Source organism: Lates calcarifer, linkage group LG13 (assembly GCF_001640805.2).
Source record: "Lates calcarifer isolate ASB-BC8 linkage group LG13, TLL_Latcal_v3, whole genome shotgun sequence".
NCBI lineage: Eukaryota > Metazoa > Chordata > Actinopteri > Centropomidae > Lates > Lates calcarifer.
In genome coordinates, this window is record NC_066845.1 from 8,554,182 (window position 1) to 8,605,046 (window position 50,865).

At 40.0% G+C, this 50,865-nt stretch overlaps 5 protein-coding genes across 7 annotated transcripts in view; 1 reads left to right on the top strand and 4 right to left on the bottom strand.

Moving 5' to 3' along the window:
• Positions 1 to 4,542: 4,542 nt before the first annotated feature.
• agtpbp1 (ATP/GTP binding carboxypeptidase 1) lies at positions 4,543 to 31,920 on the bottom strand. Its single transcript, XM_018668794.2, is given in 27 exon segments — positions 4,543 to 6,970; positions 10,748 to 10,899; positions 12,132 to 12,308; positions 13,312 to 13,359; positions 13,361 to 13,444; positions 14,170 to 14,299; positions 14,525 to 14,705; positions 15,674 to 15,824; positions 16,386 to 16,530; positions 17,174 to 17,261; positions 17,475 to 17,623; positions 17,835 to 17,924; positions 18,077 to 18,160; positions 18,672 to 19,498; positions 19,755 to 19,871; positions 20,723 to 20,823; positions 22,042 to 22,219; positions 22,337 to 22,545; positions 22,869 to 22,906; positions 22,991 to 23,084; positions 23,186 to 23,317; positions 23,830 to 23,976; positions 24,197 to 24,260; positions 24,766 to 24,833; positions 28,787 to 28,917; positions 30,373 to 30,431; positions 31,788 to 31,920. Coding segments are annotated over 26 exon segments (3,795 nt in total). The 5' UTR covers positions 30,405 to 30,431; positions 31,788 to 31,920; the 3' UTR covers positions 4,543 to 6,792.
• Positions 31,921 to 32,081: 161 nt separating this feature from the next.
• naa35 (N-alpha-acetyltransferase 35, NatC auxiliary subunit) lies at positions 32,082 to 40,466 on the top strand. 3 transcript variants are annotated; one of them, XM_018668795.2, is made up of 23 exons: positions 32,082 to 32,231; positions 33,805 to 33,933; positions 34,048 to 34,081; positions 34,410 to 34,524; positions 34,658 to 34,732; positions 34,865 to 35,032; positions 35,304 to 35,370; positions 35,496 to 35,539; positions 35,656 to 35,706; positions 36,227 to 36,310; positions 36,458 to 36,572; positions 36,935 to 37,113; positions 37,234 to 37,293; positions 37,384 to 37,490; positions 37,622 to 37,688; positions 37,990 to 38,088; positions 38,336 to 38,514; positions 38,605 to 38,741; positions 38,896 to 38,963; positions 39,048 to 39,188; positions 39,326 to 39,448; positions 39,751 to 39,831; positions 39,960 to 40,466. In XM_018668795.2, exons 2-23 carry the CDS (start codon positions 33,813 to 33,815, stop codon positions 40,017 to 40,019), a joined length of 2,175 nt encoding a protein of 724 aa, XP_018524311.1. In that variant the 5' UTR covers positions 32,082 to 32,231; positions 33,805 to 33,812; the 3' UTR covers positions 40,020 to 40,466. The 3 variants fall into 3 exon arrangements, with proteins under 3 accessions (XP_018524311.1, XP_018524312.1, XP_018524313.1); XM_018668796.2 differs by having other exon boundaries at positions 32,143 to 32,231; positions 33,808 to 33,933; XM_018668797.2 differs by lacking the exon at positions 32,082 to 32,231 and adding an exon at positions 32,303 to 32,523.
• Positions 40,467 to 41,296: 830 nt separating this feature from the next.
• Positions 41,297 to 42,923, bottom strand: LOC108878273 (trypsin-4). Its single transcript, XM_018668791.2, has 5 exons — positions 42,791 to 42,923; positions 42,506 to 42,668; positions 42,004 to 42,281; positions 41,777 to 41,916; positions 41,297 to 41,671 (listed from the first exon to the last, which is right to left on the bottom strand). The coding sequence occupies exons 1-5, from the start codon at positions 42,828 to 42,830 to the stop codon at positions 41,522 to 41,524; spliced, it is 771 nt and encodes a 256-aa protein (XP_018524307.1). The 5' UTR covers positions 42,831 to 42,923; the 3' UTR covers positions 41,297 to 41,521.
• A 3,684-nt stretch (positions 42,924 to 46,607) lies between these two features.
• On the bottom strand, positions 46,608 to 49,305 carry LOC108878274 (kallikrein-1-like). The gene is given in 6 exon segments (XM_018668793.2): positions 46,608 to 47,039; positions 47,146 to 47,285; positions 47,373 to 47,592; positions 47,594 to 47,651; positions 47,912 to 48,074; positions 48,317 to 49,305. Coding segments are annotated over 6 exon segments (768 nt in total). The 5' UTR covers positions 48,354 to 49,305; the 3' UTR covers positions 46,608 to 46,889.
• Positions 49,306 to 49,451: 146 nt separating this feature from the next.
• The window catches only part of golm1 (golgi membrane protein 1), an 8,920-nt gene continuing 7,506 nt past the window's right edge, over positions 49,452 to 50,865 (bottom strand). The window contains exon 11 of the mRNA XM_018668790.2: positions 49,452 to 50,865. This exon is cut by the window's right edge and continues 1,910 nt beyond it. The gene's annotated coding sequence lies outside the window, so the exon portion shown is untranslated.

Sequence of the window (50,865 nt, forward strand, 5' to 3'; positions counted from 1 at the left end):
GTCCCTACCGTGCTGATAAAACAAACAACAAATGCAGCATGAGCTCTGTGAATTGATCTTCACCACGAGAAAAGAAACACATTCTGATTTCCACGTCCTCTGCTTATACTCTCTGATAAGTGAATTACACAGATCTCGGAGCTGCTTACATGTTGTGTCAGTGGGTCTGAGCCACTATCTCTATGTCCAACCGCTGAGGACACAACACTGTTGGTTATTCAGTTCTTTTTAATTGGTTTCAAGTCTGCCTCATTTGCATATGCATGCTAAGAGGGCATCTTATTGGAGGAGAAGTGGGAATGGAAATGGGCTGAAAAGCACCCAGAGAGGGAGAGGGAGAGAGGGAGAGTGTTGTATAAAAGAAAAGCTAAAAGGAGGAATGAATGAACAAACAAGTGAATAACAGACGGGATGTGAGTAAGTGCTTCTAGAAAAATCAGTCTCTCTGGTTGCCACGGCAACGAGAGGTGCAAGTTGGCTCTGCTCCCTACGTAACCAATTATGTCTGTGTGTGTGTGTGTGTGTGTGTGTCTGTGTGTCTGTGTGGTGTGTATCTACTATCTAGGGCTATTGATATGCAAAAGAGAAATCAGGTCCATGTGAGCTTCTGCGAAAATGTTTGCAGGGCATTTGATTTTAACATGGTGTGTTTGCATCTGTTATCTGTGTCAAGCTGTCCTCTGTCGGTTTATCACCAGCCCCAATTTCAACACACACACACACTCACACACAAACGAACAAAACCCACCATGTTCGCACTGTGGTGTTTGTAGACTGTTTACAAAAAGCTGCACACAGGGGCTCGTAGCCTTACAAGAACACAGTCACAAACAGCTCCCCCTAGTGAGAGATACAACCTATAGCACACTGTTTCCATGAAGCAGGAGTTTTACATTTTGGTTTTCTTTTATGTCTTTGATCTGATCAGTGGCAACCTCTGCCTGTCAAGATGCAGTTAGGCCAAAATAATTAATCAAAGGATGCCAGGACTGTGCTCACTCTGCCAGCGTGTAAACTCCTAATGATGATACTTTTAAGCCTTTGTGTACAGTTGACACTGGCTTTTCATCTTCATGAGGTGGGGTCTCACCATAACCACAGTTATATGTGTACAACTATCTTTTTTTTTTTTTTTTTGGCTCTTCTGACCATATTATAGCCCAATAAGCACAAAAGTATCGAAGCGTTGAGAGCTCTGACTCCCTCTTTGACCTTTGATGGACAAAGTGTGTGTTCCTCTTTGTAACTTCGTTTTGATGTCACACAAATGAAAGTTACCATTAATTAGGGAGAAAATAGCCATATTGTGTAAAATTAGATGGGAACAATGATGGTGGGTGGGGTCAGGCTGAAACACTGGATATGTGTTTGAATGTGGTACTTTCAGTGTTAGTGCCACCATTTCTAACAATTCAGCCATCTTCAAAAGCACTTCTCCCTATCATAATGTGTAACATCTTATATTGCTTAACTCTTTATTGAGGACTTCTGATGCTGAATTACAATTAGATCAAACACACACACACACACACACACACACACACACAAATGCACACTCACAGTTATTCCAGTCTTGTGTACTGCTGTGACATGCAGCCTATACACACACGTCTTTGTCAGGCGGTTCTTTGTGGACTTGTACCTTTTCAGGACGGCCATTCTGTCCCTCAGTGGGACCACCAGTGAGTTAGAGAGGCGGCCAAGTCGGACTCTGGCACTAATTGGCTACGCTATTAGAGGTCCACAGAGCCACGCTTAGACTACAGAAATAAGCTCGTCAGTGTGCGGATGGAGGCTGGGCACGGTGCCTGCGTGAATGCGTGAGACAACGAGAGACAGAGGGAGAGAGATTTCTAATTAGGGGTCTCTGATGGACATGAGAAACCTACAGAAGCAGTTCAAAACCCTCCACCCTGCAACACACACACACACACACACACACACATACACACACACACTTCCCGTCCTCTGACCAGAGCAGTTAATTGATTGGTTGGTGCTGTTGCTTGTGGTGGTGTTTGGTGGTGCGTGTGTGTGTGTGTGTGTGTGTGTTTGGGGGGTGTCTTTTGTCTGATGCACTTCAGCTGCTCTGATTGACAGCAGGGACAGGAAGTGAGGGCGTGGGGCTTAGAGAGGAAAAGAGCTTTTCTCTCTATGCTGCCTTCCTCAGATTAACATTCTCCTCCACCTCTCCAAATTCCTCTCATCCTCCTCTCTGCCTTTCCTCCGCTTTCACTCTCTCTCGTCCCTCTGCCATGTTTTACTTTCCTCCCCCTCCGAGTCCTTCTGTCCATTTATATCCATTTACATTCAGCATCATACAATACTTATTTACGGACATTTGTGCTGGCTTTTTGTTACCCCTCCTTCTCGCCTTGTTCATTTCCTCACAAGCAAAAGATTAGGTTACTTGGGGCACTTAAGCAGCGGAGGTACATTGCTAAACAAATGCTTATACAACTGTGCCACTGACATGAGGTGATTGAGCATCTACTTATGCTCTATTAGCCCAGAAATAAATCAACTCAAACCAAACCAAACGCAGACAGCGCTTCGTAGATATAACCAGACAGCAGGGCTGATACCTGGGAATGTTACATGAGTTAATTGTCTGGTTCATGTCATAGTTTTGATACAAGAGGACAGTTTAACCACTACTAACGGCTTCTGTATAACATAATATATTCATTTTCGAGCCTCTAAGACTGAACTGAGAGCTGCTGCACTCCGGGAGGCTGATCGAGGACAACGCATTACATCATCAGATTTTCGAAGCCTCTTCTTTCTAGATATAACTGCTGCTTGTGCCTGGGAACAGAAAAATGATCTTTGTATTGCCCTCAAAAATGGAATACTCCACAGACAGAAATATACAAGATAGATAGATAGATAGATAGATAGATAGATAGATAATGTAACCTGCAAGCTGTGTCATGGCTACAGCCAGAGGTATGGGCTATAAAACTAGATGCAGCAGGGATATAATTTTTTTGTCGTCCACCACTGATCAGAGAACTGACAGCAAAGAAAAAAAGGGTGCAGTCATTCAAGGCTGCCAGGAGCTGATTGCAGATATAAGTGGATTCTAAAATCCAAAAGAGAGAGTTTTGCTCACATCTATAGCATTACAGCAACAGTAGGGTTTTAGAAATTGTTCACAACAAATATGTTGATATTTCAAGATAATATGACTAATCTGGATCTAGGAATTAAATAAAAAGATGTACAGCAAGATGTTGCTCTTGTCAGGGCTGCACACTCCACTGTAAGGCTCAAATGCATCTGTATGCCTATGTCTAAAATTAAGCTGGTGATAAAACTGTTACAACTGGGAAGAATCTGTTTTGATCCCGGAATAAAAGGTTAAAAAGCGAGGGATACAGTGGAAGACGTACAGCAGGAAAATCCTTTAAGAACTGACATGTTGCTGATCTGGTCAGATTTGTGGATGTGAAGGTTTCTTCCCCATGTTACAAAGAAATGCGAAGTCCACTACTAAGCACCAAACCCTCGTCCACTGACGGTGAATACGTGACTGTGAGACAGCATTGAAGGAGAGGCTCACATTTTTCATGTCTGTCCTCAAACAATACTCATATGCACAATGAAAGACAAAAATGTCTTATACAGTTCAGTAAAACCTAATACAAAGCTTCAGCTCTCTGGAAAATCAAGGGAATATCTTCCAACGTTACATTGTTTCTCTTTGTTTCCACAGACGGTGTTTTCTTGCTAAGCAGCAATGGAAGGATACTAACTAAAAGGATTTTTGCTCTAAAATGACAGAAACTAAGTTCATTTGTCTAACTTGGACAACTGAGGCCTCATATTAGCATATTAGCTTCACCTTCACTAAAATAGTTTTAGGAGTGGTCATTTCAGTGTTGACAGAATGAAAAAAATACAGTGACCAGTGGTGCTTCACATGTACATATGAGCATATGAGAACAATTTAAGATTGAGAATTGAGACAACCGATCAAGAGAATCATTAAGGATAAACAAAGTCCCAGATTTCTAACATTAAAACACTAACCATACATGAACTTAGCCATCATGTTGCTTTTATGTCAATTTTTCCTGTACACCTGAACTAAAGGTATTTGTAAACCTCAGTCATCCCAGTTTACTAACAAGCAAAGACCTCACTAGATTAGTGTAGAGAAACAGGTACACTGCCAGCAGTGCAACAGTGCAAAACTATTTTACAATGGAGCTCAAACATGAGAGATTAGTTTAAAAATCCAATTTAAGGCAGTCATCTAAATAATATCTTTGGGTAAAAATGAAGGTGAAGGTCAAAAGTTGCCTTTAGGAAAATAATTTTCCCCCTTTGTTTTTGGTTTGGTCTGCCAGTCACAGCAATTCTCCCCTTAACTCAGTTAGGATCCATTACAGTTGCTTTTACAACTCTTGGGAGAAAGGTCTTCTTGAGGACAAATGTTTTATGAATTTAATGTTCATTCAGTTGAGACGTAAAGAAACATGCTCCAGTCAAACTTTGGCAAAGTGCAGAAAAAAAATAATAAAACACAGCAGACAGTTTACCACATTCACATTTTATTTCCCATGTCCTTACTCTTAGCTTTAATTTTCTGCGTTACAATCAACTTAAAATGAGTTGCTATTTCCGCTTGTGTACCTCCAAAGAAATATAAAACTAAAGTAGCCCAGCACTGTGACGACATAAACAAACAAACAAGGATATGTTTCACATACATTACACATCATATATCCTTTACACACACACACACACACACACACACCCAGAGCTATGATCTCCCTGGGTTTGTTGTAGTAAAATCTGAAGAGGAGGCAGCGTCGAGAGAAAGACAGAAAAAGAGGAATGAAAGAGGTTTAGAGGGAAGAAGAGAGAGAGAAGATGATTGGAGAGAGTGAAGGAGAATGAGAGGGATAATCAAATTGAAAGAAGAAACACACTGTAAGAGCATTAGCTGAGCTGAATAATGGAATAACTTAAACTCTTACACACACACACAGTTACACATGCACTCAAAATGCCTCATATACATACAGGTTGCATCCCAGAAACAACGCTTAATAAATTATAAAATAAAAACAACAGAAACTAGCCATGCACTAGCTGTACAATTATAACAGAAACGCAACATCATCTCCATGATCAGGAAAAGAGGAAAAAAAAGAAAAAGGAAAAGAAAAGAAACTACTTTATACTCTCAATACAAAGCACCATCTGTTTTTATGCATGGGTCTCTCCTATGCAAATTTGCAAAATGTCCACACAGACTGGAGGAAAGGACACCAAGAAAAGAAAATTCCAGTATAATTCTTAAAACATCACAGCAACGTAACCATCAGCTTTAGGCTGGGCTCTGAGAACTTAAAAAACTAATGAGGAGACTGAAGTTGAGGTTTGCAAACTGTGACGTTGTTAGGTGATATTTTTCTGAGTAGTTTGTTTCTGCCTTTGTTTGGTATGTATAGTGTTTATCCAAAGTGCAAAAGGGTCTTCTGCTCTCTGCAGCTCATGCGTCTTGTTCATCACTGCTTTGTCTGACATTATAATACTGTCTATATTAAAAATCATGAAAACAGTGCATGTGGATATTTTACATTCCGTCTTTATATTTTACTGCTGTGCATGACCAAGAAACTCAAACCAAACCTGTGTTAGTTACTTTGTGGTGTGTGTTTATATCTGCATTTCATAGACTGTACAAGGTTTGTCTTAATAAAGACGTGAACATTCTACCTTTGAGTGATATAAATAGTTTCGGTTTTGGATAAAGCAAGGCAAACAGCACCTGGGTTGTCGGACCAAGCAGGCTGTGACCAAAGAGGGATGGGTTATGGAGGAAAGGGAGTGAGGTCATAACTCGAGTGAAGTCACATCTGAGTAGGCTTTTCTACATGGGTTACTTACTGATCAACGTGTTGACCAGCAGCTAAACTAACACAGAGAGCTGTTTGGTTATCCCTGCATGCCATTAAGACACCAGTACCTTGGCTTGTCAGGAAGTAAGCAAGGGTTGAAGGAAGGAAGGACAAAGGGAAAGCCCAAACCAACAAAAGGAGTAAAAAGTTAAAGTGCAGGATGAGGCTGAAGAAAAGAAGGGAAGTGGGTAAGAAGGCAGGTTGGTTGGATCTCTAAGCTGGTCGGTGTGGGAGATCCAGTTTCCCGCAATCATCAAGTGTGTTTTAATCAAACACAGTGTCACAGAGAGTTCCAAAACAGTACCTACAGAAGCCACTGGCTCTGTTACACTACCACAGCTTCACTGTAAGATCGGCTGTGAAAAATGAGCGAGTGGACAAGGGTTCAAGTTAAGGATCAGCGGTGCCTGCTGTCTGCTGCTCTGGCTAGCTATATGTGAATCTCAGAGGCTATATGGTGTCTGAGGTCAGGGGTTACAGTTCATGAAGGTTATAGTATGACGGGAAAGGTGAGAACATTCATTGAAATCCATCCTAATTCTTACTGAGGGCTTATATCACCCTGTCTGAAGGGGAAGGCAAACAGCACCTTTAGGAGCAACACGGTCGCCTCCAGCGGGCCAACAAAATCAATCCATCTGCGAAAACAGCACCTGAATGGTGCCAGTGTAGCCTACATACTATCATTAGGTGTGTACACAATAGGGCCAAGTGTAAATCTAAGCTATCTATTCACCGATCAAAGTGAGAAGTGAGGGTTCTGAATATTGAACCAGTGATTTTTTTTGTGTGTATTTGAGATCAGCTAACAATCCAAGCACTGGCTGGTTATAAGCTCAAACTGCCAGGTGTAGTAGAGGAGATGGATGCCTCAGCGTTAGTCCCTGTGATTCGTCTCAGAGTCCGACAGCTGATCGAGGTGATCGGGATTCTTGTGGACTTCGACGCCGAGCTCGTTCTCATGCTCGACGTCCTCATCGTTGCTCTCTGCGCTGTAGTCTATCGCCTCCAGAAAGGAGGGCTCGTCCTCTTCCATCACATAGGTAGTGGAGCAGCTGCTGGATGACAAAAATAAAGAAGCTTTAACGCAGGTACCACTTTAAGTTAATGATGTGCGCAATTCTGTGACAAAGAGAAGTCTGCATCTACATCATGTCAGCTTTTCCAGACTTCAGGATAATGCCTAAATTACTAAATGTGTTTCTACATGTGTTATTTTGAGATACAATATGGTAAATGATAGGCTATTTGTACAGAAATACACATCTTAACTTACATATACTGTATAGCACATAATGGTCATGTTATTACCTCTGACTCTGAGCTGAACTCAGAGTCACTGTAGGAGACTAAGAGCTCTCTCTGATTTCACACAGTAAAACAGCCGAGAAAACGCATTTGAAATGGGTTTCATGGTCCTTGAAAATGTACTGTTGAGAAGCCCATTTCTTGAGAGCACAAAAACACAAACCAAAAAGGCATGGGGCCTTCATACAAAATGTAAGAGCATTAATGTGCTGGTTTATTTGGATACACTTTATCTTTGCTTTATGGTCTTACGGTGCAGTCTGCCATTGTGCTCTATGCTGTCTGAACACACTGTACCTTATGGTACCTTAACATAATCTGATGACATCATTTGAATTTGGGGCTGACAATCATTTTCATTGCTGATTAGTGTATTGATTATTTAAGATTAATTCATGAATTGTTTTCTTTATAAAATGTAAGAAATCAAAAAGTCAAATGTCTTGTTTTGTCTAACTTTTTGAGAAGCTGGAAGCAGAGGATGTTTGGCATAAATGGCTTAAATGATTTATGAATTATGAGAATTGTTGCAGGTTAGTTTTCTGTTGATCGACAAGCTGAGTAAATGAAACAAAAAAATGTCTAAATATAAAATCTAAATTAAAACACAAGAATTTTTTATATAAAAATAAATTTGAAAATCATAACAAATCAGCTGCTGCTAATAAACGGTGGCTGTGTGCTCTGAATGGCGAAGCTGTTTTTTTTTTTTTTCCTGTGGGTCTTAATGGTTAAATGGTTGCTGGTTCTTTGAGGTTTTAGTGGCTTTAGTGGGTTTTTAATGGTGTTAATGGTCTGAAATGTGATCCCAGGGAGACAGTCGATCAGGGGGCTCAGACAATGATCTCCCACCAAGTTTACCAGTGTGTGAGTGCAGGAGGGAGAGAGGGAGAGGCAGAGAGAGAAATTGTGAGTCAGTATATGTACAGTAAATGTGTGTGTGTGTGTGTGTGTAATGATGTCCAAATAAATAATGAGAGTTGTGAGTCAACCATTACAGGCCATTATAGAAATACCAAACCCAAATGTCTCCTGTCTTTGGGTTACATTTTCTAAATCTACTAACTGGAGTCATCTCCACATAAAGTCAATCTTAATATACAGATCCATATATGTACATTAAATCCTCCACATCTCCACCCTTACATATAAGTATCTAGTCTTTTTTACACTCAACACAAAAACACACCCATGCCCGTATCCGCCCTTTTACGCACTCCAAGACTCCCAGTTATTTGCAGACCTGTCCCAGTGGCCAAGATATCATTGTTGTGATGACCTATTAAACGGTAAGTGGTGCCATACCAAGCCCCACGCATAAAACCGTAAAGCTGGGATGAGAGCAACCAATCCCAAAGGACACGCTCTCTCGCTCTCTCTCTCTCTCTCTCTCTCACACACACACACACACACACACACCCAAGCATCAGAACACTTTTGGAGTCCCTTAATGATCAGACACATAAATGATGAATGAATATATCAATATGAGAGTAGAGCAGGTTAGTAAGAGAGAGAGACTGGGAGGCACAAAGAGAAAGAGACCTGAGCATTAAGTGGTTTTGAGTATAAAGCCATTCTTCCAAATGAACTGCTTTAACAAATCTTCAGCAGAGAAATGCTGACGTTTTAACATAAAAAGAAATTACAATAACCTTGGTGGTCACAGCTTGGGTTTGGCCAAGTTTAATAATTTATTTGTGGTGTCGAACTCAAGTACAATCTAATCTGTGTGGACCTCATATTTCTGTACAGGGAATTTCAAATAGAGGTGATTAGATACTGTATGAAGCTGTGTGGTGATTTTTTTGGGATGATGAAGAGTAGTGGTGGCTCATTGTTGGATGCCAAACTACGGATGAAGACTCAAAAAACTTCAGTGCAACTGCCGTTTTTGTATGGGTCTGTATTCAAATTTCGATCATGATTTTCCTCATTTATCTTTTAACTCATAAGTTCTCTTTAAGATCATCTTAGTCTCTCATTAAAAGCTAAAAAACCTGATACATCTTGACTTATCACTTAATTGTTTAGCCTGTAAACTGTCTGAAAACAGTGGAAAAGGTCCATGGCAATTTCCCACAGCCCAACGGGACATCTTAACATTCCCTATCTTACACAAACAACAGTCTAAAACCCAAAGATGTTCAATTTAGAGTCAAATAAAACAGAGAAAGGAAGCAAATCCTCAAACCGGAGAGGCTGAAACCAGAGGATGTTTGGCATTTTTCCATGATAAATATCAAAACTGACAGAGTTGCTTTATTTTCTGAGGAGTGATTAATGGACCAATCTTTTCAGCACTACTTCAAATGAAAACAGTTGGCTGATTTAGCAATTTTGATTATCATTTTAAAACAAACAGTACTGGTGTCTGTGTGAGCACAAACAATGAGAATATAAAAAAAGACTGGTTTGGCTTATTGGTTTTTCAAAGAGTTTTCTTTACTATGTGAATGATACGAGAGAGAGAAAGCAGAAAAACAAGAGAGACAAGAGCTTTAAGTTGAGAACTCTAAGACAATGATCAGGATGAAAGCTCTAATGAATCACTGTTGATGCTCTTGTGCAAAACAAACATGATGTGACAAGAGATATAAACAATGTGAAGATATGCTTTAATACATTGTATTGGTGAGATCAGTGTTGTGTGATTAGTGTGAACTATGAACACATTCAGTGCTGCCATCCCCTGAATGCGCTGGCACCTACTGTAAGTGGACGAGGACATGCTGTGACACTGGTGTTAATATATTCTAACCACAAGCGACTGTACAGAAAGACATTGTATATACCAGTTTGAATGTTCCACGTGCATTAAATCCACTCTTTACCATCCTGCCTCATAGACCGCTCATTGCTCTGACCACCCCACTGTGTAGGTGAAAACAATTTTATCAAGAAAAAAGAAAAAAATATCTTGTGGCTGTTTTACACTATCTTAGAGAAATAATGACACTGCTGACAATTATTCAGACCCATTCCCCTCTCACTCCAGAGTTTTCATTATATTCATCACACATGATCATTGATAGAATTTCAATGATGCTCACAGCAGCCCTGCATAAATGCAGGCCTTCATTTGTTTCTTGAATAGTGCTTCAGAGGAGAGATGGAGTGACAGTCACACCGTTGAGTATCAGTGCTAAAGGGGGATGAGTCTGGCAGTAATGAGATAGATGAAAAAGAAAACAGTCCATAACCATTTTCCAGATTTTCTAGCCACAGAAAACACTTTTCAAAATCTCAGATATCTTGGGAGGGTTACTTGAGGATAACAGCATTGCGGTTACAATGCTGAGAAATAGAAAGTTCTGAAATTGGGGGAAAAAAATGCTTTATGACATCTGCAGCTGTAGCCTGCTCTCTTTTTTTTATCAGACTATATTCCTTGAATGTGAGTGGTTTGTTTGTGAGCTGTGTTTCTAACCTTTAAAGCAACACTGTTTCTCAATAGTCTCACAGCATCTGTGTGCACCTGCATGGATTGTGTGTAACTTTACAACACGATCCGAATTACTAACCTGACCACTTTAGACTGCGTCCCAATGATGTCGCTCTCCAAATCCAGCAAGTGTTGGTGATTGCGGAGTCCTGTCAGCCTCTTCAGCCTCAGCAGGGCCACACAGAACTGAGCTCCCATCTCCTCCAGCTCTCTGGTGCCAATCTGAAGACCCTGGAGAGAACATGAACATCAGAGAGATTAAAATACCAATATGTTCACCAGAACATACAGAAAAACATCACAATCACACAAACATACACGGACTGTAAAAGCAGACTTCCAATGCAGCTAAATTCAAAAAATAATTTCAAAGGTCTAACAGAGGTCTACTTTAAAATGGCTGCCGTGTGTGTGTGTTTTTTTTTTATAGCTTCTCTGGAGCCTGGGGATGGAGCCACTGTCCATCTTCAAACGCCCCAATTTTCAATGCTGGAAAGCTGAGGAAACTTTTCATGTAGAAACATGATAATATATTTCATTTGCAGGGGGAGCACATTCAAACGCATATTCACTCACACCTGCAACCCTAACAAAGTCTGTTCAATTACACAAGTAATTGAATACCCATGCAGGGACACACACACAAACACACACACAAACACACACACAAACACACACACAACACACACACACACACACACACACACACACACACACACACACACACACACACACAGAGCTAACCTCCAACTCAACCAAAAAACTTTCATGTTCCCTTTTTTTCCCAGAGCAGAGCTAGGAACATCTAAACATGCTTGGCCACAGAGATATGCAACCAGAGTTCAGTACACATTGGTTCCTGCACATCTGGACGAATACTCTCACAAAAAAACAGTGGGGGGGCTAATCAGAGCCAAAATGGCATCCAGACTGCCGTGGGATACGTTAGATGTTGACATTGGCAGAATTCAGCCGGAAGGAAATCAGCTGGGATGGAAAGACACACAAGAGAGAGAATAAAGGGAGGTAAAAGAGTCAATGGGAAAGAGGGTGAAAGGCAAACAAGAAGCAAAGAAAAAGAAATAAAGGACTGCAGCTCCACCTAGTGGATGCTTGGTGATTTAAGGGGCACCTCCCTCTCACTTACAGGGGGTGTAAACAAAATAAAAAAGAATTAAAAAAAAAATCAGACTTCAGCCCAGTGATCAGTTCTCTACATAAGGTCAAGATTTTGTCAGAAAGGGAAATGGCTCTGGCTACATTACAGCTTACTGATTAGCATATATAAGAAAATAATAAAAACTTCCATGATACAATTTAAATTTACAGTTAACCTTTAAAAAAATTAACAACAACAGGCTCTACTAAGGCAGTATTTAATTGCATGTTTTCCATATGTTTACACAGTTTACACTGAGCAGGTCTCTTATTCGTCCATATCCTCTTAACAAATAAACCCTTACCTTGTATTTGCCCTGGTCACAACCACAGAGTGTGCTCTCCATGGTGTAGCTGCGTTGTACTCCTATCTCTCTCCATACAACAACGCGGGCGGTCGACTCTTTCGAGCGCTCCACCACAAAACTGCAGCTCCCCATGCTGAAGGCCGGGGCGATCTGAGAGAGGATCTTTGGAAGTGCCTGAAAAATACATGAGAATGTTAGAGAACAATGTTTCTGTGTAGGTGTGTGCGTGTTAGCGCATCGAGGGGGGGATGATAAAGTACATTTTATAGTAGGGACAAATAACTGTGTCCAAAAATTACTGGCTTATGTACAGAGCAGTTGCTTGGGAAAGAAACAGTATTGACTGCTGCAATTCAAAATGTTTGCTGTGGGCTTGTAGCCCAAAGCTGCATATCCACTAGGAAACTCTCTATTGAGCTGGCCTCTTTATTAGCATTCTGCTCAGTGAAAAATATATATTTTATCACTCCCACTAGCAGAGGGGAACAACAAACTGATCTTGACCTGACCATCTTGACTGGTGAAAGAGAAGAAAAAGTCCATCCCCACTGCAGAGTAAAATTCAAGGTGAATTACTAAAATGAATAAGTAAAAAAACTGAGCACATTTGTAAGATAGGAGCTGGTGCTAAACACGTGTTAATGAGTAAAAAGCCAGTAGCTGGAGGATTATTACATACATAGATCTGGGATTTAAGCTTAACAGAATAAGGAAATTCATAGCAATGAGTCAGAGGGGCAGATTAACAGAAAGCAGGTAACTCAAAACAGGATTTATTAAGATTTGTTGGGATGTTTGTGAATAGGGAGCAATAGTGAAATGCAATTACCGTCAGTTTTTAAGGACAAAAGTTGTGCTAGAAACTTAGGTGAGACACATAAATTGGATTTCTGTTCATACACAATAAAGGAGAGACATGTCTGGGTGTGAAAATAAGCTGCTCTGATGGCATCTCTTTTCTGGGGCAATATGACTATAAGTTAATAAAGTTGATCTGGTTGTACTGAGATTGAATTCAATGTAATTAATATTCACTGAACTGAGAACAGTAATTTGATATAAAGGGGGAGACCGAACAAGCTAAGTTTATTCATTACGTTTGTGGGTGTTGAAGGCACAATATTCGTGTGTGTGTGTGTGTGTGTGTGTGTGTGTGTGTGTGTCTGTGCGCGCTCACCCTGTATCCAAGGTCCTCCTGTAGGTCGCTAGATGTAGCACTGATATTAGGACTGCCAGACTGTCTCCTTCACGCTACATCCGTACATAAACACATTCTTCTTCCTGGAATGACCGTGGTAGTCGCAGAAAACCTGCACATGTTCATATATGCACATAGACACACAAAGAGGTGCATACATACAAAGGAAGCAGACGGAGAAAAGATTGAGTTTAGGATGTATATTGCACATTTTTCGTTAAGATGCCGGGAACCGAAATTTGCCTTCTCTCCTTTTCCAAATTAGTTTATTCAAGTGGTAAATAATCAATAAAACAAAATGATAAATACATAAAAACACAGCAAGAGAACTGAGGGCTGCAGGGACAGCTACAATAACTCTTATTGATTTTTTTTCTATTATCATCAAAATAAAACTCTGCTGTTAATAAATGACACACTGTTAAAATGACTGGTGAACATTTTCTCTGACTAAATCTAAGGTCTGTTTGAAGAGAAAAAATAGCAGCCTCATCCTGCTTCTTTCCTTTAAGTCATCACCCTTTGCACCATAAACAAATCTCCCATGAGAAGAATATCCCATTATATCTAACTTGCTGACACACAGTGTAGCACAGAGGCCAGCAGAAGAGGTTGTTTATGGTAGCTGCATAAATGTCTTAAGACTAATGTGGTGATTTACTGATGTGAAATTTAGTGGACATGCAGCCAAAACAGAATGTGCAGCTGAACAGGAGAAATGGCACCACTATTAACAACAAGTCCAAAAATATTCTGTATACTTCCCAACTGAGAGATGATGCAGCAAAGTGCAAAATGCCCCAAAATAATTTAAGTCCAGTTAATTAGAGGTCATACCAGTGGTGCCCTTTGTATGTGTGCAAGGTACTGCAGCAGGCTCTTAGTGTGGTAGATGGTAGGGTGGAGCTCAGGATTGGGGTTCTGCCACTGGCGATTCAAATCCTCTCCACTCAGAGAACAACGATGACTATAGCAGAAAGGAGACGGCAGAAGAGGAGAAGGGATACAGAGTGGAGGAGAACAGAGCAACAGCTATAGGATCCTTCAAGACAAGATTTTGTGTGTTAATATGCATAAAGCTGTGACCGTTGCGCAGGCCCAGGTTCAGCAGATGTATGCGTCTTCAGTGTGTATACTTGAAAGCTGTGAATGTGCGTTAATCTCTCTCCATCTCTAGACTACTTTCACTCACTTTCCATTTACAACTCCATCAGGGTTGAGCATGGGGACTATCTTGAAGATGTAGGCCTCTCTCAGGCTGGCTGCCAGCGGGCTGGTGCCCATCAGGAACTCCAGCGTGCCCTTCATTACCCAGCTCGCATTGGTCTCTCCAGGGTGCACTCTGGCCGACAGGAAGATCAATGGACGATTCCCTGAAGAGAGAGAGTGCAGCACAAATATAAACAGAGCAAGATGGAATGAGAAAGAAAACAAATCTTTAATTTAAAGTTTTTCACAGCTGTGAAATAGCATCAATGAACTTAAGTGGACTGCAGACCTATTTGGGAAGTACTGGCATGCCACGATACCCCGAGACTGTAATATACAACCTAATGTTCATGCAGGCGTTAGTAAGAAAGGGACAGTTCTGTCAATTAATAGTGAATTTCTTAAGAAGACATTGTGGACAACTATCTGAGAGCCAACCAAGAAGAACTGCAAAACTTTGACAAAGGCCAGAAGAAGCTTCAACTGATTAATGACAGATTATTTGTGACAAAATGATCTAACATCTCAGCCTGAAGCAGAGCATGTAGCTCGAAACCTCACTGGTGGATGTCCCATTAAAGCTGCATCTAAGGAAGCCACAGTGTGCGGACATTCATTTTTCGTATCCTCTTTCTTCAAAAATAATCTGAGATCAAAGGTGAACTTACTGACTCTTTGCCCTGCCAGAGCTCCATTTGCTGAAGAAGTCAATGAGATATAGTTGAAAACAGAAAAGTTGCTAAGTGGGAACTTTAAGATGAGATTATTTTGTTACACAGACTGTTCCCAAAGGTCAAGAATGAACATCAATGCTGAAAATGAGGTATGGTTATCCTTAGGTCACGACCAGCTATTAAATGTTTAAATATTGTGGCCAGTTATCTATGTGATTATGATTTTGTTCCAGCACAGCTCACTATTTCCTGGGACATTTGGGCTATTTTTAAAAATACTTTTCTGGGACCAAATTTAAATTGCTGTGGCACAATGACTGGTGAAGCCAAATAGGTTTTCCAGTTTTTTCCAGGATATATGAAAATCCTTCCCCAGAGACAGTTCTGCTCATTCTCGGTCCAAGAATGGCAGTGAAATAAAAAGTTGCATATACACAGATCTACACTGATTTACTTACTAAATTGACAGATGTGATCATTGGAGTTTGACTCCGGCATGGCAGTGATGGTTAGGAGAGGGCAGCTATTTCCCCCCAGGGTTTCGCATAAGACATCCTGCCTCAGATAGATCTGAGGGGTCCTCAAATCCTCCAGTTTGGACAGGTGCATCTGAGGATACAATGACAGAAACAATAAAGTGCAGTTTTTAAACTTCACTTACAAACATTATTATCTCTGACTTTCATTTAAGCCCCAATCTCTCTTGGGTTCTCGTCATTTTGCTATTGTATTGTTGTACTGGCTGTTTATTAGACCACTTGTGATTAAGTGATTGGGCTTCTCTGCCATTGCTTGTATTGTAAGCAGTTCTGCAGAGTCACTCAAGATAAAGTCAGACAAAATGTAATTATAATAACATAACTATGGGCATAATGAGTGCTCAGTAGTTTGAGAGCTCAGATTTGAAGACTTACAAATGATAAAACAATGCAAACAAAATAGCATTAGGGGTCACACTGAGGGTTTGGGAGGTTTAGCGATAGGAAAATATGAAAATAATTATTGTACATGCACATGCAAAACCAAGACATCAGTTCAATATGCTGTATAAGGACATAATAACATATTCCTCACGCAGTGTGATGATTTTTGCAGGGAGGAAACACATTAGAACTAGACAATAAGGTCAAAAGGAGGGGATTACAGAAAACAGTGGTATTGTAATACTACCTTAAGAGTGGAGTATGTATAAGGGTAATGATAGGCAAAGTAGCAGACATCATCCTTATGGCTAAAGCTTGTGCTGAAGGTCAGTGTATAATAGGACTTTCCTTTCTGACCTCCAGCTGCAATGGAGCTCCTCGCAAAATGATTCCTGTGGAGAGGGAGAAACATTTCATGAGTAAATGATGCACAATATAACAACCACTAAACAATATGCTCAATGGCCACTGTATTGGGTCCACCTGTACTATGTATTACATAGTACATAGTAAACCAGCTCTGTAATAAATTCCTCCAAGTTTCTAATGTTCAGTTTTTGGTGAGGGCACACTTTGAGAGGTGTTTCTAATATTCAGCCCCCATAACGTTTATAACTAGGGAAGACAAACACTGCCATTACTTTACATGCATCATAAAAGTAGAGCTTATGGCAGAACAGTTGTATTGAATTGCCATTGGACAATTGTACAGGGACATCTAAAAAAACTGACAGTATGTAACATCATACATGCACTACTTTAAAATTTGTGGTGCAATTTGCAAGTTATGCGTGACCCCTCTCCTGAATGCGATACTAATACATAATTGTTGGTATAGCAAGTTACAAATTAATCAAGAGAGTTCTTTATAGCTACATTAATACACTACTGCATAATAGGAGTAGCATGGAAAAATTGGTATGCTGCTAGAAAACAGATCTTTCCCTATGTAACCCTAACACTTTTTACAAAGGTAGATTTTGCCTTTCTCTTCAACATGTTTTCCCTGGTCCACTGGATTTTGAGTGTACCTACTTGTAGTAGCAGATGTCTGCTCCCGTTCTGACCCAGCGAGGTCTGCCACTGATCGCCTCCTGCACAGAGTACATCAGCACCTGCATGCCTACACACACACAGACACACACAGACATACACACACAAGGAGGGAGGCAATGCCATGTCAGCTTACAATGTTAGTTTAAGGTTTTTCAGCTATGGGTCAAAAGGTGTTTCCCACTCTGAAACAGTCTAATTTAATGTAATATTTAATATATGTGTATGTACACATCCTCTGTAGGTCAGATGGAGAATGGATGGGTGTTGTCGAGCAGCTCACCGTAGTTAAACTGGCTGTTTGACTTCTCACAGTTGATGATGTTGAAACGGTAGGTGGTGCCAACGCGCATGCCGCTCACTTCAAAGTAGAACCACTGGTGGTAGTGATTACTGTTGATGTCTGAATTCAGCACAAGGTCATACTCGTATCTGGAGAAATACCACAGCATAAACTGTAAATGTGGAGCCAAACATCCACCAAAAATACTGAAGTATCACATCTTTTGTTTTCAATCTCATTTCTGTAAAACTGAGATAAGAAGAAGGTTAAATATACAGAGCGCTGACCACAGATTCAAATGTTATTAATGTGATAAAACTCTCTCAGTCCCCTTTAGCTGATGTGACAATAAATACTTACTTCCTAACTTGAACTGCCTTCCTGAGGTTGCCAGACTCAAACTGTGAGTTAAACTTCAGTGATTCGCCATCGTCTTCAATCACAGGACAACTGAAACATGATGAGGAACAAATAACACTATTGAGAATTCATCACCCTTTGCAGTATATGGATGATAAATGAGCTAATTTGCAGTGTGAATGTCACAGCTCTAAAGATTACCAGTGATGTTTAAGTTAGCAGACTCGGTGAGAGGAACTTACCTGGGAATGTCAAGGTCATAAACAACTTTATCCAGGATATCATTAGGATGAATCAACCTTTCAATGTCCTGGAATATCTTAGACCTGCAGGGTTAGACACACAAACAAACTCATTGTTAACACAAGGGATAAATGCAACAAGGTATAAGAAATGCCTTTTTATGCCACCATAACCTTTGATTCACAGCAAAGTTAAATGTGTAAACTGTAGCTCACAGACTGAAAAGCCAATTTGGACTGTCATGCAGAACCCAAGAATGTACCCACAAGATTGCATTTAACGTTTTCCAAATTGTTCCTGGAAACATTTTGTCCTTGGAAAAAGCATTACTAAAATATCACTATTACTGAGGCTCCAAAAGGTCTGTCTGGAGCCCCACAACTCAGGTTTCAATCAGTGTGGGACTTAGAAAAGTTTCAAAATATTCTAAATACAAAAGATTTGTTACTTAAATTTAAATTCCTGGAATGGAGAACACTAGAGCTCACTCCTGTTGATTCCCCTTTTCAGCTTCTTTTAATGGTTTCTGATATATACTTTAGTTTTTATGCTGAATGATTTTTGCCACCTACTGATTCCATGAAAATATCTCACCTCTGTACACCATAAACTCTCTCCAGAAGTGGTTCCCTAAATGTTGGGGCTACATGGCCAAAGTAGTCTGGGTAAGCCACTTCAGCATACTGGGGTACAGAGTGTGTTCCCTTCACCATCTCCACGTACAGATCAGGGTCATGCAGTGAGAGGAGCAGCGCTGTGTCTGGCACCTCCAGAACTGCTCCTTCCCCACCTTCGTCATCAGCACCCTCTGAGCCACAGTCTGAACCCCAGTTACTGCCGCCGCCGCCGCCGCCGCCTCCTCCTCCTCCTCCTCCTCCTCCTCCTCCTCCTCCCATGCGACGTGTCGCAATACCTCCCAAGAGCAGAGGAGACTGTATGTGTCTTGTGGCATTGACTGGAGAGCCTTCCTGTTTGACTCCCCGTAATCCCTCCTCTGCATTCAGAGACCCCTCCTCTTCTAGGGAGACACATTCCAACACGTGTGCTAGTTCCTGTTCTATCCTCTGCCCTTGAGAAGGAGGCCTGGTGAGGGAGGACAAGGTCGCATGTCCATCTGGGGAAGGAATGTGGGCCTCCTCTTTTTTGTCTTGGTCCTTGGTGAGGTGGATGGTGTCCAGCTCGAGACTCGTCAGAGGAGCAGGGGGAGAGGGATTGGGAGCAGAGGGAGACGGCTGAGTGTGTTGTTCTTTGGTAGGGTTGAAAACCTCCTGAGAACTCGGTATAGGGACATGTTTAGGGGACAGGGCTTGAGCTGTGGGCACTATGATTGGCCGAGTGGATCGACTTGAGGCTGATGATGAGAAGAAGGATGATGATGAAGAGGTGGTAGAGGCACTCTTTGAGCATTCAAAGTTATACCCCTGTAGGAACAAGATATATTTAAGCATTAAACTTTTTTTTCAATTCACCATGTTTTAGTACATATTACATGTTAAAACTATATCAACATAACTGAAACTATTGTGCCAAATATAATGTTAAATACTGTCAATAGTGCAACAGACTGACACATAACAGACCAATTGACTATACTCAGCTTGAATTAATCTTGATTTAAACGTATACTGTGGTAATTTCCCATGTTAAATTGTGTCACCATGTGCAGAAAACACTGACCTGAAAGTCTTCAGATAGCTCCAGGAAGAATCTCTCATACACTCTCAACTCCTCGAATGGACGACTGGGGCTCTTTTTGGGATGCAGCTTGTTTAGGTCAGTCTCTATGTCATCATTCTGATTGATAGGACAAAAACAGAGCAAACACATTCATCTAAATGTGTTATGCAAGTGGACTATTGCTCAAGTCTGTCTTTTTCTCATAATTTTGACATGGGGAAAACAAGTAACAAAAGAATTACAGCAGATGAGAAAATAAGTGTGAGTCGAAGAAACCAAAATCAGCTTATTTTGATGTGTAATTTGAAATCAACATTTGTGGTCCAATGTTTTGTGTTTACTTTGAGGGTGGGTCGTTATGGTTTAAAATTTCCAGAGGGGTCAAAGTCCCTCTCACACTCTATTAGGGGAGTGCAATGTTTTGATTAAACGCATATCAGACATGGCTGACATGTTTGTCATAGTGATGTGAGTGTTTGTCACTGGCTGGTGAGTCGCGGTTGGTGGGTTATGACTGCCCCCTGCTGGAAACTTAAAGGAGTGCAACTAGACTGTACCGATATCAGGTCTATATAAAACTCTGACACATCTCTGAGAAATTCTGTCCTCAAATGACATAATTTGTAGAGATTTAATGTTATGTAATGAAAGTGAGTCATTTGATTGTCATATTAACAATTAAGTTATTCAGGAAACTCCTGGGTTTTTAATTCAATGGCCTATTTATGAATTAACGTTGTCTAGCCATGTAGGGCCATTTGTACTGTGCATCACAACTCTTTGTGAAGATTAATCACGCTATGAAAATTTTGTAGAGATGTTTACAATGTGCATCACTAAGGCCTACACTCAGTGTTGTCTCTATAACACCACTATCGTACAGAGGAAAGATACTCAGACATTTTCAAATGTAACAGATAATAATGTCATGTGAAATATGGCGTGTGTATGTGAGTGCTGAGTATTACCGCAGTGCGATGATCCTTCTCGTCCTCTTCATTCTCAGTATCGTTCTCAGTGTCTGCCTCTGTCTCATCATTATCATCACTTTCATCCACTACATCATCCACTGGGTGCAACACACACAAACACAGAAGTTATTAGGTGACTGTCCTTAATACTGATTTACTTAATATTTTCCTGGGAGTTTAGTATTTATCAAAACGTGTGTAGGTCTCAGACTAAGAGGCCTCAGATGATTTTGGTCTCTGAGTCTCACTGTTTTGACAGGAACAGAGAAAATGTTAACCAAAGAATGTGAGCAGCCATGATCAAGAAATGAGTGCGAGATTTTGGAGAAAGAAGAAATCCTGAGTATATTTCTTCCAAAACGCAGAGCTGATGGTCTCACTGACAAGTCAGTGTAATAGCAGCAGCTTACAATTTTACACTGTTCTCCATGGTTGGGTTACTGACATCAATGACACATTTTTAGAAATACAGATGAGTCTTACTTAATTTCCCTGAGGGAGTCATCCCAAGGGATCAATAAAGTCTAGTCTAAGTCTAAGTCTAAGTCTGAGTCAACGTAACTTTGTGCTAAGGCTGAGGCAATTACTGGTTGCTGTTGCCAATTAAAGCCTCCAAGATGATGGTGTATATTTGATTTTGCAAATAAAAAAACAGAAAGGGAGGAAATTAACTAAAATGTGTGAACACCTACATCATCAGGCAAATTCAACAGTAAAATAAAAGAGAAGTTTCTGATCAAACATTTTTAAGTTAGATTAGATTGAAGGAGGAGAAAAAGGGTTCAAATATTTTACCATAGCCTATGGATTCAAGAAGAAAATTAGTCGAGTACAGTGCAAGTACATATGTCCACTAGTGATCAAGCAAGCACTATGCAATGTGCACTAAGCATGTTTATTACTAACACATGTCATGTGTTAGTTTAGTGAAGTTAGAGTATGACGTGAGGTGAATAAAAAAGCGGTGGTGAGTAAGTCTACGTAATCTGAGGATGGAGTTGTGTCTTACGTACGTCTTACCCTTCTTTAAGGGCTTGTTGCTGAGCTGTTGACTTGTTCTTCCTGAAAGGCACATTGTGTGCAGCAGTGTCATGAGTGTTGCCATTAACAATTTAGTCGGTCCAGGGGTATGAGCATTATTTGTGTATGTATCTTTGTGGTATGAAGGACTGAATCTAAGAGCAATGACTACAATAAAAAAGTGTGTCTATCTGTACTGCATATTCTTCAATGACAGGCGTGCACATACACTGTGATAAGCTGGGACACACTCTAGTGAACTGTGTGTGTTTGTAAGTGTGCGTGTGTGTTCTCACCCTCAGCGGGTTGGCTGTACAGCTGAGCCACAGGTCCTGCAGCAGGTATGTGCGGCAGCTGGTAGTGGAAGGCTGACTTGATGGTGGGCAGAGGCAGACGGTTCTTAGGAAAACACTTCCTCATGATGAGACTTGAAGTGTTGACCAGAGGATCCAGAGTCCGCACGGGGAGACACTCCTAGAAATAAAGAAACAGACAGAGAGCAGAGAGCAGCTGAGACTCTGTGCGTATGCGCAGCACTTGTGTGTTGCATGGTTTAATTGCTTGCCATTCGTATGTCATACTCTCACTCACAGTGGAGGAGTTGTAGAGGATCCTCATGCCATCAGCCTCTATGAACGCCTTCCTGCCAAGTTTGATGTTGGTAATGTTCCTGAGGCAGACCAGCAACCCTTTGCGAATCAGCATATGGCGATGCCGTGTGTCATTGCGATGCCAATCCAGGTACAGAGCAAGCAGGACCGGCACATGTCTGCCGTCCACTGCGCGGCGAGCATTCGTTTCTGCGCAGGGAAGCGGAAGAAGACAGGGAGAAAGCTTTGATAAAGAGCAACTGACAACTGTGGGATGGGATGAAGAGAAGCATGGGAGGAGTGAAAAGGAAAGCAGTATAGTGAGGGGGAGTTGGAGGTTAGATAACTTGAAATCCATGCTGAATGATCAGTTACAGTTTTTGTTTTAGGGCAGTCAAAAGACAAAATAAGGGTTCATGATGATGGAGGTGAGTGAGGGCAAAAGGGAGCTATACTTAATGGATACAAATTAAGGATAGCTACACTGTATCACCAGAGACTCAAAAGTCAATGCTACAAAGCAAATTACTCACTGGATTTGAGCAGTGCTGCTAGTGCGTCCAGAGCTACCCTGTTGATTTAGAAACAAGGCAAACGGGTTACGTGGTCTGTCTGAGAAACAATTAACAAACACTTAACTGAGACAAACACTCACTTGAGCAGGCTGGTGTTCTTCTTGCTGTATGGCGCAACAATCTTGAACATGACCTCCACCACTCCATTCTTGCCCAAAGAAATAGCATTCACCGCTGTAAATAAACAAACATAATGAGATATCAGACAAAAGAATTAACACCAAGACAGAATGGTAATATTTTGAAAAAAGTAAGTAAGGTTAAAAGTTACTCACAGTTGGTAGAGTAAACCCTGAGAACCTGCAGACAGGGCAGAAGCAGTTTGGTATTCTGTAGGTTCTGTTTCATTAAGTTGACAGTGACGTTCAGAGCTCCACTCAAGCGTGCCTTCACTCCAAACTTTCTGTCTGAATACACAGGATGCAATGTCACTATGAATGAAATAACCAAAACTTCCCTGTTTTTGTCTCTCTCTTTTTCAGCATCCTGTGGAGATTTAGACCACAAGTAGCGCCATAGGGAAATGTTTTTATGAGTGAGTCATTGCTTTGTTTGTATAGTGCACACACCCACACACACACAAAAGCACATGGGTGGTGTGAAAAACATCTTGCCACCTGTTTCATGCTGTTCCACTGATCTACAGGTGGCAGTTATGCACAGAGAAATGTAGAAATGCAGTGAACACACACAGCTCAGGATGTAAACAATGTACAATTTAAAACATTTGGTGTTGTTTACAAGGAAACTCCACAGAGCATCTTCAACAGCACAGATGTGACTGACATGACATTTTGGACATATAACAGTCTCAAATGAGGACAACAGAGACAGAGGCAAAGTCAATCAAATGCCTAGGTATTTCAGTGTGTATATTGGTGTACAGTGTGTTTGTGTTAAGCTGTAACATTAAGCATACCTTTCGGGCCAACCTTGGCCAGTAGTGAGTGAAGCTGCAGCATGAGTTCCTCACTGGGAGGCAACTCTTTACTGGCAGTGATCAAAATCTGGAATAATATTCCTGTTCCTCCTTTAGACACAAATACTCCCACCCTGCGCCCTCTGCCTAAGACATGAAAATAACCAATAAAACGATATTAAAGGGAATAAAATTTAATTCAAAATAAAACTTAACCATTTATTAGAGTGGCAAAATGAACTGGTTATGGCTTTAGAATATGCTTTCTACTTCTTGCAGTCATTACTATGTAACCATTAGATGTGTATGTCTCAATTAAATGTAAAAGAAAGGGACTAATGTTAATGGCTCTCAAAACTCAACTCACCGACAGTCAGCAGCTCACTGAGAATGTACAGGATGTTCAGGGTGGTCTGGACATCCCGGGTGTTCTGTCAAAGTCAAAACCAGTAAACTTGTTAAAGCAATATATACAGTACAGTAAATTGGACAATTCTGTGCCACTACTTCTTTGCCTCCAGAAAGACAAATGCAGATCTACTTGATGTCATTGATCCTAGGTGCGCAGTCTAATCCCAGATCAAACACACTGATCAATGTGATACCAGTTGCCAGTTTCCTCCATTAATTAACATCCACTAAGATCAGAACAAATAAATCTTAACCATTTGCAGAGAGAAGAAGCGCTATTTTGCAAAGCATTGTTTGGGCAAAGCTCAAAACATGGATGTCTATTGGATCAATAGGACATCTCTAATGGATCTAAGTATAAACCTTTTCAAGATCTAATGTGTTGCACTTGCTATTTGACAATGATATTTTTTAAATGAATGTTTTCACATGTACATACAAAATCCTAAAAACTATAGTAAACAGTGTCAGGGTTTTCTAGCTTTATCATGTTGTAAGCTGCCGTGATAAGATGAGTACACTGACCTCCAGTGAAGCCAGGATGACCTCCATGCCACTGGAGCCTTTGGACATCACCTCTTTTCCGCTCTTCTCTGTAACATAAAGTAAAATCATCAGAAATGTGAAGATAAACAGCAACACAGCTGAAGGGCTTCTCGTGCAAGAAAAGCGAGGGCTATTATTCCAAGGACAGCATGTGGTCCTATATATATGGAACAAAAAAAGTGTCACAGAGGATTATCTTGGAATGTGTGAATACCACTGTCATGGGTTACTTGTAGTTACAAAGATTCTGCTGCATTTAAGAACAAAAAGATACTGTGTCTTTAAAGCACATCATTAGATTGTGTCAAATATTAGGTTCTGCATGCATGTGCTTTACTGTTCTCCCCTTACTCAGCCTTTCTTTTCTTCCTCCTTTCTTCACCTCCCCACCCCTTTAAACCCCATGCTTGCCCTGTAATTTAGGAGCTGACAAATTCCCGACCTCTTTGAAGAGGCCATGGTGCGTGGTCCTGTCCTGAGACAAATGCAAAACTCTCCAATCACAAACACAGTAGAGAACAGATACTGAGGTTCTAAATATATATCAGAAAAAATAAATACACAAAATATTACAAGACTTTAATATTAGCAGTTCGGTCAGATATCTTGTACGGCAGGAGATTATGTCAAAAATGTCACTTCATATCACAAGTAGTAGAAGTAGAAGATTATATCACTTGTTGATCATCTTACACACGAGAGGGATTCACATGTGGCATTGCTCCCTGTCCCAGCAGGTGAATAATGGAGAATGAAAGGTGTCCAACATGCAGCTTTCATGATTCATGATCCTTTACCAAAAAGCAGGTGAAAGTTAAAACTGATACAAACAGACACACACTTTCCACACTTGCATATCTATGTGCTATGTGCATGTGAACACACACACATGCACACACTTCAGTGCCTTGGAGAGCAGCGATCTCTTAAAGCATTTCTGTCATGCCAGACTTTTTAAAGCCCTGCAGAAACAAAATGGCATTTCACCACTAATCCTGAAAAACAAAACCGGCAGGGGTTACATGAAGGACCATCACTGAAATAAAATAAAATAATAATAATCAAAAATGTTTTGCTGCGTTTTTATCCATTTACTTTTACTATTAACTTACTTTAAAGTTCATGTTGGCACTCAGAAGTAAAGCAGATAGCCAGACAACTGTGATCTGCTCCATGACCTTTAATTTAACTCAGTACCCATCATTTATGTCTTTTCTAGTGATTTCAGTCATCAGTCAACTAAGGCTGACTGCTAAAAGTACAGCACAGTAACTTTAGGGGATGTAGAGGTCAGAGTGGTTGTTCTAATCTCACTTCCCAACCAAAGTGAAATACTTAAAATATCTGAAACACAAGTGCCCATTGAATTGTCATCATAGATAATGCCATTGAGAAAATCTACACCTACGATTAAACAGCTTACCTTTAAACAATGAAATATCTTTCTGGTATATGTTCATCATTCTGGACCATACCTGGTGGGTCTGGGGAGACCACAGACTGACAGTATCTTCTGGTGTAGCGGTACTCCATTTCATAACAAAGTTCAACAAAGCTTTGGGTGAAACGATGTCCTATTATCCCAAAATTCCAGGTTCACTGCATCTGGAGCCCTTAAGAGTTTACAGCATACATCTGCTGTGAATCTATCACTTAAGAGTTTGATAGTCTATAGTAAATGATGCCAAAAGGTGTATTACTTTCTTCACTGGTGTTTCTAGAGGGAAACTCTTCGACTGGTAAATCCTCCTACTCTCCAACTGTGAACAAACACACTGAGCTCAGGAGCAGGACACTATGAACCTAGAAATCAGCACCTCCCCTCGCACGCCACGAGAAAACTAAACCACAGACTGCTCCTATAGTGAACTGGCAGCTGCATAAGAAACCTCTCCTCTCAGGTCCTCTCCTCTTTCTCTTGCCTCCCCCCTTTCTCCAGCTCAGCACTGGGGGGGAGGGGAGCCAAACTCTCAGATGAAAACAGACACTGAGTTTCTGACAGCAAATTAAAGGAAATCAAGAGAACTTACTGCCTCCAAATCTGAATTAACTCTCCAATAAAGCAAACCAAACCTCCAAACCAATTATTTGTATTTATTTTTTCCATCAGATATATGAGTTCATGGTTACCCCACTTATACCTCCTTACTTCCTATCATCCTTGTTCTCTCTCATGGTATCTCTAGACGTCCCACAAAGCTATGACTCTGAACATGAGACAAGAGTACAGCAAAGTCCTATGTGGTGTATAGTTACTGCAAACAGGGTCACAGACCCCCTACTTCCCCCTAACCAACGTCACACCCATACACATTTCAAGTTGAGGCAGTGACAGGGTGTGACAGAGCCAAGGAGTAGATGAGAGAGGAACAGCTGATATATCATGATTGACAGGCTCACAGACACAAGCCTTTCCACCGTGCCCGCCAGTCATGATGGATTAATTACAAGTTTACTTTGATGACGGAGGAAGCAACAAGTTATAGGAGAGTCAAAAGTCAAGAAAAGCGAGAGGCAAGAAGTTCAAAGCAAGTTCAAAATATGCCAGCAGGCTCTAAATACTATATAACAATTCAGCAGAATTATTCACACAAAGACTCAAGTGATCACAAGTTTGCCTCGCCCCAAAAAATCCACACTGAAAATGCTACTGACTGAAAACTAACAGCTCCAGGGCAAAGTTAATATGAGAGCTATAAACAAAAATATTGAGTTCGCATTTTCTTAAGCCAAAAAGAAAAACCACTGATTGGATCTTGATTAAGTGATGATGGCAAGTATTTACTATTTTCATTATCAATTAATCTGTCAATGTTTTATCCTTTTTTTCCAATTGACTGATTAAATCATACACATTTACAAAATTGCTTAAAAAAGCAGCAAAGCCTCACATTTAAGAAGCTGTAACCAGAGAAAGTTCTGTATTTTTACTTTCTAAATAGACATAACCAAGTATCAAAATGTTTGCAAATTTTTTGGTAGTTTGTCAAATCAATTAATTAATTAATTGGTAAAGAACTGGAGCAATGATGCTTGCATCAGAGATTTCTATTCATCCCAGCTCCTCAGAGCGACAGAGGCACACTCGTGTTTCAGTCTGTTCTATGCAGCGATGCAGAACAATGCCTCACTCTTCTGCTGTGAGATCTTCTTCACTGCTCTCCTTTCAGAAGAGTAATCAGAGAAACCACGTCAGGAGACACTGTATCAGTCCATCCAGTCTTTGACTACCGGTGCACTAACCCATCTCTGTTTATACACCAACTGCACCGGATGTGTTTTTAATGAAGTAATCAACTCGACACAACTAACTGAAGTTTGCATTGATACCTTTTACAGGGAGCTCCATTGATTTTTACACATCCAAGTCAGTTTACAGGTGTAAATAAATCTCAGTGTGTGGCACTAGAAAGAGGTTATCAGACCTCTGTAGCCTGCTTCTCATCTCTGCCAAAGGCTACAGGTTGCATTAGCCGCTACTGACATAACACGCCTGTATCTCTGACTGAAGTGTCTACAATTTCCTTTGAAATTACAGTACATACAGAAAATACAGTACTCTCTCTCTCTCTCTCTATCCATCTACCTATCTGTTTATTTGTGGACAGCTGATTTGCATTGTGGGCAATGTAGACTGCAGGTTTTGACAAGGAGGGAAGAGAATGTGCGCTATGCTGTTTAATTCTAGTAATAAACACAATGGTTCTTTTCTTTACACTTGAACACATTTTCTAAATAGCATTTAATAATCCATGAGCATACCATACATGAAACACAGCCAACAATGCAATTTAAGGCTTATAGTGTCCTTCATTACAAGACCCTACAGATTCCAATTACCAACAGATGGCAGTGCTGCTCACTGTTAAAGCTTCAGATATCACCTCTATACAGATATCACTTCTTGGTCTGTTAGCACAGACATTAATAAATGGAAAATGCTAATTAGTCCTTATCTATTTGCGTGTGTGTGTGTGTGTGTGTGTGTGTGTGACCTCACCCTGCGTCTGTATGAGATGAAGTATCTTTGCAGTGACCTGCCGTGCTGTTTCGACATCCTTCACCATGGCCTCTCCACTCATCCTCTCCAGTTGGCCCAGGAGCATCAGTACCCTGGAGTTACTGGGAACACTGGGAACACACACACATACATTACCTTTAGAAAGAATATAAATGTAACAGGATAATTCATAAATGCATAGGCATTCGGTGGGAAACACTGCATATTCAAGTCCATCTGCAAAGATCACAGATCAGTGTAAGCAACACAGGCAGCATAATGTGTCATGATGCTGCATATACAGTAAGTGGATGCTGTAATACATGAGCATGTGCTAAAAGAAAAATCTGACGATGACCATGATTTCCTGCTCTGTGTCTGGGATTATAGGAGAAGGATGGATCAGTTTTATCACACAAGTGTGTCAAGGTAGCTAGCACTGGGTGACACTGCTGAACAAACATAAAGCAACTCCTCATATGTGCAAATGCTCTCATGTGCCCACAGTGAGTCAGGCAGGTCTAAAAGTAATGACAAACAAAAATAGTCATAAAGGTCACAAAATAGTGCTAAAAATAATCACAAAGTGGCAATGTTCAAACAAATCTGGAGTCTGACTTCAAGAACTCTGTTCAATTCATGTTAATAAAGCTGACTGCTGAGGTAGTCTCCAAGTGCAGAGTCTCAAACCGACCCATCCTCCGCTTATAATCTTAGCTCAGTGGTGCTCAGATGGAAACACGGGGTTAGAGGTCAGTTGTTGGTACAGCAACAGCAAACATGGGAGAGAGGATCAAAACTGTGATTGTACCCACAGTGGAGCTGAGTTTCTCATATGTCCTTATAAAGACTGTGAGAGAGAGAGAGGGACAGAGGGAAAGAGCGAGAGTGTACGTGCTGGAGACAGAAAAAGAAAAAACTGAAAAAATGGAAAGAATGATGAAAAAGTGAAAGAATTGAGTAAGGAAAACATATTGAGACATACAGCCTAAATAAACACACTGAAGATACATCGATGAACACAGATTAACTACAAAATGAAGAAAGTATAAATATTAAAACTTGAAAGGAAAAAAAAATGGACCAAAACGTTTTTCCAAGTGTTTTTCTTCTGCATTAATTATAGGTGTTGATATTTTTAGTCATGACAAACACATACGGCTGGTTCTAGCAAGGCCATCTAATTATCTACACACTCTGCTCTGTTGCACAAACACACTCCTGCTCTCTCACTCCCTCTCTCACTCAAACACACGCGCACACACACAAACACGCTTTCCCTCAGGCATACACACAGTGTGACAAGATGACAAACAGCAGGGACAAACACTGGCGCAAAGGGACTTAAAGGGTAAAATAGTACAAGAGCAGAATCACATCTGGGAGGGTAAAGGTAAGCAGTGAGAAAGAGAGAAAGAGAAGAGAGAGAGAGAGAGAGAGAGAGAATAAGAGGACAGATGGTTGTGACACAGCAGCTTTCACACAGAAACACACACACACACACACACATATCACAGCTTGCATGTGTGTTTGTGTATGCATATGAAATTGCATTAGTTTGCTTTGGAATAGCAAAAGCAACTCACCCTTTCTCCGTGGCCATTTTGGGTTTATTCATTTTTACCAGATCAACATTTCATGTCGTCTGCAAGAGAAAGAAAATAATGACCTCACTGACAAAAAAGGACAAACATAAACTTTGTGAACATTTTAAAATTGAGCGTAGCAAATCAACCTTTGCTCCATGTTTGAAAAGAGATCTAATAGACCTCTTTTCTGTCGCAATCTCAAGCTGTGGTCAGAACCAGATGACTGTAAATCTAAACAGTCCATAGCTGTGAGTGTGTGAGTGTGTCTGCCTGTATGCGTTAGCCCTGTAACAAACTAATGACCTGTCCAGGGAGTACCTGCCTAGCTGCAGATAGATACCTCATATTAACTATACCAGAACAGAACTCATCAAATGCACTCATGGCTGATTTTACACAAAACAAAGGGGCTGCCCTATATGCTGCAGATCTCAGATGTCGAGCGACAAAAGAGCAGTGGACGAGGTAATTTAAACACAAGTTTTTAAAAAGAATCACTAGCATTCAGCTGCATTATATAAAACAATAAAACAGTTTATTGCATTGCATTTTCACAGGTCTCCTGAGAGTTACAGATTAGGTCAGACAGTGAATACAGGAGCATTTATGGGATGAGATAAGATGAGTCATAACCAATGCTGTTGTAAAATTTAAAGCTTTGACTTTCTAATGCCAGACGACTGTTCTTCCATGGGACTATTATAACAAGACTATAATGTGTTTAAAATCACAATGACCATTTAAAACCATTTAACCAATAAAACAGAAGTAAATGAAAATGAGTAAATGAAAGTAAGTTGGCTAGCCTTAAATCCTCAGGGTTTTCCAAAGCTTGCAGAGTCAGACTGCAACAGCTTATCACCCGTTTCTTACCGGACAGGTACAGCCAGTTGACCGCAGGATCTAAGGTCACGCCTTTGTTGGTACAAATAAGCTCAGGGGGAGCATAGATGTAGTTAGAGGTCAGACCATTAAATTCCAGAGCGATGGTAAAACTGATATGCTGTGGAGGCCAGCTTACACAGGACAGATGGCAGCCTGGCTACACTGTCCCTTCAGGGCTGCTCACTTCCACAAACCAGGATCCACAATCCATTAAAAAAAACATGATAAGCTACTGTCTTAACACCAGCCCGCGAGGAATTTTGAGCTAGTCGCTGTCGCTGGGTTGCTTTTATCAAGATACACAACTAGGCAAGGCAGTTTTACAAGATGCTAAGTTAGACAACCTAGCTGAGGCTGGTGGCCGCTGCACCTGCTGGACTAGTCACTCATTAACGTCCGCCTGTCTGCGACAGCAGGCTAGCTAACGGAGTAATGTGCTAACGGTAATGCTAAAAAAGAGCACACAGACGATGTTAGCTAAAGCAATACGCGTGTATAATATTACCAAGAACGAGGACTTTACGAACCTTTATGGCAAGGAACTGTTGTCCCATTCAGGGTGGGCCAATTCCAAGATAAGGGGGCTGCTACTGTGTGTGTGTGAACACTGGCTGAAACGCCCTGATGATGTTGTGATGAGACAAGCCCCGACTGTCAGAGGGGCTGTCAGTGGGCAACGCGAGAATACGTCTCTCTGTGTGGTTCTCGTCGCAGCTACAACGAGGATAGAAAACTCCAGAATGACCCAAGTGCTCCATAAACTTTACCAAAATATAACTTGAATGTAGTTTTACACCCACGCTGGCCTGATTTAAATATGTAAGCTGCTCATCGGGGAAGTTGAGCTCAATCTTGACACACAAGGACTACATTTCCCATGTTGACAGTGGCTCCTGACGTTAAATCTATGCGCCAATCTTTACAGTCTTCGAAGGTCTTTATTAGCTACATGGTTAATTCAAAATACTAAGGTACGTGCTAATTCACGACGAAAATATGACTCTCTGATAACAGTATTCCTGTTGTGTGGACCTAATCAAACGGAATATACTACTAATCACAGGAAACATCCAATGTGGGCAACATTAGCTTGTTAGCACACGGTGTTAGACGCTAATTGGACGTTGGTAATAGCTAGCTAACATGTCCAGTCTCACGACTTTTAATACCCGTTCTAGCAGCGTGCGTAGTTACATGTTTTTTAAACAGTAAAAAATGTAGGTTCAGGTTAGGTTGGGGTTGAGGAGAGTGCCGAAGTAGACAGTAAGTGGACAGACTGGTACTGTTGTGTATGTAGGGTATGTAGCTATGTTGCTTTTCTCTCAATGAGATGCCTCCCAATGCCAGACTGAAGGAAAAGCATCGATTTTTTTTTAACCTGTGATTATTTCACCGGCATGTGATCAGATCAAATCGATGTCCGTGAGTTGTCTCGTAGCCAACAGTTAAAATTTATATTTATTATATATATTTATTATATTTATATTTTGTATTTCGGAACATCAGATTGATGTGGTATAAACATGATAATGTAACTGTACCTTCATAATCAGTTAAAGAAGAATCAAACAGTCACACATAGGTGGGACTTTTTTTTCACAGTCCTGACATGTTTTTGGTTTGAAAGGCAGAGACTTTCCAGTGCACTCAAGCGTGCAATTTACACCTTTTTTGGCTTTAACTTAAGCTTCTCATGTTCTTCTCATGTTCATTTGCTTCTCAGTTCACAGAGCCTAATGTTAATCTATTTATCAGTATAAATAGTGACAAACTACTGCCTGGTAGTTTTAGTAGAGTCTCGTGCTGGGAAACAAGGGGGTATATTTGTGACTGACCATTGAAAATGTTATTACACTCAACTACACTGGACTATTATTACATCTTGGCTGCTCGGTGTACGTACAGAGATATAGACTAAACATGTCTGCGGTCTGTGCCAGCGACACTGCATGTTTAAAGCCTGATCAGTCAGCAGTGTTTGCCAAGTAACCAGTGGAATGTCCAGTGAAGTGATGTAGTAAATGATTGTGTGTATGTAAATGTGTATTTTACAGATCATGATTCATTAATATGTAATGACAGCTAACTACTCAACATTTGCTATTTATCAGTTCACTAGTCATTGTGGCATTGGCTTTATATATTGTTTTCAGGTTATTACTTTCATCACATTTAGAACCTGTGTTTGAATAAAAAATAGGATTAAATAATTACAAAAAATGGCTGCATGACATTTAGTTTGCTGGTTTAGAGGTAGAGTTGTACTGTTCATGCTAGCTCACTGGCATGGTTTACTGTTAACAAATTATTTAGAGCAAATTGTTTGTTATTAGTTACAGCTGTGCAGTTCCTGCTGTGATAACGTTCCTGCCGTAAGAATGGTTTATCTTGGTGTGCCTCAACAATCTCATGACATGACCTGTTTTACAATCAGACCATCCTGTCACAAAACATTTTAACGTTTTTCCAAGTTTGGAGGCTGTTTGTTATAGCTAATGTTTTGTGATATTCCGAACACTTTGTCCTGGTTCTCTTTGTCTTTAGTAGTCATCATGGTGATGAAGTCAGCAGTAGAAGATGATGATGCTGGCTGGGGGCTGGGCATCCCAGAAAAGATGAAGAACAATGCCAACTGGGTTGACATTACACATGAATTCAAGGGTGCATGCAAAGGTAAAGGCTGTGCCAAAGACTGTGGTGTGTGTGTGTGTGTGTGTGTGTGTGTGTTTAGGGAACTGACATGTTCCTGCTTTTCTCTCTCCTTGTCCTCATCCTTTATTTATGCAGAGTTGAACCTTGGGGAGTTGCTTCATGACAAACTGTGAGTAAAAAAAATGTTTTTCGCAGAGTCACACTTTAAAGGGTTGGTTCACTTAAATTGCAGTAAACAATTCCACTTACTCCTAGTTGAAGTGAGTCAGCCTGCTTTCCCTCCTAAAAATGAATTCATTTTCAGCCAATTTCATGTCTCAAAGTCTTGGAGAGTTTGAATATGACTAAACTGATACTGCAGCAGCTACTGCATCAATTCAAAAAAATTAATATTTGTATTATCATTAGTATTGGCACCATTTTTCACAATCCAATCAACCATTGTTAACACAGATGGACATGCAAAACATGCACTAATCTCTCTGCTGTGGTGGCAGGTTTGGCCTTTTCGAGGCCATGTCAGCCATAGAGATGATGGATCCTAAGATGGATGCAGGAATGATCGGAAACCAGGTCAACAGGAAAGTGCTCAACTTTGAACAAGCTATCAAGGTACAGTACTGCTGTGCAATGCAAGTAATGCATTGTTAGGAATTAACACACAAGGCCTCATTTTTCTGATGCACTGCTAGTGTGTCAATAAATTCAACCATGCAGTTGTATTATTATCTTATCCTTATTTTAGGAAGGTGCCATCAAGGTTAAAGACCTCAGTCTTCCTGAACTCATCGGGATCATAGACACATGTTTCTGTTGTTTGGTAGGTTTCACTTTCTTGAACAATGAAGCAACTATTTCAGCCATTATGTTGGGAATTCACCATCATGCATCTTTTTGTGTATAATATATAAAACCCATGTTTTTTGCTTCACTTAAACATGGGTATGCCTAGATCACATGGCTGGAGGGCCACTCCTTGGCACAGACTGTGTTCACCTGTCTGTATGTCCATAACCCCGACCTGATTGAGGAGCCAGCCCTCAAAGCCTTTGCCCTGGGCATCCTGAAGGTGTGTGATATTGCCCGAGAGAAAGTCAACAAGGCTGCTGTGTTTGAGGAGGTAAGCCACTTTCTACAGTATGTCAGTGTTTGATACTGCACTGGAAGGCCTTATTTTATGTGCAAATATGTGGAGCAATATTTGAGCTATTGCAGGGGCTTTTTCATTCCCTATGGGTCAGGTAATCATTTCTATCATTGGCGTTTCTGCTCTTCCTGCTGGTATTTATACAAACATTTATTTTTAAGAAGTTAATATTACTGTAGGGCATTCATAATTCAGCTTCACATTCATATGTCTGAATAATGATTTACCTCACACTTTTCTGTAGGAGGATTTCCAGGCCATGACCTATGGCTTCAAAATGGCCAATAATGTCACAGACCTGCGAGTGACAGGTATGGGTACTATATTGTGATTAAGTCTGCAGCAACAATTGAAGCCATTATAGATCAATACATTTGGTTCAGAGGACCAAAGATAGCTGATGTCATCTCTCTCTCACCTGTGTTCATGCCACCAGGTATGCTTAAAGATGTGGAGGACGAGTTACAGAGGAAAGTTAAGGTATTTGTTCTTGACCAGTTTAAGCCCACCTGTTTCCAGTTTAATGAAATACTGTTAATACACATGCCGTTTCGAGTATTACATTAATTCTTGGTTAAAATCTTCTGCTCCCTCAGAGCACACGCAGTCGACAGGGTGAGCAGCGAGACCCAGAGGTGGAGCTGGAGGTAAGTCGCATCATTCTTCCATGCCGGTGGAGTTTTTGCTACAAATTTGTTCTTTTGTTTAAGGCATGTTTTTTGATTGCCATTTAGAGCATCTGAAAGCTAAAAACCGACTGTTTCTGACTCATGTGGTTACAGTTTCAATATAAAATACATAGGACTACAAGTAGTAGATCAGACTGTACCACTGCTCTTTATAAATTAAGCCTAGTATCCCCACATTTAAGTCACAACTTAAACCATGACCCCCCTGTCTGTCTCAGCTTATTATAAATTGTTTCCCCATCTCCCGTCTATCAGAGCGTGAGTCTGAGATGACCTTTAGAGACTGCTCTGGAATTTCTAGCTGTTTCATAATAGTAAAGGAAGAAAAAAAAAACAGATCCAAAAATGGACTTACTCTGGGTGGTTGGGGAAAAAAATAAACCTTTGTGAAAAAAAATGCCTGTATTTATAGCTTAGTATGTATTTATGTGCCTGTGTAATGTTCCTCCATGTTTGTTTTTTCTTCTTTTTTTTCCAGCATCAGCAGTGCTTGGCACTTTTTAATAGAATCAAGTTCACACGCCTTCTACTGACTGCACTGATAGCTTTTACCAAAAAAGAGGTAATACACACACAAAAACAAGACAGAGTTAATGACTGACACACAGCTTTTCAAATTTGTTTCTGTTTGATACTGAGCAGTGACGAAGGTTGCAATAAGTATTTTCCTTTCAATTTATGCATGTTTTTTTGGTTGAATCTTTATCAGACCAGCTCAGTAAGTGAGGCCCAGAAGCTTGTGGCTCAGGCAGCTGACCTGTTATCAGCCATTCATTCCAGTATTCAACACGGCATCCAGTCACAGAATGACACCACTAAAGGAGGTAACACACATGCACACACACACACACACACACACACACCCCCCTTTTAGCCGTAAAGCGCATAGTTTGGCCTGGCATGAGTTTACAAACCAACAGCTCTAAAGGATGCGTGCTTATGATTCACTTTGAAAAATAGAACAACTGTGCACATTACACGCATTCATGCTCTGCAGCCATCCAGTTGAGAGGTCATTATGGCAACCTAAATAGTAACATTACAATGCCTGCTAAATGTACCTCCTCAACCTCATGTAGCTGTGTGCTCCCACACATAGAGCTAAAAAAAAAAGTCTTAAAAAAAAAAAACCTCTGTTAATTTTTTATCTTGCTCAACTCTCCCTCTCTCTCTTCTGTGGATGCAGACCACCCCATCATGATGGGCTTTGAGCCCCTGGTCAACCAGAGACTGCTGCCACCTACCTTTCCTCGCTACGCGAAGATCATTAAGAGAGAGGACATGGTGGCCTACTTCAGCAAACTTATAGAACGTATCAAGACCGTCTGTGACGTGATCAACACCACCAACCTACATGGCATACTGGTAAACATAAACGATTAGAAACACAAAGATACACATACAAAAATATTTCCCAGGCTTGAACATATAACACATGAAGACACATTGTTGTTGACTTGAATGTTGTGTTTGTGGCTTCACCAGGACTTCTTCTGTGAGTTCAGTGAGCAGTCTCCATGTGTGCTCTCCAGATCTCTTCTTCAAGTGAGTTAATTGTTGTTGTTCTAATTAGCAAATTTGCGTTTCAGACAATGGCATTATCAATTTATTATCATTTCTTTTCTGTGAATCCAGACAACGTTCCTGATAGATAATAAGAAAGTGTTTGGCACCCACCTGATGCAGGACATGATTAAAGATGCTCTTAGATACTTCGTCAGCCCACCTGTCCTCTCCTACAAGTAAGTCTGTCATTTAATGCTGTTAGTCAGTGGTCGAATCTGGTCACTGTTTTTGTTTTTAATCTTGAGATTATTGTTTCCTGACCTTACTGTGTGTGTGTGAATGTGTGTTTGCACCTGTCTCTCTCCAGATGTTGTCTGTTTAACAACCACCAGGCCAAGGATTACATTGACTCCTTTGTTACACACTGCTCCAGGGTATGTCATGTTATAGTCTGTACATCTGATGCAGTTTAACACATTTTAATACCTCAGCTGCTCACTGCACTTTATGGGCTGCTTTTATCTAGTTTCTTTTTTTACAGTTTTGAGTTTGATGAGAGTCATGGTATCAACTGAAATGGAACAGGAAACGTTTAGTTTGCTTTGATAGGGGTTTTCGATAATTGTGATGTTTAGTGTGACTCTGAAAGTGTGGCCTTGATATGAATAGACAAGTGGTGTGTTTGGCAGAGCTGTGTGTTTATTTATGCGTTTGTATTGTGAATTTTCCCTGTAGCCGTTCTGCAGTCTGATCCAGATCCACGGACACAACCGAGCTCGGCAGAGAGACAAGCTGGGTCACATTCTTGAAGAGTTTGCCACACTTCAGGATGAGGTGACCTGCATTTTTCCTCCCTTTTTCTTACAAAGTTTAAGCATTACATCACTGTTTTTCCATTTTGTCCCTCACAAGTTAAGATAAGATAATCCTTTATCAGTCCCTAAGCAGGGAAACTTCATCAATATGGACAGGAAAGTTTTAAATCCATATTAATTAACCCATTGCACTTTATCCCCTTGGTGTGTTTTTCTTTCACTCATTCTGAGGACAACTACTAAAGTTCATCCTTTATGCTCTGCAGGCAGAGAAGGTGGATGCAGCGCTGCATAGCCTATTGATGAAACTTGAGCCTCAGCGACAGCATCTAGCCTGTCTAGGCACCTGGATCCTTTATCATAACCTGAGGATAATGATCCAGTACCTGCTGAGTGGCTTTGAACTGGAACTTTACAGCATGCACGAGTATTACTACATCTACTGGTAAGAGCACACACACGCTTGTTTGTCGCTAGCTCTGACAGGTGCAGACAGGTCATCTGGGAATAAATGTGTGTTTGTTTCTGACTGTAGGTACCTGTCAGAGTTCCTTTACGCGTGGCTGATGTCCACTCTGAGCAGAGCTGACTCCTCTCAGATGGCAGAGGAGCGGATTCTGGAGGAGCAGCTGAAAGGACGCAGCAGCAAAAAGACCAAGAAGAAGAAAAAAGGTACGTCTTCTTGCATCATCCTTATCTGCAGTGGGTCGTCTGTGAGTGACCACAACCTAATTGTGCTCAGAGATACTCCCATCTTATGCTGAAGTCGTATCTTCCTGTAGGTGTAAGACCAGATACTGACCTTATGTTTGGGATTACTTTGCAGTTCGCCCTCTCAGCAAGGAGATTACCATGAGTCAAGCATACCAGAACATGTGTGCTGGTATGTACAAGGTAAGGCATATATCAATGACCCCTCTCCACCCCTTTTTGGCACACTGAGCTATAATCCTTTTTTTGCCTCTGTCTTCTCTTCAGACCATGGTAGCTTTGGATATGGATGGAAAGGTGCGTAAGCCTCAGTTCGAGTTAGACAGCGAGCAGGTTCGCTACGAGCATCGCTTCGCCCCCTTTAACAGCGTTGTCACCCCCCCACCTGTGCACTACATCCAGTTCAAGGTACTGTTGCACTGCACTGTCTGCGCGGGTGTATGTCATCTACTGTAGTAGGTCCTTCATTTTTTCTGTTCCCCCTTCTTTTTATCCCATCATTCACATTCCACTTTTCTCTGTTTTTCTGCTCTTGCCCGCTCCAGGAAATGTCCGATCTGAAGAAGTACAATCCTCCGCCAGGCTCTGCTGACCTCTACATGGCCGCCAGCAAACACTTTCAACAGGCCAAGCTCATCTTAGAAAATGTGCCCAGCCCGGATCCTGAGGTCAGGAAATGAAACTAGTGTAAAATAAACATGTGTTTGATGTTTTATGTCACTTGATTTTTATTTGTTGAGGAACTTAGAGGCCCCAGATTGGTTCAGAGTACAAATTTGGTTTGGATTTTCCCACTCAGATCGGTGGTACTAGTGAATTAGTTAGAATAACAATATAGCACATGACCTCAAAAGTATACTCTTGAAATGTAGAAATTATTGTGTAGCATCTCCATTAGCAGCTTCCATTTTAATATTTTTCTATTTACTGTTTACATTGTCAGTAACCAGCTGTGAATGGTTGATTACAGGTGAATCGTATACTGAAGGTGGCCAAACCCAACATTGTGGTTATGAAGCTCCTGGCTGGAGGGCACAAGAAGGAGACCAAGGTAACACATCACACACATTCTACTCATGGCACTGTGAGCAGTTTATCTTAATGTGGTGTCTGTTGAAACAGCTGTTCTATGTTGTATGTGAAAATGTTGGAGTAAAAAACACATTTCTGCATCCCTAGGTGCTCCCGGAGTTTGACTTCTCCGCTCACAAATACTTCCCTGTGGTCAAGATTATCTGATTCTACTTTGCATCACAGGATGGCAGTCTCTGTGCATCAGCCGTACCTGAACAAGTGTGCAATGGCCCTGATCCAGTCCATGTCTGAACAATGTGTGTGTGCGTGATAAGGAGTGTTTGATACACCCCATTCTTTTTTTCACCTGAGTGAGAGATGTGACATGAGCAACCAGACCAGAGAAGTCACAACTGGACCTAAACGAGTGACAATATCCACATCTACAACTGTGAAAGTCTGGGTTTGTGTGTGTGTGTGTGTGTGTGCGTGCGTGCATGTGCTTGCGTGTGTGTGCATTTGTGTACAAGTCAGACACAAGTCGAGGTGCTTTTGCGCAAAGAATTGGCCAATGGAAATTTTTTATAAGCCGCCTCCAGAACAGTCTTGTTAAGGCTTGAAAAGAATGCTGTAATGATAATGTGTGCATATCATTAAATCATATGAAACATTTCTTTGTATTCATGTGCTTATCTGAATGAAAAGTAAAATGTTTAGTAAGGAATACAGTATTTTGCTGTACCTTACACAGCATCAGTCTCAGTGCTGGATGGCATCAGTCTGCATTATTAAACACAGCCAGGACAACTGTCAGAAAAAGATCATTGATGACATTCATGATCTTGTAATTGCACTGTGAGCTTACATGCACCTAGGGACTATGGAAAGTGTCTTTACTGTGGTCTAAATCTGTCATTTAATTATTCTCTGGAAAATATTTTTCATGTTTTTAGTGGTTTGTTAGGACAATAAAGTCAAGTTAAAACATCCTAAAGGGCAATCACAAAACTGAAACGCTTAACAGTAGCTCTAGATTTGTATGATTTGGTATGAATAAGCAGATGTGACTCTTTTCAAAACATGTTTTCCATTTGCAACAAATGGTGATTATGCATCACATCTTAAGTCCAGTCCCCTGATTATATTTAGACAAATAGAAACTGTGTGACCTTTACAGTAGATTTCCAGCTGACTTCATTTAAGTTAATTTCTGAAATTAGCCCGATGTACATATGTCCAGAAGGATATGAGAACAATGATGTGTTACAAAAGAATAGGCCATGTAAATTTCTCTTTTTAAGACATATGTTAAATTACTATCAAGCAAATAATTCTTAATCATATAGGTATGACCTCTTACGTGTCAGAGACGTGTTCTGTATACCTGCCCACACTTTAACTTTGGGGCTTTTGTTCATCAGTGATGCGACATCAATCAGGTTGATACTGTATACCTTATGTAAATACACTTATCACAAAGAGATAACAAATAACACATGAACTCTGGGAGATAACCTTTTTTAATTCATGGAAAAAAAATTGGTTTTAGAGAAGAAACTCAGACAGAAAACAATCATATTTTGAAGAAAGATCTGGGTTACACAGTGGTCCTAAAACCACTTTAAAATAATGTATCTAAACATAAAACAGCTAATTTGGCTGGTGGTAATGGATGAAAAGATATTTTGAGTATACTTGCAATTTCTGTATTAAACTGTGAGGTTTACTCATGAATGTGCCTGCATGGTTTCATCAATCCACTGCTTGTAGTTACAGATGTTGAGCATTACAATGTTTTTTGCACATGTATCAACAGGGTTGCTTACAATAATCCCATATAAGAGATTGTTGTACTCCACAGCTGATCCTGCATCACCCTGGAAGAGACAGATATCAGAGTTGTGATCATGTGATTTTCTTTGTCATGACACACATTAAACGAAGAAAATGAGTTAGAAAATTTAGAAAATGCATCTTCTTACATAGCAGGTCTCTACTCCAGCTTTAAATGCACACATGGTGGTAGTCTCATCACTGAAGTATTTATCATCAGGTTTATCTTTCTCACCACATTGCCTGATTTCTGTGGTGGCGCACTTCAAATGGTCGGGTTTTTTGCCTTCTGAGGATTTAAAACAAAGCAGTAAGCATTAGAAAAGTGATGTGTGTTTTCAAAAACCGAATCAAGTATTTTCATCTAGGTACTCACTTTTCGCGATTCCCCAGCCTCCAATCTTCACCTGCTTTTTAAGATCTGGTTTGGTACAGTCATCAGGAGGAAGCTCGATGGTGGGAAGGCTCGCAGACATATCCTCCTTCAGTCTTATGAGCATGATGTCGTGGGGACGCCCCTCCTCGTTTTTGTAGGTAAACTGATGGTCAGTTTCAATGGTTTGCTCATATTTCTTGCCTGATCCTTTTATGGACGACCACAATTTTGTAAAACCTGACACGTCATTGTTTAAGCCAAGCTTCACTATCACTTTCCTGCAGGAAAAAGGAGAAAACTCCTGTCAGGAGATTTCTAAATGTTCCATTCTTATTATTTGGCTGATCTGACTTTCTATCATTTTCCTGTTAATGGTTATGTATTCCTATGTGCAGTGGTCCTTTCACTTTACCTCATAGTTTTTCTACAGCAACTACATTTGGACAGACAGGTGAAAACACACACACACACACACACACACAAAACAATGGCTGTTTCTTACTGTTCTGCACAGTGGGAAGCAGTGATGACCCAGCGGGTGTTGAGCAGAGCACCTCCACAGGACTTCCCCCCCTGGGCAGACTCTATCTCGACGTGGTACTGCCTGTCCTTGTTACAGTCCTGACTCCCAACAATCCTCTTCTCAATGGCCACTGATGCAGCACCTGAACATTTGGAGACAGAGTGGACATAGACCTAGAAAGCCTGAAAGAGAAAATAACTTCTTCCAACCAACAACCAACAAATATAAATGTATTGTAGCTGAAGGAGAAAAGAAACAACTCACCAGCAAGAACTAAAACAAAGACAAAGGGAAGCTTCATCATGGTCCTTTTGGATGTGGATCACTTCAGGTGGCTCTCCGACTGATGCTTCATCATTATATAGTGAATATCAGATTTAACGTGTGTTTTCATTGGCTGCCTTTGTTGGCATCATGTGTTAGAAAGTGATAGGTGGCCATCAGTAAACACACCCACAGCTTTTTCATTATTTCATTTCATATTCCTATTATGGCAGTGGAATGACCTGTTAGGGTGGGACAAGGAGAAGACTGGGATACCAAAAAGGACTCAGCAGAATTTTGCGCACCAACGTCACCAGCGTTTGAACACGAAGAGCCAGGTCACAGGTCAGGTTTAAACAATACTGTTGATTTGTGTATCAAAATAAGATTTTGGGGGATATGCCAATTAATGTCTCATCTACTTATATACATTTTGAGACATTTAGAGGACAAAAAGTGGGACAATATTAACTTTAAAACCATGGCAGTGGGCAGTAGCATAAATTATTTGTTAAGCAGTCTCTCAGAAGAACAGTACATAACATAGTAAAATGTGTTTTATACAATCATATATTTACACAATAATAATATATTATCATGCATATAATTATGTCTGGTTTGTGTTAGTGTGAAATTGAGCTTATAGGTTCCACTTTAATTAACAAAGAACATATCTCAGTGGTAGCAAAGGCTTGTTTGAATGAGATGAGGTCAGTTGGCACTGTTAAGATAACACTTCAATGAAAATAAAAAATATATGATTGTACCACATTTAAACAGACTGAAAGTGAAACAAAATCATTTCAATTTCCGTTGAAGGTTTATCAGTCTGACATTGGATGGGTGCTAGTTAGTTAGTTAAATGAAGTCACTCACCTCCAGGAGCAGCTGGTTGGGTAATATCTGAGGATGAATGGCATTAAGCTACAAACAATCCACAAGTAGAAATCTTTAGTAATCTGCAAGGGATTCCACTTCCGGCTGGATTTGTTGACATAATCAAAGAACCACTGTGTTGAGGAAAGATTTCGTCGTAACCATGAGACTGTTCACAGCATCTACCTTCATAGAGAAAAAATCGTCCATCTTGGTGTTAAGTAATATCTTTGCAATGCCAAAGTAGAGTTACTTTAGGCATTTTTTCACTTAACCTATATGTGTGTGCATCAGGGATGGCAGGTTAACAAGGAAGGATGCATTTGGTCATTTTTCTACTTTTTCTGATTGAATTCTCACAAGTTCATCAGTGTCTGGAAGAGCTAGCCCCAAATATTTTACACTTTCACTGATGAAAGTCAAGGTTACCTGAAATCATACCTGTAAGCATGTTAATGGTACATGTAATGCATCTGCATTTAAATCTGTATATCAAGCCATTGAAGTCGTCATGCAGGTTATCCTCCTTGCTTCCAGTTTATTTTTCAAAAGTAACTTTTGACTTCAAACTATTAACAGTTATGTTCCAAATAATAAGTTAAACAATGAGTAGTAACATTTAAATTTTACAGTTTTAATGCAAATTTTCTTTGCTCTCTCCAGAATTATATCATTGACAGTTGTGGTATTTTGAATATTCTGATAATCAACTGGAGACAAAATGATATCTATTCAAATGCATTCAACCAAATACTATCATGCTCAGGTATCACTCCTCACTGGACTGTATGTGACCAATGTGTTAAATATATTCTCTTAAAGGCCTGTAAACACTCTTCTAAATTATACTTTTCAATTGTATGATTCCTACTGACAAGATGGCTTTCTGAAAATATTCTGTTATCATAGAAATTATTTTTTTTCACCAAACAATAAATCCCAGATGAAAAATGTGTCTTTATAGTGGTAATAAAAACATTTTTTATTCTCTATCATCAATAAATCCTATGATTATATATATACCTTCCAGAAATTTGTTCAGCAGTACAGAATAAAAATTCAAACAAATGAAATGTTTAAAAAACAAAACAAAACAGGTGAGCTGAGCTGGGGGAGGACTGGTTTGGACACACTGTGCTGTTGGGGCTGATGTTGCAGCCAAAGTTAATCTCATCTGCTGACAAAAGGGTTTCCACTGTCTCTAACTGTCTTTTCATTGTTTATGAACTTTATCACTCTTGTGACTGAACCATTAATCTTTCATCAGCACTCCTGTTTGGTGTTAGTATGGTAACTCTGGGACGTGATGGTCAGGTTTCAAATATAATAATGACTTTTTTTTTTTTTTTTTTACCTTTACAGTTCACTCAAAATAAGCATGATCAGTTTTAATAACACCTGTACAGTGTTAGGATAATATTTATGTATCTATGAAGCTAATAATGAGAATGTTAGAGCTCAAACAGTTGACTTCATGAACCACAATGTTACTGTTGATCCCTGTGCTTCAAAGAAAGAGAAAAATCCACTGTATGTATATTCTGTGGTATTGTATACTATTACTAAGTCAAATCCAGTTTTTTGAAGCTGCATCTTTACATCAAAAGTGAAACTCTGTGGGTTTTCTTGCATCTTATCATTGTAGAAATATCGTGCTAAAATTCAACATATGTTGGAAATCCTCAGGATCTTGACTTGTACTTGCTGTGGGACTGAGCAGCCCAAATATAATGACTTCAAACTTAACTTGAAACTTTGGAAATGAAACAGACAGGAGACTTTTCACTGATCAAAGTTCAGTTCTCACCTACACACCTGGACTTGTAACAGCTAGGTAACAAGGTGCCAGCTAAGATACTACTGAACCTGTGCTACAGAGCCCTCTGATGGAGGAGTTCTGTCACTGGGATCACTCAGGTCATTTTCATTTATTACAGCATTGTGTGTGTGTGTGTGAGTGTGAGAGAGAGAGTGAGAGAAAGGGAGAATGTGTGTTTGCACCTGTCTCTCTCCAGGTGTTGTCTGTTCAACAACCACCAGGCCAACGACCACACTGACTCCCTCTGTTACACTGTTCCAGGGTATGTCACCTTTACTGATCAAAGTTACAGTCTGTACATCCGGTGCATCTGGTTTGGTGTTTTATATCACATTACTTTAATTTGCTGAGGAACTAATAGTCCTCAGCTTTGTACAGAGTACAAAGTACATATTCCTGAAAAGATTTTCTCAAGTTTTATGAGGTCACAATGTTTTTCTCCTGGTTTGTTTGCATGTCAGTTCTTATTGTTTCCACTGTCAGTAACAAGGAACGAATGGTTGATTACAGGTAAATCGTATACTGAAGGTGGCCAAACCCAACAGTAAGTTATGAAGCTCCTGGCTGGAGAAGGAGACCAAGAAGGTAACACACCACACTCATTCCTTGGATTATCATTATTTGTTTCTGTGGTTACAGGTGATTGAAATCAGTTGTCATACAAAAAAATACAATGCTGAATTGATGGGTCTGTATTTAAGAGTAAAGTGAGTAATGTGTATATGGTGGTGTTAAATCACCCAGCACTGTGAGCAGCTTATCTTAATGTGGTGCTTTTTGTCACAGCTGTTCCATATTGTGAAAACACAGTTAGAGTTAAAAACAATTACTGCATCCCCAGGTGCTCTCAGAGTTTGACCTCTGAACTTCTATGTATTTATGCACTTATATGAATGAAGAATAAAATGTTGAGCCTTGAAAGAGTACAGTACCTTGCTGAACCTAGGGCCTAAATCAAAGCCCTCGCTCATTAACATGCTCTTGTTGACATAAATCTGCTTGATACTATGTGCCTTATTAAGTTAAAGTGTGACCGGAATTTGAAAGTAGTCAAACTCTTCTGCAATTGAGGCATCTGACATTCAAATATACCCTTTAAGAGATGACAGATAACACATGAACTCTGGGAGATCACCTTTTTTATTCATGACAGAGAAAGGGACAGAAGGAACTGAACATATTTCTAAAAAGAGATATCTGGATAATACAGTGATCTGAAAAAGTTTATTTTTCTACACAGTGTAAAATATCAGAATGTAAACAGTGGAACCATACCTGGCACTGACTCCCTGTGATATTCCCAGTTTTATTCTAGAGTAAACTAATATGAATTTAAGATAATCTGCAAGTATTTATCAATAATCATATCACCTGCCAATTTCTGTATTAAACTGTGAGGTTTACTCATGAATGTGCCTGCATGGTTTCATCAATCCACTGCTTGTAGTTACAGATGTTGAGCATTACAATGTTTTTTGCACATGTATCAACAGGGTTGCTTACAATAATCCCATATAAGAGATTGTTGTACTCCACAGCTGATCCTGCATCACCCTGGAAGAGACAGATATCAGAGTTGTGATCATGTGATTTTTTTTGTCATGACACACATTAAACGAAGAAAATGAGTTTAGAAAATTTAGAAAATGCATCTTCTTACATAGCAGGTCTCTACGCCAGCTTTAAATGCACACATGGTGGTAGTCTCATCACTGAAGTATTTATCATCAGGTTTATCTTTCTCACCACATTGCCTGATTTCTGTGGTGGCGCACTTCAAATGCTTGGGTTTTTTGTCTTCTGAGGATTTAAAACAAAGCAGTAAGCATTAGAAAAGTGATGTGTGTTTTCAAAAACCGAATCAAGTATTTTCATCTAGGTACTCACTTTTCGCGATTCCCCAGCCTCCAATCTTCACCTGCTTTTTAAGATCTGGTTTGGTACAGTCATCAGGAGGAAGCTCGATGGTGGGAAGGCTCGCAGACATATCCTCCTTCAGTCTTATGAGCATGATGTCGTGGGGACGCCCCTCCTCGTTTTTGTAGGTAAACTGATGGTCAGTTTCGATGGTTTGCTTATATTTCTTGCCTGATCCTTTTATGGACGACCACCAATTTTGTAAAACCTGACACGTCATTGTTTAAGCCAAGCTTCACTATCACTTTCCTGCAGGAAAAAGGAGAAAACTCCTGTCAGGAGATTGACATAAATGTTCCATTCTTATTATTTGGCTGATCTGACTTTCTATCATTTTTCTGTTAATGGTTATGTATGTACATAGGAATACATTTTTCTACACAACTGCATTTTGGCATCAGTTTAAAAGGTTGAGTCTAATTTCCTATCATCCCGAAATGAATCAATTTACTCAGGCAGGTGAAAACACACAAGAAACTATGTCAAATGGGACAGTAGATGTTTCTTACTGTTCTGCACAGTGGGAAGCAGTGATGACCCAGCGGGTGTTGAGCAGAGCGCCTCCACAGGACTTCCCCCCCTGGACAGACTCTATCTCGACGTGGTATTGCCTGTCCTTGTTACAGTCCTGACTCCCAACAATCCTCTTCTCAATGGCCACTGATGCAGCACCTGAACATATGGAACCAGAGCAGACACTGTGTGAAATGACAGCAGCACACTTGTCAGGTTCATCAGGCTTAGAAATCACTAGAATCTGAATGCAGCTCCAGTTTACATTTAGATCCTCTTTTTTTTCTTATTCCCATATTTTAACTCTTGCTTGTCAAGTCTTCTGTGACACTATTTAGATGCAGGAGAAGCTTCTTCCAGCTAATAAATCTGAATGTATTGAAGTATTAAAAAAAACTCACCAGCAAGAACTAAGACAAGAACAAAGGGAAGCTTCATTGTGGTTCCGTTCCGATGTGGATCACTTCAGGTGGCTCTCTGGCTGATTCTTCGTCATTATACAGTGAATATCAGGCTTAGCTTGTTTTCTCTCATTGGCTGCCTTTGTTTGTTCAAGTAAAATGCTCAAAAGTGATAGGTGGCCATCAGTAAACACACCCACAGCTTTTTCATCATTTCATTTCACATTCCTATAATGGCAGTGGAATTAACTGTTAGGGTGGGACAAGGAGAAGACTGGGACAGCAGAAAGAGAAAGGGGTGTATTAGAAAAAAAACAAAAAACTCAGGAATGTTCGAACATATTTGAACAGGAAGAGCGAAGTAAAAAAGGACCTCTGTTTTAATGATAATGTTGCTTTGAGTGTCAAAGTAAGATTTTTGGGGATATGTAGATTAATGGCTTTTAAAATGAATATTTGTATTTATCCTTTACTTCCCATCCACAAACAGCCCTTTGACCTACCACATATTTGCTCTCATCTCAATTTCTCATGTTCTTTGACTCTGTTTGAAAGATTTACTTCTTACAAAACAAGTCCCTGCAAGTTTTGTACAATTAATAAAAACAATTTTTAAAAGTATCTTGTGCTTTTCCTCATCACTTCTTGACCTTTGCAGTGTTATTCTGTTTTCTGAACATCTGGGTCAGTTAACCGTCAGTCCACTTCACGACAATTTACAACACTTACATACAGTATTTTACATTTTGCTGATGAAACTCAGTAAAACTTTTTAATGCAAGAGCTTGAAATCTTAAGTCTTACAGCTTTTCATTTTTCTCTGCGCTCTTCAGAACTATGTCATTGAGCGTGAGATCGGCTGTGGTATTTTGAATATTCTGATAAGCAGCCTCAACTGTCCCAAGAGGAGAAAGAAAGGTATCTATTCAAATGCTTTAAAACCATGTTCAGATATCACTCCTTATTGGACTGTACATTGTTCTCTTATTTGCCTCTCTGATGAAAAACATGTGGATAGTAAATTATACTTTTCAATTGTATGATTCCTCCTGACAAGATGGCTTTCTGAAAATATTCTGTTATCATAGAAATTATTTTTTTCACCAAACAATAAATCCCAGATGAAAAACGTGTCTTGATAGTGGTAATAAAAACATTTTTATTCTCTATCATTAATAAATCCTATGATTATTTAAACCTTCCAGAAATTTGTTCAGCAGTACAGAATACAAATTCAAACAAATGAAATCAAGCAACAAAAAAAAAAGAAAAAAAAAAAAAAGTCAATCCAATTTATAAAAATCAACATTTTCTCTCCAGACTTCTAGTTCAGAAAATAGGGTTCTTTATACAAACAGGCAGACAAAGCTTTCTGACAAAACAAAGCAGTGGTTGTCCAAGCTCTGCAGTGTCAGACAATGGATAACAGCAACTCTGAAAACAAAATTGCATCTTAAAAAAAACAAAGAAACAAACAAAAAAAAAACATATCAGGAACTATGTGTCCCCTGCAACATTGAGCAAAAGGGAGACAAAAGGCAGACAAAAGGGTTCATGTTCATTGCTTTAAACAGGAGTGCTGGGGGAGGACTGGTTTGGACACACTGTGCTGTTGGGGCTGATGTTGCAGCAAAGTTTATCTATCTCATCTGCTGACAAAAGGGTTTCCACTGTCTCTAACTGTCTTTTCAGTTGTTATAGGAACTTTATCACTCTTGTGACTGAACCATTAATCTTTCATCAGCACTCCTGTTTGGTGTTAGTATGGTAACTCTGGGACGTGATGATCAGGTTTCAAATATCAATAAAGATTATCACATAAATTAAAAAAAATAAGTTAGCAAAATTGATACTGCTTGGGATGAAAAAGTCTCTCTGGAAAAAGTCTGAAATCATAAATCACACAGGCTTCACATTGTGGTCAAGCATTTTATAACACTACAAAGAAAAGTATATAAAAGAGTGTATCACGCCATCTTTTTTTACCTTTTGATAGAATCCTGAAGCTGTAAAAACTGTCACCTTGTTTAATACAGTTCACTCAAAATAAGCATGATCAGTTTTAATAACACCTGTACAGTGTTAGGATAATATTTATGTATCTATGAAGCTAATAATGAGAATGTTAGAGCTCAAACAGTTGACTTCATGAACCACAATGTTACTGTTGATCCCTGTGCTTCAAAGAAAGAGAAAAATCCACTGTATGTATATTCTGTGGTATTGTATACTATTACTAAGTCAAATCCAGTTTTTTGAAGCTGCATCTTTACATCAAAAGTGAAACTCTGTGGGTTTTCTTGCATCTTATCATTGTAGAAATATTGTGCTAAAATTCAACATATGTTGGAAATCCTCAGGATCTTGACTTGTACTTGCTGTGGGACTGAGCAGCCCAAATATAAGGACAGACATAGAGGCAGCTAAACTTCAAACTTGAAACTTTGGAAATGAAACAGACAGGACAGTTTTCACTGATCAAAGTTCAGTTCTCTCCTGCACCTGGACTTGTAACAGCCAGGTGCACAAGAGGTGAACTGAATTAACAG

What these genes read in the sequence shown, in the direction of transcription:
- naa35 (XM_018668795.2), top strand. Translation starts at nt 33,813, where the DNA reads ATGGTGATGAAGTCAGCAGTAGAAGATGATGATGCTGGCTGGGGGCTG. An exon ending in ACACATGTTTCTGTTGTTTG is followed by an intron (nt 34,733 to 34,864) that starts GTAGGTTTCACT and finishes GGGTATGCCTAG; the next exon opens with ATCACATGGCTGGAGGGCCA. An exon ending in TAGCTTTTACCAAAAAAGAG is followed by an intron (nt 36,311 to 36,457) that starts GTAATACACACA and finishes AATCTTTATCAG; the next exon opens with ACCAGCTCAGTAAGTGAGGC.
- LOC108878273 (XM_018668791.2), bottom strand. Translation starts at nt 42,830, where the DNA reads ATGATGAAGCTTCCCTTTGTCTTTGTTTTAGTTCTTGCTG. An exon ending in AGGCTGGGGAATCGCGAAAA is followed by an intron (nt 41,917 to 42,003) that starts GTGAGTACCTAG and finishes TTAAATCCTCAG; the next exon opens with AAGGCAAAAAACCCGACCAT. An exon ending in CTGGAGTAGAGACCTGCTAT is followed by an intron (nt 41,672 to 41,776) that starts GTAAGAAGATGC and finishes TGTCTCTTCCAG; the next exon opens with GGTGATGCAGGATCAGCTGT.